This window comes from Schistocerca serialis, chromosome 3, assembly GCF_023864345.2.
Source record: "Schistocerca serialis cubense isolate TAMUIC-IGC-003099 chromosome 3, iqSchSeri2.2, whole genome shotgun sequence".
NCBI classification, from domain to species: Eukaryota; Metazoa; Arthropoda; class Insecta; order Orthoptera; family Acrididae; genus Schistocerca; species Schistocerca serialis.
This window is the reverse complement of record NC_064640.1, coordinates 450,300,634-450,372,722: the sequence shown is the minus strand read 5'-3', so window position 1 is coordinate 450,372,722 and position 72,089 is coordinate 450,300,634. Positions and strand designations below refer to the sequence as shown.

At 40.9% G+C, this 72,089-nt stretch overlaps 1 protein-coding gene across 1 annotated transcript; it reads left to right on the top strand.

Annotated features, from left to right (window-relative positions):
• The first annotated feature begins 36,944 nt into the window (after positions 1–36,944).
• Positions 36,945–68,945, top strand: LOC126470347 (putative glutathione-specific gamma-glutamylcyclotransferase 2). Its single transcript, XM_050098136.1, has 3 exons — positions 36,945–37,211; positions 37,298–37,339; positions 68,413–68,945. The coding sequence occupies exons 1-3, from the start codon at positions 37,077–37,079 to the stop codon at positions 68,815–68,817; spliced, it is 582 nt and encodes a 193-aa protein (XP_049954093.1). The 5' UTR covers positions 36,945–37,076; the 3' UTR covers positions 68,818–68,945.
• Positions 68,946–72,089: the final 3,144 nt, after the last annotated feature.

The window sequence follows — 72,089 nt, the reverse complement described above, 5'->3', positions numbered from 1 at the left end:
AAAGTGTTTGAAGTCACGCTGGTACGTTCTGTTGCTGTGTGTTTCCGTTCCATGATTGATGTGATTTGAAGAGAAGTAATAAAATGAGCTCTAACATGGAAAGTAAGCGTTTCCGGACACATGTCCACTAAATATATTTTCTTTCTTTGTGTGTGAGGAATGTTTCCTGAAAGTTTGGCCGTACCTTTTTGTAACACCCTGTATACATTAATACCACTGGTGCCAAATACATACACACATTTTTTACAAAAAAATACATTGAGGTGGTAGTGGTATCAAGACATCATCCTCACTTACATCATCTACTGGTACACCGATAATTGACTGCCAGTCATCTGACGATACATCAATAGCTACCACATTGTTGAATAAATCAGTGGCAGCTACTGATCAGAATTCATGTATAACTTCAAGATTATCAGTTATAGCACAGATAAATGAATAAACAATAATCATTGACACCTCTGATATAAATAAACTCAATACTCACACTGAACTGACTGCAGGCACACATCCTCTATAACAAAATCATTTAGGTTCAAATGGTTCAAATGGCTCTGAGTACTATGGGACTTAACATCTTAGGTCATCAGTCCCCTAGAACTTAGACTACTTAAACCTAACTAACCTAAGGACATCACACACATCCATGCCCGAGGCAGGATTCGAACCTGCGACCGTAGCAGTCCCGCGGAAAATCATTTAGGTCCCGGTCTACATCAATAGCAAGCAGTCGACACAGCCTACCACCAACGGCGGCTGCACCATCGGGGTAACAGAATGCTTCATTCCGAAATACAATGCAAGAACTGAATAAACCGCCCCTGGAAATCGTGGCTTATATAGGGAGTTTCTGCTGTGGGTTGTCAGGTGCATTTTTTCGGCAGATGCCTGCAATTTAGTTTTTGCAATGTGTAGCAACCCTGACAAATAACGCTCCTCATATTTTTCACACGACGCCGAGTGTCGATGGAAAGCATCAATTTGCTTCCCGTTACGAGCAAAATTATTTTTAAAGCGGAATTTTATGTTCCTATTCGACTGACCTGTCACAAATCAGTCTAGTGCGATATCCGTTTTATAAATCTAGTTTAACAGTGACGGTAAAACACAAAGAATAACCAGGGCTCCAAGAGCGACAGCACCGCTCAGACCCGCATTGTCTGCTACTGCCACGCAGCAGCCGCTGTTCAGTCGCTGCTGGGGTACTACTTGTTCTTCGTGTTTTACAGTCCATTTTAATACATATCGACAGAAGAAATATTGCATTAGACTAATCTGGGACAGCTTAATCGAATGAGCACGTAACATTCCTCTTTAAAAAGCGTTTTGCTCGTAATGGGAAATAAACTGATGCTTTCTGTCGCCACTTGAACGTCGCATGGAAAACTTGATGAGCAGTCTTCTGGCCCCAGCTACACACGGCAGGAACGAAACTGTAAATATCTGCCGAAACACCAGAGAAAATTCCCCTGGTGTATCTCACGAGGTCCGCAGCTCGTAGTCGTGCGGTAGCGTTCTCGCTTCCCACGCCCGGGTTCCCGGGTTCGATTCCCGGCGGGGTCAGGGATTTCCTCTGCCTCGAGATGACTGGGTGTTGTGTGATGTCCTTAGGTTAGTTAGGTTTAAGTAGTTCTAAGTTCTAGGGGACTGATGACCATAGATGTTAAGTCCCATAGTGCTCAGAGCCATTTGAACCATTTATCTCACGAGAGAGACCTTGTATACTGTCGCCTGGAAATACCAAAAGTGCTAAATAAACATTTTCTTGCGTGTGAAAAGACACGAAGTGACAAAAACACAAAATCCAATAAACTAAGATAATAGTCGTGTCTGTGATGCAACAAAATCAAAGAAAATACAACGTTCAGTGTCAACATTAATTGTGTAAAGACCGGGACACGATAAAAACTTCTTAGGTAGGATTCCTTGGAGGAATTAGACACAGACTTGTAAACTCACATTTTGTTACATACATGGAAAGGTCTGCGATCTTATAAATTCTGTTTTTTATCACCGAATATAAAGACTGTTCGTTAACATAAAATAACGGATTTTATTTAATGTTCATATGTGTGTAAAGCACATTCCTCCGAGATATGCCATTTCCAGTGTAGCAGATGTACGTTAATTGTTGGCCGCCGTTGATGCAACATTCTCTAAATTCACATAAAGCTGGGCACGGCGCTCACATATTCGCAAAAAACTGGCTTCATTAATCAAGAGAAGTAAAATGTGCAAGCACATCTAGGCAGAATTTTGAATTATTTCAGGTACACCAGGACGCAGCCAGCCGAGTATGTTAATACAACAACGTAGCACGATTTCATTTACGATTTTCAGCTATTTATAAATATTTCCTAGTTTATCAGCAGCGTACATACAGAAGCCATATTTACCCTGAAAATAAGATAGCTCATGTTCTCCTATTTAATCTGCTGTTGAAGAGAATAGTAGTCGCAACACTCTTATGAAGCTAGCCGCTTCTTTAAACAAACAGTAATTATCATGAGGCATTCGACTAACATGACATGTACTGTTACGTGCAATGGATATATTCTCCTAACAGTGTTGTATATATCCAACAACTATGAACGTCGTATGAACCCTAAAGAACTTCGTATTTTTGTTCAAGTTTAGGGAAATTAAAGTGCAACATTTTTTCCCCTTTTATTCATAAAACACATTTACCTCTTTTTTTATAAGTCAGGATATATTACAATACCAGTACAGCTATGGGTGAGAGGCAATCTTATGATCATTAACACTAAACCACCAAAACCTTTGCATCCCCAGCAAGAGGACCCAGAACAGAGCAGTTGTTTCACATATCATTAATAGCCATCTATCATACTTATGGAGCAATGCAGCGCTCTTAGACGATGATAAAATCAGAAATCCATACGTTCCTCTAACATTCCAACCTCTTTCACACTAACGTACACAACAAGAGGGCGCTGAAATGTTCTCCAAACGCTGCTGACTAACGTCACAGTATTTTCATATCGCACGGGGAAACGTTAGCACCACAAACGAGTCATCTACCATATTTTTGCAACAATAAAATCCTCTTAGACGAAGATAAAGTGATAAAGCTAGACGTTCCGCGCGTCAACGCACTAGAAGCTGTTAGCACTATAACCACTACCACGCTTTCAGAACAAAGCAAGGAAGACACCACTAGTGATTCCAGACACCACAAACAAAATGCTCGTAATAATATGGTGTATACATGCAGCGAATTTTACTACAAAATTATGATTTATTTAGTAATTCTCCTGTAGTTGGAATGGTATCAAATAGCGTTACGTAGAGAACTCAAGAAAAGAGCTGTTATCAATATGTTCAGAGTGATTATAAATAAACTTTCGTTACTTGAGAGGGCCGCCATGACAAACGGGTGATTGTAAGACAATGAAACTTTGTAGAAATATTTCTAAGGACAGGCCGAAAAGAAATAATGAATAAGCCATTGATAAAACCACATTTGAATTTCCACTTGAGCAGGTAACGTTTGTTAACTGCGCCCCATCTTTACGTTCCAGAGCCGGCCGAAGTGGCCGCGCGGTTCTGGCGCTGCAGTCTGGAACCGCGAGACCGCTACGGTCGCAGGTTCGAATCCTGCCTCGGGCATGGATGTGTGTGATGTCCTTAGGTTAGTTAGGTTTAACTAGTTCTAAGTTCTAGGGGACTAATGACCTCAGCAGTTGAGTCCCATAGTGCTCAGAGCCATTTGAACCATTTTTTTTTTTTTTTACGTTCCAGGTTGCAAATGTTGTCCAATGAGACGAGCATCTGCATCCAGGACAGCCTGGAATCACACTAGATATTGCTCCACTGCTGCCACAAACAATGGTGGACCATGGAATGTTTAACTGTCGTGACACAGCTCCTGCACTGCTTGAAGATCGCGTATTGAGTCCAGAATTCTCAGCCATGGCAACAGTAGCTTCTTCAACAATCTGTGGCGCAATTTGCGGTCGGCCTGTCTCAGGTGCAATTCCCAAATAGACAGCCAACCCTAGAACATTGGAAGCGGTCAAAATGACACCTGTCATGCTTTCACGCTTCATTGTCATATCCAATTTATTTACTTCCTTAGTGAAATCATACGACTTTTCCTAATTTTCTTTGACATTTCATCCGATATTTCTAGAACGGTGGAAGAGGTCAATTTGACACCACTGTAATTTATCATCTAAAAGTATGTAAATTATCCAGTCATGAAGCGGCAACAGTCAGCAGTTATGCAGAGCAGTTCCTGCTCACTTTTGCAACCTGGCATGTGTAAGTCCCAATCTACCACAGTTTATATCGTGTCGTTCAGGTAATAGTCTTTGTCCGCGAAACACGTTTTTGAAATGTATCATCAGTGTGGACTTTCTGATGAAAAAGTATTCTATCTCTTAGAGAATTCCGAAGTTGAATCGGAAATTGACTTCATTGATGAAGGTGATGATTATGTACGTGAGACAAGTGAAGATGAAGACATTGTTAACGAGGAGCGATTACTGGAAGAGGACTCATGTACTGACCTAGGTCAATCATCACCTCTTTCCTCACAGCAGGCACATTTGGGTAGCGTCTACAGAGATGGTCGCTAGGGATGGAACCGTATGGCAGATACCTATTTTTCATCTTCTGCGAGAAGGTCGGCGGTGAACGTTCTGCTTACGCTTGCCGACGAGTAGACGGCTCTGTCACCAGTGCCTTTCCTCTTATTTTTGACGAAGCAATGCTACGTCTCATGAAGAAATACACAGAATCAAATGTTCGAAATGTACTAAAACACAATGCTTGGCCTGCGTCATTTGAGGAACTGGAGAAACTGATAGTCATCATGTATGCTCCGGGTGTCATTTGTACAAAAGGTATGTCCATGGATGATCTCTGGTCGCACATTTGGGAGCCTACTTTTATCAAGGACATAATGCCAAGTGACAACCGGAGCTGAACGCCTGGCGGCCAACAAATTTGCTCTTGTACCTCAAATTTGGGGAAAGTTCACTGAAAACAGTATTCGTTCTTACCACCCTGGGAAAAATATGACCATTGACAAGCAGCTATTACCAAGCAAAACAAGATGCAGGTTCACTCAATTCATGTCTAACAAATCACACAAATATGGCCTCAAATTCTGGTTGGCTGTCGAAGTAACGACAAAGTATATATGTAATGATTTCCCATACATCGGCAAAGAGGACATGCACAAACAAAAGCACTTGGAGATTGCGCCGTTCTGTGTCTCATGGTGCAATTTGTAAATCAAGGAAGAATGTAGCGACAGACAACTTGTTTACATCTCTTCAACTTGCTAACAAACTCAAAGAAGAGAAAATTTCATTCCTTAGTACAATGAATAAGATCTACCGTAAAATCCCCGATGAAGTAAAGGAGCCCAATGCCGAAATACACTCCACCCCCACCCTGCACCATAGAGGCAAGACAGACTGCATCATGACCGTATACCAGGGAAATACGAGTAAAAATGTCATTCTTCTGAGTACACTACATGCTGAAGTAGCTATAAGCACGGAAGGAAAAAGAAACTTGACTCCATAACATTCTACAATGCAACAAAGTATGGGGTGGACGTGGTTGATCAAACGACCCATAAATATACCACAAAGGTTGCATGTAGCAGATGGTTGATGCCCGTCTTCTACAACATTTTGGACATGGCGGAAATAAATTTACTGGTCATTTACAACATAGTAACGAACAAGAAAATGAAAAGGAAAAAGTTCATTCTTCAGCTAACGAAGGTACTCAAGGGAACGAATGAGCAAGAAAATCAGGCAAAGGAAGACTGAAATGACATAGAAAGTGGAGGAAGCGCCAAATCAACCTCTGCAAAGGCAACAAGAACAGAGAAAACTGTTAAGGTGCCACAAAACCGCAAGCGGAAAATGTGCGCATAAAACAGAAATTACCTGTACTAAGTGCGTCTAGCAGAGTCCACTAGCTTGAGTGAAAAGTATTACAAAGCCATGTGTAGAACACATGCGATAGTAATATGGGCCAAATATACTAAATGTCTCTAGTAGGTTACACAGATAGTTAATAAATGAACATCTACAGTTTAGAAAACTTATTAGTATTAGCAACAATAAATTTGTAAAATATTTTGTTGTTGAAATAAATAACTAGTTATTAGCTATTGTGTTAAATAATTATTGTGGTTACTAGAAAAAAGGAATGGGTTAATAAGCACTAAAACAAAGTACTTGTTCAAGTCAAATATGAAAATGTTTTATGTGGGGTCAGAATGACCCCTCTCCGCCATTTTCAGAATGTCGTAAAACCTGCCGTTTTAGTGTTGGCTGGATCTGAGCACTATGGGACTCAACTTCTGAGGTCATCAGTCCGCTAGAACTTAGAACTACTTAAACCTAACTAACCTAAGGACATCACACAGATCCATGCCCGAGGCAGGATTCGAACCTGTGACCGTAGCGGTCTCGCGGTTCCAGACTGTAGCGCCTAGAACCGCTCGGCCACTTCGCCCGGACCGTTTTAGTGTTAATCCGAACTTCTGAATCATGTTCTTCAATCCCAGTGCAGAAAGAGCGCCTCTCCGTATTCCTCCAATGCGTCGATAATCGCGAAGAGCAGGAGCACTATTGCTGTTGTTTTTATAAAACAGCTTTGCGAGCAAATCCCTGCTACCTCTCTGCAACTGTATTGCACATTGATGCTTGTGTTTCACCCACCAGTACCGCCGCTTAAGCGGCAAGTCATGACACTAACAATAATAACAACGCAAATCCTGCAGGGCACAGTCTGAACATCGTTCCTTTAAATTTGGGTACTCATACGGTAAATAGTTTTTCGTCTACACTGGCTCAAGCAGCGAAAGTTTAATTCTAACCACCTTGTACAGCAGTGTTACCGGATTGTCATGCAGTATGTGTGGGGTACAACCCAAGAACACTGAAAATGTGCAACACCGAGAATACCGTGTAGTGGAGTTACTTTCAGGAATCTACACTTACGAAGAAGAATTCATCGCTAGGAATTACGATGAGTTTTGTGCATCAGCAAGCAATATTATAAACAATCTAATGGCGTCAGTGCCTGATACTGGTGCAAATTACGTGCATATTTGGATATTAAACAAACTTGCAATGCATAAATGATTGTCTCCACAAACGTCATAGCTCTCTGATATATAGCGGCTGAAATAGAATCAGCACGCAAATGCATTTCCTGATGCTGCACCTGAAATCACGTAAGCACATAGGACTGTTTCTAGACTTTGAGTTTCCACTATCATCAACATATGCACCATTCGTCGAACTGCTAGAACTGCATAGTGCACCTATGAATGTTGTGTTATTCTCTGCAACAGACATTGAGGTGACAGAAGTCATGGGATACCTCCTAATATCGCGTCGGACCTCCTTTGGTCCGGCTTAGTGCAGCAGCTCGACGTAGCAGGACTCATCAACTAGAGGTCCCCTGCAGAGATATAGAGCCATGCTGCCTCTCTAGCTTTGCCTAATGGCGAAAGTGTTCCCGGCGAAGGATTTTGTGCACGAACTGACCTCTGGATTATGTCCCATAAATATTCTATGGAATTCATATCGCTCGAATTGTCCAGTACGCTCATGAAACCAATCGCGATAAATGTTGGCCTGGTATAGTGGTGCATTGTCATCCATAAAAATTCCATCGTTGAATCGCTGCAAATGGTCTCCAAGTAGCCGAACAGAGCCATTTCCAGTCAATGATTGGTCCAGTCGGATCAGAGGACCCAGCCCACTCCATGTGAATACAGCTCACACCATTATGAAGCCACCATCGGCTTGAACAGTGCCTTGTTGACAACTTGGGGCTGTGGCTTCGTGGGATCTGCGCCACACTCGAACCCTACCATCAGCTCTTGCCAACTGAAATCTGGACTCATCTGACCAGACCACGGTTGTCCTGTCGTTTAGGGTCCAACCAATATAGTTACGAGCCCAGGAGAGGCGCTACAGGAGATGTCGTGCTGTTACCGAAGGCACTCACGTCGGTCGTCTGCTGTCAGAGCCCACTAACGCCAGCTTTCAGAGCACAGTCGTAACGGATACGTTCGTCGTACGTCCCACATTGATTTCTGCGGTTATGTCAAGCAGTGTTGCTTGTCTGTTAGCAGTGACAACTCTACGCAAACGCCGCTGCTCTCGGTCGTTAAGTGGAGACCGTCGGCCACTGCGTTGTCCGTGGTGAGCGTTAATGTCTGAAATGTGGTACTCTCGGCACGCTCTTGACACTGTGGCTCTCGGAATACTGAACTGACTAACGATTTCCGAAATGGAATGTCTTAAGCGTCCAGCTCCAACTACCATTCCGCAATCAAAGTCTGTTAATTCCCCTTCGTGCGGCCCTAACCACGCTGGAAACATTGTCACATGAACCACCTGAGTACAAATAACAGCTCCGTCAGTGCACTGCCCCTTTATACCTAGTGTACGCGATTCTACCGTCGTCTGTATAAAAGTGCATGTCGGTATCCCTTGACTTTGTCACATCAGCGTACAAGATGAATGCAAGTGACAGTAACCGTGTTGTTAAAGGCTGGGCATCAGACTGAGAGTGCAGATGTAACTTTTGAAAATCCATGATTTATTGACATGACATTAGTGGTACCAGTCTATTAACGGTATAGGTTCTGTCAGAATTCAGCCTAAATAACTGCAGTATCCAACTTGACGTGTGTTAGCTCAGCCATCCAGTGAGCTGTGGATAATCGTCTCTGCTAGCACCCTTGCTCGCGTGGATTTTACGGAAATATTTGGCATAAACTTACAGCACTTACCCATAAGAACACTACAGAACGATTCTTTGCTACGAATTTCAATTTGTGTTGTGCTTCAGTACGCAGTATGTTCGATACAAATGTGTCACTACCTGAATTATGTGTATATTTGTACTTACTTGTATGTCCAACTAAGTTAACCCAAATTTAAAAAAAATAAAATAAAAAAGATGAATATCTATCTCTCTAATCTGCGTTTCATTTCATCAGAAACCTCGAACATGTTGAATAAAATATGCAGTTATGATCACTGAAGTACAAAAAGATAACAAGAATGATTTATCTACATCTTCATCTACATAGATACTCTTAAAGCCACCCTACGGCACGTGGTGGGTGGTATCGTGTACCACTGCTATTCATTTCCTTTCCTGCTCCACTTGCAGATGGAGCGAGGGAAAAACGATTGTCTATATGCCTCCGTATGAATTTCTCGTATCTTATCTTCGTGGTCCCCACGCCAATTTATGTTCGTGGCAGTAGACTCGTTCTGCAACTAGCTTCAAATGCCGGTTCTCTAAATTTTCTCAATAGTGTCCCTCGAAAAGAACGTCGCCTTTATTGCAGAGATTCTCATTTGAGTTCCCAGAGCATCTCCATAACACTAGCGCGTTGTTCGAACCTACCAGTAACAAATCTAGCAGCCCACCTCTGAACTGCTTCGATGTCTTCCTTTAGTCCGACCTGGTACGTATCCCAAACACTCGAGCAGTGCTCTAGAACAAGTCGCATTAACTCCCTGTGTGTCGTCTCCTATACAGACGAACTACACTTTCCTAAAATTTTTCCAATAAACTGAAGTCGACTATTCGCCTCCCCTATCACAGTCCTTACATGCTCGTTGCATTTCATATCACCTTACAACGTCATGTTTAAACGACATGTCTGTGACAAGCAGGGCACCACTAATATTGAACCCAGGATTATAGGTTTGTTTTTCCTACTGATTCGCATTAACTTACATTTGTCTAGATTTAGAGCTGGTTGCCATTCATCACCCCACCTAGCAATTTTGTCTAAATCACCTTGTATCCTCCTCCAGTCACTAAAATTTGACATCACAGCACCATCAGCAAACAATCGCAGCAGCTTGGTGCCACCATGTCCGCCAAATCATTTACGTATGTAGAGAATAATAGCAGTCCTACCACACTTCCCTGGGGCACTCCTGATGAGACCCCTATCTTTGATAAACACTCACCGTCGAGGACGACAAACTGGGTTCTGTGACAAGAAGTCTTCGAGACACATTTATGTGAACCTTTTCCATATGCCCGTATCTTCGTTAACAGACTGCGATGGGATACCGTGTCAAATGCTTTCGGGAAATCTAGAAATATGAAATCTGCTTGTTGCCCTTCATCCATAGTTCGCACTATATCATGTGACAAAACGGGCAAGCTAAGTTTCGCACGAGCGATTCTTCCTAAAACAATGCTCATTCTTTTCGGACCTGGGGAATCATTTGTTTCCAACTCTTTCGGTTGCTTCTCTACGCCAGGGTTGCTTACTACTATGTCGTCCATGCGGGAGGCTGTTCGATGGTCAAACGACGTATGTTTGTACGATTCTCCCGTGTGAACGATTTCTTGAACGCGTAGTTTAAAACTTCGGCTTTCGTTTTGCTATCTTTGACTGCGACACTAGATTCGTCAACAAATGACTGGATGGAAGCCTTATACTCGCTTAGCGATTTTACACAGGACCAGAATTTTTACAGGTTCTCTGCCAGATCTCTTGCAAAGGTATGACGGTGGCAGTTGTTGCATGCTTCGCGCATGGATCTTTTCACAGACGCACGAATCTCTGCTAACTTTTACTTGTTTTTATTTGCGCATTCTCTTTTGAATCGTGAATGCAACAACCTCTGCTTCTTCAGAATTTTCCGAATTTCGTTATTAAACCATAATGGGTCTTTTCCATCCTTAATCCACTTACTAGGCACATAATTCTCCATACCATGATTTAAAATCTGCTTATCTTTGCACATAATTTCTACGTCCATCTTACTGGACCTAAGTAATGTCAATTCACTTTCTAAATGAGAAACTAACAGCTGTTTATTTGCTCTGTCTAGGAGAGACACTATCCTACCCTACTTGACTGGTTTATTAACTTTCGTAACCACAGTTGCTATAATGACATCATGATCAGTAATCCCCGTTTCTTCACTGACGTTATCGGTAAGATCCGGTCTATTTGTACTACAACGTCTGATATTTCTATTGTGCGTTGGCTGCCGATCTGGCAGCTCAAGATAGTTTTCAGAAAACGTGTTCAAAAGTACTTCGCACGACTGTTTGCCTGTACCCCATGCAATGATTCCGTAGACATCCCAGTCTATAATCGGTAGATTAAAGTCGCCTCCAACTAGTACTAGATGATCTGGATATTAAAGCGCTACTGACAGGAATTTCTTTGTATGACTCTAGAACTGTTATGGCGGAATCAGATGGCCGGTAAAAACACCCAACAATTAACTTGGTTTCACCTAGACGTGTTGCACGCGACCTGGTAATTTCACTGTCACACTGCATTTCGACATTAATACAGACAATATTTTTAACAAATGCAATGAGCGCTCCCCATCCTAAGACGTCTAATCTGTCTTTTCGATGTACATGCAATGACTCGCTAAATATCTCAGAGCTTTCCACCTCGGGTTTCAGCCAGCTCTCGGTCTCAAGAATAGTACGAGTGCGAGACATTCCTCGAGTAAATTCGGGAACGTTGTTACAGATACTTCGCCACTTTACTGATAAAATTTTGACAGCCGAAGTGTCTTTACTCTGAACGCGATCTAATTACCCTTGCTGCGTATCGACTGGCGAGTGTTCATCAGAGTACCTGAAACTACTGCCTAGTCTAAAAGTCCTCATATGCACTCCACAATTACTCTGCTATCTCAGTAGCTGCTTCTTTTATGTAGTGCATCCCTGACCTATCAAGGGGAGTCCTACAAGTCCGCAACCGATAACACTGGTCAGCGTTTGGTTGAGACCCTCCACTCGGCTCCAAACGAAAGGACCCTGATCAATCCTGGGAACAATGCTGCAAACTGCCAGTCTTCACCATCTCCTCCAGTCGCCTGTAGGAACTGAGGATGGCCTCAGAACCCATGCCACAGGTGTCAGTGGTGCCAATGTGAGCCACAACTTGCACACGACTTCACTCTGCATGCTCGATAACTGCAGGCAATGCTGCCTCCACATCTCAGATGAGGCCCACCAGCAAACATGCTGAGTGCACATTTGCTTTCTTTCCAGCCCTGTAGCTACCTGCCCTTGGGACTCCATAATATTCCTGATGTTGGAGCTCCTAATAACAAGTAAACCCCTTCCCCCTGTGTTCCTGCCCGGACCCTGCTGAAACAGCGACCACGTGTCCTCTCACAGGGTCAATGGGCGAGGCCAGACGGTCAGTCTCCATATTGACCCTCTATCTCGACTGACGCGAACCCATCACCACCTGCCACTCATGCTGCTGTGATGGTGGATCTACTGTCTCGGGTACACTGAGGTGTGCCCGTGGCAAAAACAAGCGACACCCGAGATTCTCGGCCACTTCTTCACCCCAAGGCAGCAGCCCCAAGGTAACTGATTGTAGCCAAAAGTGCATTCAGCTGTTTGCAAACTGCTGCCAGCTCCTCCTTCGTCCGCACACAGCACGCCATCCTAGCAAGACTAACTGAAGAAGTAAACTATAACAACAGACAGGATCCTAGATATGAAACTTTCTGCCCTCCTGATGTGCCTCCAATGGACGCTGATGCCTTAATGAGCTATGTAGCTGGCTTTTCAGAAGAAATGAAAACTACAGACTGCCTGAATTTACACTTACAAAATGCGAGCTTAAACATTTTAAACAGAGAAACACGCTCGAAATTCAAGAAATGTACTACGAGGAAAACACAAGAAAAGATAAACCCTTACCTTGTCGCTGTGTAGTTGGTCGTCAGCAGAGAGCTGGGGGCCTGATTTACATGTTCAGTAATCTGGATAAAGAGGCAGCCGACAAATATCTGAAGGAGAAACCGATAACAATTACCTTTGGACAGGAACATGTAGAAGGACTGTAGCTCAATTTTAAACGAATAGTTGTCTCTATAGAGGATACGTACATATCTACTAGAACAGTTCTTGGTGTGAGGGATCATGACTTGCCCGCATCTCGTGGTCGTGCGGTAGCGTTCTCGCTTCGTACGCCCGGGTTCCCGGGTTCGATTCCCGGCGGGGTCAGGGATTTCCTCTGCCTCGTGATGGCTGGGTGTTGTGTAATGTCCTTAGGTTAGTTAGGTTAGAGTAGTTCTAAGTTCTAGGGGACTGATGACCATAGATGTTAAGTCCCATAGTGCTCAGAGCCATTTGAACCATTTTTTTGATCATGACTTCACAGTCCAGTTATTGCTATATCGAAGAGACTTAGGACATTTTTACACACTATGAAACTTAATAGTAGAGCTGTCACAGAGTGGCAGAGACTTAACAGTTGTTGCAAAGAATACACTACGTTACAGTAAAGTTAAATACTCTATCTTACGTCAGAAATGGTTACAAAACGCCTCTCAATATACAAAGTTTTATGTAGAGAACTCTCAAAACCGACAACCTGCATAAAAGGTGTAAAAGCGAGAGGGACCTTACTGTCCAAGTTGTTGTGTGTTGACAGGATATAGTACATTTTACACGAGAAGAAATTGAACAGTTCAACTGATGCAACGTCACAGAGAGGCTCAACAGTTCATACATTTTCAGCTGTTATTACTATATTAGAGAATCTTAGCAGTGCAAGCACTTTCAGCTGTTGTTGGACATAGCAGTTCATTATTATGAAAAGAGACAAAATGTTTGTGTGGTGCAGTTGCTCAAAATTTAAATTATGTGCAGTTGAACGATGCAGGATGTGAGCAGTAGGGAGGTAAGCCATACTTTCCCAGTAGCTATACTGTGCTGGCTCTGGGGCAGAGTGCATTGTTGCCAGATTTCCATGATGTCATTGATGATGTCATGAATTGTTGCCAGATTCCTCCACCTTCCCCTCTGACAAAGACGAATTGTCCAATGCATGAAGAAATTCAAAAAAGGAATGGAAATTCAAAAACAACCCAGTTGTGCTACAGAGATTTCCCCCCCATTCTCATGACACCACTATGGAAGTAGGGCTGTTACCCTACATATAAATTGGTGGGAAACCCAAGATGGCGCATTGCCTTATCGCTCATAGTACATCAGTTGTGCTAAGTAAAAAATTTTCACATTGAGGTGGTGGTGGTCGTACAGTGACATCATCCTCAATGACATCATTTACAGATGCACCAATAACTGATTGCCAGTCATCTGATGATACATCAGTTGCTACCCCACTGTCAAATAAACTAGTGGCAGCTACGGAGATAAAGAAAACATAGCTCATGAAAATTCATCTATAATTTCATGATTATCAGCTACCGCACAGATAAATAAATATACAATAATCATTAATACCTCTGATGTCAAATAAACTCAATACTCACACTGCACTGACTGTGTGCACACATCTTCTGTATCAAAATCATCTACATCCCTGATATACGTCAGCATTACACAATTGACTCAGCCTACTACCAGTGGCAGCTTCACCATCAGTGCTCATAGAACGCTTCATTGTGGAAAACAATATTAGCACTGAAGGAACTGCCCCCGGAGACTGTGGCTTATATAAGGAGAACAGAGTCTTTCTAGGACCTCTCCAGCACAATCATAAATCTTATCATTACCACTATACTCCCAAAACTTTTTAGACAAAGCATTCCTAACAAGAAGACAAAGAACAGAGCATAGTTTCACGTCTCATTAGGAGCTATCTACCATACTTTTGGAACAATGCAGACCTCACAGACGATGATAAAATCAGAAAGCGTGAGAGACTGCAGGGCACTCTCACTTCTGATTTGGTGTAGGGAATATGATCTACGACGATTTGACTTCATACATTGTGATGAAATGGTGGGCAGCAGTTTATGGTCTTGTTTGCATGCTCTAGGGAACAAAATACGGTAAGCTTTACCTGCGTTCAAAGAAACAGGGTGCCGACTTAAACGACTGCAGTAAAAGCACGGTGTTGGTGGGTTGCCAAAGCGCGTTTTCCTGGAGAACGATGAAGAGACATTTCCAGATGGCCCCGTGCCGCAGTCGCATTGTGCAAAACACATTAGCTCTGGCGCCAGACGTCCAGGTATACGGCCTAGCGCCGAAAAGTCGCTTACAGCGCATTGTAGGCCTTGTTAGCGAGCAAGCCACCAAAAGAAATGCAAACGTTCTGCAAACGTCCATGGGACAGGAAAACTACTGTCCAGACGTGCAGACTCTGTATCAAAACATCTTTTGTCCATGTAAGTTTATGGCCATTCTTTGCAAACTTTGAAATGGACGCAACAGGGGAGATAACAAGCTGTTTATAGAGGGCTGTGCTTCCACCCTGTATTGTGTTAGCAAAACACGGCAAACATGTGGGAAAGAGGCCGCGAAGCTGAATTTTTTTCCGTTTTCTGCCAATTAACTTTAACTCTCTGATTGGTCAAATCGGTTTGCAGTGCAAAGAGCATTCACCGAGCTTAGAATACCGGGCTCCAGCTCGTGATTGGCTTGTGCGAAATTGGGGGAAGTCAAAAAAGAGAAATGTGCTTTTGGAACCGAGCTGACGAGGAAACGGAGAGAAAGGGAGATCGACACTCTGGTACAAGTCTCTTGTACTGGCACTTTGCTAGTGAAGAACTGCAGGTCTCTACCTAATCAGTGAGACTTGTGTCCTTTACTAGGGTGTGACTTAGAGCCTGTGCTACTCACCTTCTGAACCGTCAGAGGTACTGCTTATATCATCACGGTCACAACGAGTGACGCATGGGTGTACTTATTTGTGTTGATTCGGTTGTCTAAACATTTGACATATTCCGACACGCACAGTCATGGCATGGAGTCAAATTGGTTTGGCAGACCAGCAAACTGGTCCACCTGCACACTGGAATCCGTCGGGGTTTCAGTGGCTCTTAGGGAAGTATCTGCATTCTGAATTAACCAAATGTGAGACCGCATACTTGCATTTTTCGGGAACGCGCATTTAATAACAGATTGCCACCGTCCATGACTTCAGTCGCCGAAACCATTGTAGTGTGGCGCCTTGACCAGTAGCATGGTAAAGTATTCACTGCTGTGAAGTAGGTCTATAATATCTATTTCTCAGCACCCTGTTCTTTCAAACCATATTTTTCCTTTTTTTTGTATGGTAGAATAAAGATGCTTGGTGGTGGCATAGTTTGATGCCATAACTGGGATTCACATGTATGAAGTAAGATAGAGCGAGTAGTGTTCGGGTTAATGTCATGTGCCGATCCCCAGCAGATCACTTTGTCCACCATAGATCCCATTTTAGTAAGGCTTTTGTTACATTAATTTTTTGTGTGACGATTCTTTAATAATTTTGTTGTCTTGCCTTGTTTAAGATCAATAAATCAATTGTGAATTAGACTACAACTTCTCCCTGAGTTCTGATTAACAGTTCCTTCGCATTTTTATGGCAGTCTACATCAGAAACATAAGGAGTAGCTTTTTTATTTGGTGTCCACTGCGTGTATCTGTTACTTCACTATCTGTAATCTTCTTTCAAGCCATACGTTCCCCAAACATTCCACTCCCCTTTACAATACTGTAAACAACGAGAGGATGCCGAAATGTTCTTCAAACACTGCTGACTAAGGTCACAGAACCTCCATATCGCACTAGGAAGCATTAGCGCCACAAACAAGATGGGACACCACATCCAAACAGACTGCCTCATTTTTATAATCCCAGTCGGCCTCAGTGAAAGAGCTTGCCCTAGTTAATGAGCGAGATAAAAATTGATAGGCCATCAGTATCTCATGTTATTATTCTATCCAGTATCAGACTGTGGGGACACATGGACTATGACCCCACATGCAGGGAGCCACTGGTTTGATTGGATACTGGAGAGGTGGTAAAAGTGGTAACAAAAATAAAAGATTTAGAAATTAGCACTATATTCTAAAATTAGCACAGAACAACACACTCTTAATCGAGGGCAGCCTCCATTGACCTTCATAGAACGACATATAGTAATTGCATTACTCTATAGCTACCGGTACACAAATTTAGCAGAGAACACTTCTGAGAGAGAATACTGAACTGTGATAAATAGGTTTCGGCAACAAAAGGGGGCGATGGGGGTTGGCAGAATTTAGTGAACCTTACTGCAAGGCTGGCACTGCTGCTCTCCTGTAGTATCGCGAAATACTCGCGATCGTCAAACGACAGGAACGGCGATAGAATCCTAGCATCATTATTCGACTGTGCCCAAAGTCACGAAGCGTTAAGCTTTATTGTCACATGGCGCAGTGTATGTAGGGACAATGGGTGGTCGTAGGCGAGACAGCAGCTAGTGGACATTCCAACAAGACGTTCCAGAATCCCTTGGTGCGTCGAAGCTCAGGGCTTTTCTTCACTGGTCGCCACCCCACATCAGTGTGTCTACAGCTGAAAAAAGTAGCTCTGGTGCTAACTTGTCGTGTGGTCAAGTGGCTAGCTGTGGCCTGCTGGGCCATAGACCTGGCCACTTCCTTTTTGCCCCAGAAGTTTCCTAACATGGCACAGCCTCAGCCATTGGGACGGCAGGATCTTCTGTGTTCATGCACACCTCAAGATAAAGAAGAGGCTCCATTTAAACTTGAATCCTTTTAACGGCCGCCGCCATTTTGAATAATTGATTAATTGACAAATTGCCTATTGGCTTCTGTCTCGGGTTCTTCGGCCGACGTTCATCTAATGTTTTTTCTGACGTTTCGCCAGCACGAGTTGCTGGCATTGTCAAAGCTTCACCCTCCATTGCCGGTGGTGAACAGGAGCCGAGCTCGCGGCCGCAGACTGTATGTACCTGGCGCGCCAACGTCCGAGGGCTTCTCCGCGGTCATTTCCGGTGCGGTTCTCCTCTTGCTACCTGCGACGGTCGTTCGCTGCATACAAAAACACGCGAACAGTTTGAACAAGAAAGAGGAAAGCATTAAGGTAAACGGATCCTGGCTTCCCGTGCTGCATACAAAAACACGCGAACAGTTTGAACAAGAAAGAGGAAAGCATTAAGGTAAACGGATCCTGGCTTCCCGTACTGCAGCGAACGACCGTCGCAGGTAGCAAGAGGAGAACCGCACCAGAAATGACCGCGGAGAAGCCCTCGGACGTTGGAGCGCCAGGTGCATATAGTCTGCGGCCGCGAGCTCGGCTCCAGTTCACCATCGGCAATGGAGGGTGAAGCTTTGACAATGCCAGCCACTCGCGCTGGCGAAACGTCAGAAAAATCATTAGATGAACGTCGGCCGAAGAACCCGAGACATAAGCCAATAGGCAGTTTGTCAACAAGTGGCCACGAAAGCCTTAACAATTTTGAATTGATTAATTCCTCTCAAAATAATGGCTGCCGAGATCTGTTTACAGAACTTGGTTCCTCTGTACCTGGGGAATTATTATTACAGGATTTGTTTCATTTCTGCAATTATTTGGATGCTTTAATTCGCAGTTGAATCTTTAGATACTTCAAAATAAAACTGATGTGCAAGCTGTGGATACAGCAGCGGTTTGTTCCTCGTCAAAAAGTCACGGATCTGTCACCTGATTTCATATTCATTTATAACTCTCCACCCATCCTTCGTTTCTGGCCTTGTGCAACCGCCCATGTGCTCATCATTGCATTTGGTATTCTTGGGAGGGTTCATAACACGATGTGTTACGTTACAGAGTCATCTACCATACTTTTCCAACGAAGCAGTTCTCTTCGGCAATAATGAAGTCATAAGGCACAGACCTTAATCACATCTCAAGTTTACAACAGGGGCTTTCTAGGACCTCTTCAATGTAGTCATAAATCTGGCATGCTATTTTGTATTCTGTTTATGTGGTGATTTCGTGTAATTTTATCGAAAACTGATCACAAGGTGGAGAACATGGCACCTACTGCATTCAGGATCTCATGGAACTTAAATTGAATTTTCTGGAAGGTGGGAAATAATATACTAGAGTATATTTTTTCAAAATGCGTTGGTTGTGGGGTTCATGTCTGTCTGTGGGACTCTTGTGAACTTTGTGAGGCGTTAACAGTCCTCTCCAGCCCAATATATCATATTACCTGAAATTGAACTCGTATGAAATGGCCCAACTTGAGGGATACATATTACAGGAATTTGAAGAAAATTTATAACAAATAATTCTTCTTTTAATAAAGGTGAAGAGCCCAATGTCTTTTATATGAGACTAGATGCATTTACACTTTAATTTTTAACAGCAGGCTGGTATATCTTCATTACACATGTCATTTCTATAAGAACAGATGCATTTACACTTCCTTAAAAGTATTGAAATACGAACGAATCCAGATGAGTACACTTAGCTCTGCACATGTGCCAGCAGCAGCAGTTGTGGTAGCAGCAGCAGTTGTGGCCAGTGCTACAGTATCCTGCTGCCCAGAGGCGGCCCCTCCAGCTCTCTGGCAGTGATGTGCACATAGTCTGCTACTGTAAACTGCAGTGGTGGTGGTGTGCTGGCGACAGCAGCACATGATGAAAGGTTGGTGCAGAATACAGAGGGCTCTTTTCCAGTGAGGTGTTTGTTTAAACAAAGACAAACATCCCTGTCCTTCCCCAGTATAGAACAAGTGGACAAATCCAAACTTAGGGGAATTCGACTTTAACTTAGGAGAATCAGTACGTGTGACATCAGGCTGGGAAACTCAGTGACCCTCTTGCTTCCACACTTAGCTTAGGTGACCTATCTCCACCAACATCTTTGATTTCCCACCAGTTTATACTTAGGACAAGCCCACTTCCACAGTGATGTCATAGAAGTGGAGCAAAACCCTGGTCTACTTTGAATTTCCCACCATTTTTTTGGCTATCCCACCAAATTTCGAATTTCCTGTCATTTTGTGGTTGCCTATGTTAGAGGAGGTGGGAGGAAGGGGATGGGAAACCTGGCAACAGCGTATGACATCATAAATTATGTCATCAGCAATATAACAACAATGGATGCTGTCCTAGAACCTGCGCAGGATATCTACTAGGTTCGAGAGTCCATCAGACATAGTTTGCAGTGAGACACACACCAACCTCAGTCAGCCTGGCCTCACGATGAAAGTAGTTTAAACCATTATATCTGAGAATAAAAAGCCACTTTTACAGAGAAAAAGTAGAACCAGTTTAAGCCTCTATCAGTTGTCCACCTATATCAGAGGTAACGAATGCAGAATTCCGTACTTAACATGGACAGCAAGAAGGAGAGGGCATTCCAAAAGGATGTGAGCTACTATCTATCAGGCTCTGCAACTAGAACGCGGGAGTGACTTGTTATGAGGTTCATTCAAATGAAACCTGGTCAGCCACGCAGGTTTAGCCGAGCGGTCTAAGGCGCTGCAGTCATGGACTGTGCGGCTGGTCCTGGCAGAGGTTCGAGTCCTCCCTCGGGCATGGGTGTGTGTGTTTGTTCTTAGGATAATTTAGGTTAAGTAGTGTGTAAGCTTAGGGACTAATGACCTTAGCAGTCAAGTCCAATAAGATTTCACAGACATTTGAACATTTTTGAAACCTGGTCAGTACATCTGTCTTTGCCTTACACATAAGGTGGCACCATGTAACTATGGGTATGGTAGTGTCATCTATTTGTAGAGAGACTGACGGGTGTGCACCATTTGATGTTGTATACCGCCAGTGTGGTTTCACGCCGAAGAGAAGGTGGTCACACAAGTTATCTCCCACTACCGAAAATGCAGGCGAGTAAGCAGGAACAACGAGGAGTGATTCGATTTTTGGCGGTGGAGGGAGTTGGAGGCCGTGAAATGTATCAATGGATGAAGGCCATGTACGGTGAGTACAGTGTGAGTCGTTCAAGTGTTGTGAAATGGCGCAAACGATTCATTGAGGGGCGCGAGTCACTGGAAGACGAAGCTCGTCCTGGACAGGCTCTTCATGTCATCACACTGGAAATGGTTGCGCAAGTGAATGCTTTAGTCTTGGACAACCACAGAATCACCGTGGACGACATCCATCGGTTGCTGGGTATTAGCGTGGGCATCGCCCACACAATAATGCATCAACACTTAAACTTCCGAAAAATCAATGTGGTGAAGGCGACATTGCACCAGTTTCGATGGAAAACGTTGGGACTCCACCGTACAGTCCCAACCTTTCACCGTGTGACTTTCATGTGGATGAACGTCTAAAACAAGCTATTCGCGGACATCGATTCGCAAAGGACGACGGAGTGTGTGACTGGGTCCAGGTCTGGATCTGACAGCAGCCTACTACCTTCTTCAACGATGGAACCGACCGGCTTGTGTCGCAATGGGATAAATGTGCCAACAGTTTTGGCGACTATTTTTGAATATGTGTACTGTTTATAATTACATTTTTGATTTAATAAAATCGTTACCGTAACTTTACACTGGTGACCGGGTTTCATTTAAATGCCCCATATACATAAAATAAAACTATGGGTTAATCTGACCGATGCAGAGGCAACATAGGATGGTAGAATCATTCTGGGACAAACAGAAGTGGGAGTGCCTTGCAGCATTAGGCTCTTGATAGTGCAGACTTAGAGGAGGCAGTAGCCCACCAATTTTTTATCCATGTTCGAGTGAGGAGAGGTCTTATTTGCATCCACAGAATCGCACCTGGGATCGTCACAGTGTATTTTTGACGAGTTATCGTTTCTCTAGCCAAACGGTCACACTTTTCATTCCCAAGAGTTCTTGAGTTCCCACAGAAAAACAGCTGAGAAGGCAGTAGGATTAAGGTCAGAAGAAAGCCATGAATAGCAGATATCTCAGGGTGGCAAGACTAACATCGATTAATAGTCTGGAAACTCATCATTGAGACACTACAAATAAAAATGCCGTCGGTGGAGATCTGATTAATAAAAGAAAGGGCTCTGTTCTTGACTCGCAGCTCTGCCATAAAAACACTACACGTATCAGGTAACAAATGCTGTTCCTGACTAGCAGGAGATGTAAAAACATATCGTGTCCCATCTATGGTCTTAGAGCCATCAGTATAAATGTACAACTGGGAGGAACAGATACCAAAAAGCCATAGGAGTGACTGAAACTTTAGTTCCTTGAAAGATAATGGTTGTATTTCTAACCAGGGAAGGGGAGAGAGGTCGTGAGAAAATTCGAGGAGTACGTTCTAAGGAGGTTAGGTGGTGGTCCCAGCAGAGGGCTACTAGAGGCATTCCAACTGGTAGTCTACAGATGTGAAGCAACATACATTAGGTACAACTTTTAATTGCCCTATATGTGATCCATGGGCGGTGCTACGAAATAAATTATAAAATGAGACCGAACTGTTAGGAAAGACCTCTCTGTCAAAGGACATAAAAGAACTCGAAAATTCCTTTCTGGAGCCACATGTTCATAGAATTGGACCATCTTTTTTTTATTTTTCAACTTAATATCGAAGGCATACATCGAGCGAAGTGTAAATATTTTTCCAGGCTCTCATAGAAGTATGCAGTCAATGTCATCGTGTTCCAAGAAACATGAAAAGAATAACTACAGAGCAGAGGGAAAATTTCAGGCTTTAAAATAATAGCTGCTAATTACCATTCTAAGTACAGCCTTGCAAGATACGTCAAGACTTTTAAGAATTTACCAGCTATTGCCAGTAAACTCTGAAAATGACATTTTACTACAAGAGTAACAACTGAAAATTTCGCTGTAGTCAACATGTACCAGCCCCCAGAGACTAATTGACCTAACAGTCCCCTACCACCTCAGCAACACCCAGCTTTAGTTCTTAGTGACTTCAACAGTCATCATCATCATCTCTCAAGCTACAAAAAGAACGACATTAATGGTCAAGCACTTGATCGTTAAATAGAAACTGAACATGTGAAATTAATTTATAATCCTAAAGGTCTATCTGCTTTTGACTCAGCTTAATGGCGTGGAGGATACATCTCAGTTCTACATTTCACAATTCAGTCTTAGAGTTCGCTCAGTTAGATATAATCCCCTCCCCCCCCCCCCCAATAGTCAACACAAATGTATTATGATAGAAGTGGGGATGTCTATAATGTTATTTGACCACGTCCTAAACTGGGATGGAACCTCAAGAAAAACAACTGGACTGAATTTGCAGAGCAAATCGACTCCAATATTAGATGGCTCAAATGAAGGAAACAGAAGTATTAACCATACTGAAACCAAATAAAGATCCCACAAAAGAGGAAAACTTACACAGTAGCATTTTTTAGTATCACATACAAACTCCTTGAGAGTCTGATCTACAACAGAATTTTTGAGGGAATTGGCAAAGACACCCCTACTGAGCGAGCAGGATTCAGACCAGGAAGAAGCTGTAACCATCAGGTACCCTCTCTTCCTACTTACATCAAAAATGAGTATGAGAAGAAATCAGCAAGTGTAGTTGCCTTTTTGGATCTCTCAGCTGCATATGACACTCTTTGGCGATGAGATTTCTTTTGAAATTTATGAGTGTTATCTCATGCTGTAAATTTTCAGACCTACTTAACAACATGCTAATCAATAGATACCCTCTGGCTATCCTGACAATGACAGAAGAAGAGTATAAACTAAATGGCCGACCACAAGGATCGATTCTGGCTCCTCTCCTTTTCAATCGGCACACATGACTTACAGGAAATATCTTCAAGAAAATTCATTTATGCTGATCACATTTGTTTGGTGGCCCAGAGCTCCAACTTTTCTGACACTGAAACCAGTTTATCCACTGATATGTTAGTATTGAACGTATTCTTCAAAAGCCAGTGTATCCACCCAAATCCTCAGAAAAGAGTTACATCTGCATTTCATCTACACAACGGACAGGCAGAGTACAAATGTAGAAGCCAGGGTCATAGGCAAGTCTTTCCATACTGCAGTGCACTAAAATATCTAGGAATAACGCTAGATAGAACTAACTTACAAGCAGCGCCTTTCAAATATAGGTGCTAATGTCAAAACGAGAGACAAAATGTTTCAAAACCTTGCTGGTACCTCATGGAGAGCTAATGCACATGTTTTAAGATACATAGCCTTAAACCTATCATACTTTGTGGCTACATACTGCTGTTCGAATTGGCTCAATAGTCCTCCCGCTAAGAAGATAGATGTGCATCCCAGTCAGCCAATGCAAACAACGTATCCTGTCTCAGATATATCCTACCTCCAGCTCTAAGAAGATCAGAAGCTGTCCTGAAGGTCTGGAACAACATTCAGAAGAACCCTCAGCTATGCATTCATCGAGATATTGCACAAGCGGAATACCAACACTTGAAATCAAGTATACCATCATAGCGCAAAGCAAACAACCTCGTTGGTTCTTTTTCTAGTGTCAACCATTCATTAAAAATTCGGTGGGAGCAGTCATCTGTAGTCAAAAAATATCTAGCCAATAACCCTTCCATGCAGATACAAGGATTCAATCTCCCCAGACGTCAATGGAGGATAAGGAGATTTGGTTATCTAATGCACAAGTAAAGATGGTGTAGCTTTACAAATTGTGTCGGTTGTGCCACCATATGATTGCTGACTGTCCTCTTTGAGTGTTCAAAGGAATTATAATTGACATTCATCACACACTAAATAATGCAATGAAATCGATCAGGGAGATAGATCTGGAGATCTAGGATTTTATGAATTTGTGATCGTGCACATTTGTCCAAAAATGTTGTTTATAATAATTGTTTTCATCATACAATAAACAGATAAAAACGGGTTATCCCATGCATGGACATGTGTCAGGGGGACAGCATCATAACAGAAGAGGGAAGATCCACACCTCAGCAAGAAGACTGCCTGAAGGACTAGTGTGGATGGCATCAGTGGCCAGTCTTACTCCACGATGATGGCATGAGTCAGCAAATATGGAGTAGAGTAGTGCAATCATTAACCCGAGAGGAGTAAGCAGCGAAGCAAAGAGCGTTAAGCTTTTGCACGCAGCTAATCTTTAGTTAACGGGTATAGCATACTCATGTCAGATTTTTATCAAAGAGAAATCCAAAAAATCGGAACTGTGCGACAATATCGTAGCACTCGGTACCCAAGCAGAATTCTCAGCCATGAGGGACCGTGGTATGACGACAGAAATGCATGATTCGCGTTTTAGCGTTTGAGAATTGGAAGTTATGGGAAGGGGTCGAAGCCAAAGCCCTTTGAATGGCACCTTGGAGCTGTCGTTCAGCCAGCGCTACAGATTGGGAGCTATACCAAACGCAAAAGTTGTCTAAGTATAGTGTGGGGGTGACCAGTGGTCTGATGGAGGTAACTAGCCCATTGATATTGATGAGGAAGAGAGTAACACTCGGTATGGAGCCCTGTAGGACGTCATACTCCTGGACCTGTGGGGAACTGAGCGATGAACCAACTTCACACTGACACAATGGGTAGGGTAAAAACTGACGAATAAAAATGGGTAAGGGTCCTTGAAAGTCCCATGGCAGGTAAGTAAAATGTTATGGCTCCAAGCAATGTTGTACGCCTGAGGTATGTAAAAAAGACAACAGTGAGGTGTTGGTATTTAGAAGATGCCAGCTGGTAGGGAGGCAAAAGGCCCCCACATTTCAAGAACTCAGCATAATCATCAGGTTACCATCCTTTCAAGAAGTTGGCAATGTTTGTTGGTGAGGCTAATTGGTCATTAGCAGTACGTGGATATTTGGTTTTTGCCTAGTTTAAGGATTTGAACGATGGTACTATCTTCCCATTGCGAAGTAAAAACACCTGCTAGCCTAATACAGTTGAAGACCTTGAGCAGATAGAATCTGAATAACAGATAGATGGTGGCTCGTCTGATTATGAATTGCATCAGGGCCTGGAGACATACTGTGTAGCATATTGAGAGCCTTAAGTAGCTCCCAGTCAGTGAAAGGATCATTACGTTATGACATAATTCAGCGCGATAGGGGGCGGGGGGGGGGGGTTAGTCAGATAAGATGAGGTCGCAAAAGTCACTGAAAAGTTTTCAGCAAGAACTGATGCATCAGTACAAAAACCACCCTGAAGGAAGAGACCTGTATCAGTTGCTGATATTTGCTGGCCAAGTAGACTATGGAGATTTGCCCACACCTGAGATGAAAATCCATGTGTTCCCAAGGAAGAGACACAGTGCTCCCAGCATTCCTTCTTACTGCGTTTAACTTGATAGCATGTCTTAGAGCAAAGATGCTTAAAAGTGAAGAGGGTGGTCTGCAAAGGATATCACCTGAGACGTTTCAGGGCCTTTCGATGATAGACTGAATAACTGTTGCAATGTTTTTGGTCCACTATGCCACAACCAGTAGCAGAGTGGACATGCAGAAAGAGCAACAGCGGATCCAACAGCATGAATGGTCGCGTCGGAGACGTCTCCCACAATCTTGTAGATGCAATATGTCAGAGAGGACAAAGGTGAGAGCAGACGTATGCAATTGCCAGTTGGCTCTCTGGAGAGCCCAACTTTGTTACTGGTTTGTCAGGTGGTGAAAAGGAAGTGACAGTGTCACCTTAAAGTGATAACTGTTCAAAAATCGCCGTACAGTGGACACTGTGGCGAAGCCATGAAACTGAGGGAAGAAATCGTAAGATTGATAGCCATTTAGGTGCCATGAACAGTACTGAAGAGGGCAGGAGTATGATTGACAAGACACAAATCAAGATTTAAAAAAAGGTGATCATTCAAATGGCTTCTATGAGACGAAGTAGTTCTCCCTCCCAGGCTGTGGTACATTTTGAAAAGCCACACGAGGTATCCACGCGGTCTAGGGTGCCTAGCTATGGTTCACGGGGCTCCCCCCATTGGAGTTTCGAGTCCTCTCTTGGGCATGGGTGTGTGTGTTGTCCTTAGCGTAAGTTAGTTTAAGTTAGATTAAGAAGTGTGTAAGCCTGTTTGGTCCCATGGGAACTTACCATAAATTTCCAAATTACCACCACATTTTGAAACACCCAAGTGGAGAAAAGGAGGAGGGGGGAACTTCGCTAGTTTTTAGATTAAGGTCGTCATCTCTAAATCTCTGGCTGGAGATAAATAATCGCTACAAATGGTGACTGATGAGCTCATTTTCACTCACACTGCTATCGTTTCCAACAGGTTATGGAGAGAAATCCATTCAATGATATCTATTCCAACCAATGTACAGATCCCTCTAGCTTCTCTAGCGTGGCCAGTACGGCAACCTTGAAGATTTGGGGATTCGTCATCAGGAAAAGGTATTTCTTGGAGAACAACACAAATTGCAGAATAAGAGGAAAATAGTTTTAGTTCTGGCAGATGATAGTTTCCCCTTTCATCAATTAAATTCAATATCAGTTCGAATGGAAGGATGGGAGAGGGGGGGAGGGGGGATGCAGCGAACATTGGTTTACAGTACGACAGCATGGAACGATCTAGCAGCTGTAGGGTCGCTGAAGTAGCTTTCTCCTAAAATTTCTTCCTTTTCTCTTCCACAGCTTTTGGTGATCGAGAATTTTGTGAGGGCTTATCTGGTGTGGGTCTAGAAACGATAGAGAATAGATAGTCTCGGATACCGTAGTCTGTGGCATCTTCAATCAGTGACTGGTATCTAGTTTCTGATCTGTGGATTCCCATGGGAGCCCTGTGACTGGTAGAAGCCAGTGGAGGATGCTGTTTCTCCAGCCAGGTGTGGGGAGTAATTCTCAAAGATGGTGCCACCGGAACCACGACAAGAGAGGGCCTGTAGCCCCCATACTCAAGTTTATTTGCATGACTGACAAAAGTCAATGTTGACGGAGAGGATACGTCATGTTCTACTAATGACCTGGCCATAGTAGGGGCAAAAATATGTATCACTGAGACTAGATACAAAAGATCATATTTTTTTCCAAACCTGAAAATATGAGAAGCGATCTGTGACATTCAGTTCCTGGATCTTGCATTCCTTGATTAGGGTGGCACACTTCAAGGATCAGAAAGGATCATTACTCTCACAATTCATACAGAGAGTTGGTTGTGAGCATGCTGAATTTTCGTAAAGTGGCAAACCAGTCTCCACCAATTGGTTCATGTGTGTACTGGGACGACGACGATTGGGAGTACCGAGTCTCTCCCCTTCCTCTTCCCCCCTCCTCCACCTTAGCCTCCCCACACATTTACCCCCTTCTTTCTTTCTTTCTTCTTTCCTTCCTTCCTTTTTCTCAACTCCGAGAGGAACTACACTTCAACCATGAAGGAGTGCCTTGCAGTTGTTTGGGCCAACAACAACTCCAGCCATATTTATTTAACAAATCATTCATTGTGCTGAAGGACCACCATTCTCTATGTTGGACGACAAGTATGAAGAATTCGTCGGGTCAACTAGTTAGATGGGCACTGCCGATTCAGGAATACAACGCCACAGTGGTACACAAAACGAGACATAAACGCAAGTACGCCAACTGCCTTTAAAGTAGTCCTGTGAAGGAACACAGCAGCATGGGTGAAATCTGAGTCATCGCTGCGTGAAACGACCTTGCTACTGGAAAGGGAGAATATCTGGAATTTCAGAAAACCATAAAGCTCAGAAGGAGGAGACACGACCAAAGGAGAACTGCAATTAATAAACGTAAAATTGTATACGCAGAACCATGATGCGATGGAATGGGAATGGTTGCTCTTCATACCAGCTCATTTACGGCCCAGATATCCTCATGACGCTCCACAATTGTGAAGACACCAAATAGAATAAGATGCAGGTATCACTGATCAGGTATCTGCCGAGCCGTTGAACATTGCGGGAGCCGCTATAAGGAATGCCAGAGAGAGAAGCAAGTGTCGCATTTACTTCTGGGGCATATGGTAGTAATTCCTCCTGCAGCAGTGGCAGTCCACTTCTTGAGGAGATTCGCAAAGTCGACAAATGGGGATACATGGATTCTGCACTGACTACCTCCCTCGTTATGTTGCCACCAATGTTGTGCCGACTGCCAAACCTTCGTAAAATGCAAGGTTGCTTACAGAAGACATCATTTTGAAGAACAGAGAATATTTATCTCTGTGGTAATGTTTTCTGGTAGAGAATAGTATCAGAGGTAATTTTAGGTTCCGACATTACCCAGAGACGAGTTGTCTCAGAGAACGCTTTAATAAGACGCTAGTAGCCATACTCGTGATGTACATGACTGTCAAACACAGAGATTGGGATACAGTGTTGCCCATCGTGACATCTGCATACAACACTGTGAAGCAAGAGGTTACAACAAGTAATCGGCTCCAATAAGAACTTCTGAAACAGTAGGTCGCTATTTCTCCAGAAAAGGAAGCAACGCCACCAGCTGTGTTACATGCGGTTATTTTGCTTCCCAAATAGCAAAACTCATCTACTACTTTAAGTGTCTCATTTCCTAACCTAATTCCCTCAGCATCACCTGATTTAATTCGACTACATTCCATTATCCTCGTTTTGCTTTTGTTGATGTTCACCTTATATCCTCCTTTCAAGACACTATCCATTCCATTCAACTGCTCTTCCAGCTCCTTTGCTGTCTCTGACAGAATTGTAATGTCATCAGCAAACCTCGAAGTTTGTATTTGGATTTTAATTCCTACACCAAAGTTTTATTTTGTATCCTTTACTGCTTGCTCAATATACAGATTGAATAACATCGGGGATAGGCTGCAACCCTGTCTCGCTCCCTTTCCAACCTCTGCTTCCCTTTCATGCCCCTCGACTCTTATAACCGCCATCTGCTTTCTGTACAAATTGTAAATAGTCTTTCGCTCCCTGTATTTGACCTCTACCACCTTCAGAATTTGAAAGAGAGTATTCCAGTCAACATTGTCAAAAGGTTTTCTACATCTACAAATGCCAGAAACGTAGGTTTGCCTTTCCTTAATATATCTTCTAAGATAAGTCGTAGGGTTAATATTGCCTCACGTGTTCCAACATTTCTATGGAATCCAAACTGATCTTCCCCAAGGTCGGCTTCATCCAGTTTTTCCATTTGCCTGTAAAGAATTCGCGTTAGTATTTTGCAGCCATGACTTATTAAACTGATAGTTCAGTAATTTTCACACCTGTCAACACCTGCTTTCTTTGGGATTGGAATTATTACATTCTACTTGAAATCTGAGGGTATTTCGCCTGTCTGATACGTCTTGCTCACCAGATGGTAGGGTTTTGTCATGGCTGGCTCTCCCAAGGCTATCAGTAGTTCTAGTGGAATGTGGTCTACTCCTGAAGCCTTGTTTCGACTGAGGCCTTCCAGTGCTCTGTCAAACTCTTCATGCAGTATCATATCTCCCATTTCATCTTCGTCTACTTCCTCTTCCATCTCCATGATATTGCCCTCAAGTACATCGTCCTTGTATAGGCCCTCTATATACTCCTCCCAACTTTCTGCTTTTTCTTCTTTGCTTAGTACTGTTTTCCATCTGAGCTCTTGATATTCATACAAGTGGTTCTCTTTTCTCCAAAGGTCTCTTTAATTTTCCTGTAGGCAGTATCTATCTTACCCCTAGTGATATATTTCTCGACATCCTCACATTTATCCTCTAGCCATCCTTGCTTAGCCATTTATACTTCCTGTCTATCTCATTTTTTAGACGTTTGTATTCCGTTTTTAGAAGCTAGATTAACTAAAGGCAAACCTACGTTTCTAGCATTTGTAGATTTAGAGAAAGCTTTTGACAATGTTGACTGGAATACTCTCTTTCAAATTCTGAAGTTGTCAAGGGTAAAATACAGGGGGCGAAAGGCTATTTACAATTTGTACAGAAACCAGATTGCAGTTATAAGAGTCGAGGGGCATGAAAGGGAAGCAGTGGTTGGGAAGGGAGTGAGACAAGGTTGTAGACTCTCCCCGATGTTATTCAATCTGTATATTGAGCAAGCAGTGAAGGAAACAAAAGAAAAATTCGGAGTAGGTATTAAAATCCACGGAGAAGAAATAAAAACTTTGAGGTTCGCCGATGACATTGTAATTGTGTCAGAGACAGCAAAGGAATTGGAAGAGCAGTTGAACGGAATGGATAGTGTCTTGAAAGGAGGATATAAGATGAACATCAACAAAAGCTAAACGAGGATAATGGAATGTAGTCGAATTAAGTCTGGTGATGCTGAGGGAATTAGATTGGGAAATGAGACGCTTGAAGTAGTAAAGGAGTTTTGCTATTTGGGGAGCAAAATAACTGATGATGGTCGAAGTAGAGAGGATATAAAATGCAGACTGGCAATGGCAAGGAAAGCGTTTCTGAAGAAGAGAAATTTGTTATCGTCGAGTATAGATTTGAGTGTCAGGAAGTCGTTTCTGAAAGTATTTGTATGGAGTGTAGCCATGTATGGAAGTGAAACTAGGACGATAAATAGTTTAGACAAGAAGAGAATAGAAGCTTTCGAAATGTGGTGCTACAGAAGAATGCTGAAGATTAGATGGGTAGATCACATAACTAATGAGGAGGTATTGAATAGGATTGGGGAGAGGAGAAGTTTGTGGCAAAACTTGACTAGAAGAAGGGATCAGTTGGTAGGAAATGTTCTGAGGCATCAAGGGATCACCAATTTAGTATTGGAGGGCAGTGTGGAGGGTAAAAATCGTAGAGGGAGACCAAGATATGAATACACCAAGCAGATTCAGAAGGATGTAGGTTGCAGTAGGTACTGGGAGATAAAGAAGCTTGCACAGGACAGAGTAGCATGGAGAGCCACATCAAACCAGTCTCAGGACTGAAGACCACAATAACAACAACATTCCTTTTTGCCTGCTTCATTTACTGCACTCTCATAGTTTCCCCTTTCATCAATTAAATTCAATATCTCTTCTGTTACCCAAGGATTTCTACTAGCCCTCGTCTTTTTACCTACTTGATCCTCTGCTACCTTCACTATTTCACCTCTCAAAGCTACCCATTCTTCTTCTACTGTATTTCTTTCCTCCATTCTTGTCAACTGTTCCTAATGCTCTCTACAACCTCTGGTTCTTTCAGTTTATCCAGGTCCTATCTTTTTAAGTTTCCTACTTTTTGCAGTTTCTTCACACAGAACAGTTGAGAAAATCTTGAGCTGAACAAAGAAAATCTTACATTTTGCCTGTTGTCTTTAAAGTTTCATATCTTACGTTCCATCATTGCCATAGCTCGGTAATTTGGCAGCCAGTAGAGTATTTTAACTTCTCAATCCCCACTCCCACCAACCCCACAAAAATATCAAATGATTTTTTGGGGAAGAAGGAGCAACATTATTACACAAGTTGTTTTAAGCAAGCAAAATACAATGTCAACTATTTTGTAACAGTTTAATGAATTGAAATAAGCAAGTACAGCTAATTTTTATGAGTAACATAGTTTAACTGATTATTAATTAAGCAGAACCAACAACCAAAGATCTTCTTAGTGATAGGTGACAAACTTGTAGCTTAGAACCTCTTCTTCCTAACTTTATCTGCAGCAAATTTTGAAATAGCATCATCAAAATCAATACCTTTAGCTACACTATTTTTGACTGGAAAAACTGACAAATTAGAGAGTCTTGCTAGACTTATAGTAGACTTCATATGATTCTTAATTAGTCTGAGTTTTAAAAAACTCCTTTCACCTGATGCTACTGAAACACATACTTGAGAAAAATCTTAACATCAAAGTGAGGCTGGGAACAGATTCAGGAAATTCATATACAACAATAAACTGTAAGAATCTTAAAGATGTTTAACCAAGAGAGTCTCCTTTTGAAACTTTGGCATCTGGCAGAAATCTTCTCAGGCTGCAATTTCTGCAACAGTATCATCTTCAGAAATCTCATCCGAATTGTCAAATAAACTTTTTACAGTGGTGGGAAGTTCCATTTCTGCGGTTTTTTGTAGAATCCTCAAAATGTACTCTAACATGGACCATCTCGGTTCTTGGTACAAAGTCAATGTCTTGCGTGCTGTCTTCCCTCCAAGCATCCTTTTCTTCTTCCTTATATTTCTAATTTTTCCACAGGAATGCCCATGTCATCACAAGTGTTCTTCGCAGATCGAAGTGATTTGTCAACAAGATAATTTCTCTTGTCTTTCAAAAAGAGCTTTGGACTTCTCTTCTTAGTAATAAGTATTCTGAAACTGAACCCAAGAGTATGTAAATCCTTCTGAGCATTTTATGACACTACACCACGGACACAAAAAAAAATGCAGAAACGAGAAATCACACAATGCAAGTAACAGAGTTACAGCAGTCCCCCTGGTATCCATGGTGTCCGAACAAGCAGACACACCTTCAGTGGCGTCGATAATATTTTTAAAGCACTGAAAGACAGGTTTAAAGGCTTCATAGCGAGCACTCCATAATACTGGGTGATCAAAAAGTCAGTATACATTTGAAAACTTAATAAACCACGGAATAATGTAGATAGAGAGGTAAAAATTGACACACATGCTTGGAATGATGTGGGGTTTTATTAGAACCAAAAAAATACAAAAGTTAAAAATGTCAGACAGATGGCGCTTCATCTGATCAGAATAGCAATAATTAGCATAACAAAGTAAGACAAAGCAAAGATGATATTCTTTACAGGAAATGCTCAATATGTCCACCATCATTCCTTAACAATAGCTGTAGTCGAGGAATGATGTTGTGAACAGCACTGTAAACCATGTCCGGAGTTATGGTGAGGCATTGGCGTCGGATGTTGTCTTTCAGCATCCTACTGCCAATGTGCAGTACTGATGAAATTCCTTGAAAATATACTGCCGGCCACGGTGGTCTAGCGGTTCTAGGTTCTCAGTCCGGAACCGCGCGACTGCTACGGTCGCAGGTTTGAATCCTGCCTCGGGCATGGATGTGTGTGATGTCCGTAGGTTAGTTAGGTTTAAGTAGTTCTAAGTTCTGGGGGACTGATGACCACAGATGTTAAGTCCCATAGTGCTCAGAGCCATTTTTGAAAATATACTCCGCTGGTACAGCCTTGCGGCGTTTATTTATAATGCAGTCAAAGAACCTTATAAAAGACTACACAATTGCATGTGTATCATCAAACATGAAAGAGAGGTAGTTTCTACAGAAGACTGAATAAAAATTCAGTCATTCGTAGATCATCAATTATCTGCACCAATGCCCATGAAATCGAGAGTTGATCAAGAACCGTTTATGAATGTACATCAAGTTTTTTTCTGCAATGACACATTGAAAGAACCATGCACATGCAAAAACTCTGCACTCATTCATTGTTCGTATGTTGCAAAAAATATTGTTTTCCATGTTTCTACTATCAATATAATTCTGTTTCATGCAGAGTTCCATAGATTTCACATCATACTTATCAGAAATATAGATACATAATATAAATAAAACGACTGTACAGATTTGATTGAAAGTTCTTGTGTATCCTTTTTTATTTTCAAATTCATTACGACATTTTTTTCTCCTTCTTGAGGAAAATAGTACACTATGTCTAATGCTAGATAACGTCTGTGCTAGGGAAGATGTAATTTCTCTTCATTTTGTGCAATATTGCTCCTCCTACTGCTGCTGGATTTGGTGCTTCTATTTCTCTACCCATCGGAAACGATTTCATTTTCTGTAATAATATGAGATATATGGCTATTGCCAATTTCTTGACAACGTTTTAACCTCCTTGAAGAATGCTGTCCCATGTGTCTATTTATTTGTCTTCATTTTGTACAGGTCACAGGAGCTTAATGTGCAGAAGTTTAAAAATTAAAACACAAAAGGGTCCATGTGTTTGTTTTGTGCCCATCACCACACTTCTTGCAGAGATGTTTGCTAATTTTCTGTCCTCATTTAGGGCAGTTATAGAGCGGTACTTTCATCTTTATGCATGTTGTCATCAATTTGCATTGCTCATATTAGAACGAATCAGTGAGACTCCCTCAGTACATAAAACACCAAACACATTTATATTGTAAAACCAAGCAAACCTGAAGTCAACATCCCTATGTCCATTGAGCAGGAGTTCAGTAAGAATTTCAAGTTTACTTTTGCGTAATCTCACTGAAGTCAGTTCCAAGTTGATCAAGGTTCTGGCAAGTGGGAGTCGGGTGTGCTAGTTGTCAATGGATGTGTTTTTCCCTTAGTCTTTTACGTGAGCAACATGACATTTAAGAACATCTGAAATATGGTTACATTGCCCAAACGAACCACCAGACAGCATTCCTCATACACCTCAAACGTGGGTAATTCGAAATTTCTGTATTCTTCTATAACAGCCACCTTTTTTTCCTAATTTCTTTGTATTTTTAGATTAATACTGGTTAAATGAGCAACGTTTCTGAAATGGAATGAACTACATATCATTCATCAGATATTATGCAGAAGCAAATGCTTTCATGTATTTTTTTTGCTATGATGGTCAGAAATTCACGAATGGCAAACAATAGGCGGATTTCTTCATCTCATAAGCACGTACTTAATATGTAGGTACCAACTGATGCCACTATTTGACACCACAGTTGCATTAAATAATTAACCCACATTGTATTTTACTGTAATTTTCAATGTATTATTCTTACATATACAATATAACGTGTCATGCTGGTAACAAAAATGGAAAACAACCTTGGGTTTATGTTGGACTAGTTTTACTGTAGGGTCCTGATTTTGCACATCTGAGCACATGGTCATCTAGTTTCTAGGCCAGTGAGTGATACTAATATTGTGTTTTGTAGCAGGGCTCCTTTGGTTAAATCGCTGCTTCTTTCGTTTGGTTATACCTTTCAAATCACAAAAAATCGAACCATTTTTGGCAGTGCCCATTTCAACAATAGAACTGGCAGTAATATCTGAATAGGTATCGTATTCACTTTTGTAAATGTTATCATGTTTAATCTCAAAAAATATCTCATTAATTCATCATCGTCATCATAGTAAACCAATTTTACAAGAATTTGCAAGTATTTTCCACCAAGAAAAATGGAAACTTGTCACCTTCCTTACGATTAAGACAAGGAAAAATGAGATGCAAAAAAAACTCATAAATAATTCCATTTTCTTATGTACAGATGAATAAATATTTTATTCGGTCTTCTGTAAGCTATACCTTGCGGAAGAAAGCACTCACTCCTGTCGGATCATGCACGACAGTAGAAGAATGTCAAAGTCGCGTCAGGTTAGACCCACCATAATGGCAGATTAACGTGAAACAATAATTCCAAGAATGACTCCGATTACACTATTTCAGACATACAACTATAAAAGAAAACACACTGTTAGGATTAGGCACTATTTTAGCGTTAAATTGCCGGCCGCGGTGGTCTAGCGGTTCTAGGCGCTCAGTCCGGAACCGCGCGACTGCTACGGTCGCAGGTTCGAATCCTGCCTCGGGCATGGATGTGTGTGATGTCCTTAGGTTAGTTAGTTTTAAGTAGTTCTAAGTTCTAGGGGACCGATGACCACAGCTGTTAAGTCCCATAGTGCTCAGAGCCATTTTTAGCGTTAACATGCACACATAGAAAGGGGTCAGGCGCAGGCCATAACCTCTATAGATGCCCACCCACTCCCGTAATTGTCAGGGATGAAACGACGAAACAACAGGTATTTTGACAACACGTGCCACAGAACCTAGCAAGTTTTGCCGCCTTCATGAAGCGGGTACCAGGTGTGGGCCGCAGCACCCTCCACCCTTTTGCTATTCCCCTGTTTTCCATATCGTAACGTTTATCGCGGATTTGATCTACGGTACAAGCGATTAACTGACTAATTAACCTATACTGGATGTTATCTTTACCATTTTGTTTATTATTGTCTAGCTTACATCGTACTGTGTGTTATTTACTTTGTAGACAGAAAGGACGACGATCGTGTGTACAATGATCAAAGATCCCTGAATCAATTATGATAAATCAAAACTAAAACACTGAGCAAACTGTTTGATTTTGTAATTTTATGAGAATCTGTGTTGTTTAAAGATACGTAAGTTTTCGTGATTACTGTCAAATCTGAAAAGTCATCTACGTGGACAGATACGGCTACTGTAGATCATCAGTTCATTTACACCGTAATAACAATTCGAATTAAAATTCAATTTTCACATGTATTCAGCCACAGTAGCTTAACTTTCCTGTTTCTAACGAAGGGGGGGGGGGTATTGTTGCATCTGCAAAAATCGAAGATATGCCTACGACACAAAGCTGTGACATATCTGTGAATCGAAGCTCACTGTATTGTACCACAGTTTGTGTGGTAATGCAGAACAGAATGCAGAGCGCATTGTACGGCAGAGCACAGTGTACTCGGTTTGACGAAGGACGTAGTTATTGTAGAGGGTTCAAACTTCTGTCTTGATTATTTGTATACATCAGTTGTAGCCATTACAACATGTTTATCTTTGGATATGGTTCACTAATGTGGAAAGCAGACTTTCCCTACGTGCAAAAAATTCCAGGCTTTGTTACAGGCTATGTAAGAAGGTTTTGGCAGGCAAGTGAGGATCACAGAGGCGTTCCCGGCAAGGTACTGTGTTAACTCTGTACATAAATTTCTTGTGTTTATTCTCTTCGATACATGGGAATGATGTGTGCTATTGAAATATTTTTCAGCCTGGTCGTGTGGTCACTTTGATCTCGACGCAGAACCCAAAAGTAAGTTCTCAACGCCCTGTTGCAAACCACATTACGTGTCTCAAATTTTGCATTGTATTTTACTTTCCATGTTTACAGTTTCATGGATTAGTTTCTATGTGTGACACACCTTCTGTGAAACGATTGTGGTTTTGCGCAGAAAAAAATATTTGTTTATCTGAGCGCGCTCAACCACAGGGTTAGAGAAAGTAAATGTAAAATATTAAGCACTTAACATCCCACTCGTGTGAAACTGATATGAAAAAAGGAGTTGTTTCATATTTAAGACAGAACAGTGGTCAGCACGTAGAAATGAGTGCTTGCGAATTAATACTGGGAAATAGTACCACTTTCAGTTGAACATTTATATATATTCCCACTGGGGAAACTGTATGAGGCGTATGATTTTCGTACAGTGCTGTGTGTCAGACAGCAGTAAGAAGTCAATAGTGTGTGGAGATTTCAGTGTGGGATTTGTAGAGGATTCTGATAGGAAAAAGATCTGGAAACCTTAATTGGAGCCTGCAATTTGATCTCAATAATTAGTTTTCGAACACGGGTGGATATAGATAGCAGGACCCAAATGGATAATGTTTGATGAAGCATCAGCCGAAATGTTTTCAAGGCTAACTTACAAGAGATGAGCTGGAATGGAATTTATAAGGAACAAAATGGTAACAAAATTTTATTTATTCCACAACCTATTCATATTATTCGGAAATAAATTTCCTCATAAATTAAACTGAAGTGACATTAAACAGCATGTATAAAACCATGACTCACTAGATGGATGAAAGTATATTTTGAAAGGAAAAAATGTAAGAACAAGTGTAGATCCTATAAAAGTTTTGCACTGCAAAAAACTGCTTGAAATTACTAAGAAAGTTAAAGAAAATCAAAGAATATGAAGAATGTAAAAAAATCAGTTATTCCAAAAACTGACTTAAATCTACAAGGTGCCCCTGCAGGAATGGTCAGTATTGAGAGATAGATAGGAATGATCATATGAACCAGAAAATCTATTAAAAACTGCTCTAAAGTGCATACCTTAAGAGTGATGAGCACTAAATTTTAGCTACTGTGAAACAAATCTCTCCTACTGCAGGATCTTTGCTTTCCACACTTTGAGAGGTATTAGTATGGACCAAAATAAGAAGGGAAAAAAATGTCCAGTAAATGTGGCCTCTGAGGTGAGCACTTTTTCATTTTTGTCACTGTGAAACATTTGTCTTCTTCTGAACAAGTGCTCATAGCTCCTGAGGTATGCATTTTAGAAGATATGTGTACAGGACTTTTTTGCTTCGAATGATAGTCCCCTCCATATCCCTAAATATGAATAATTCCTCTTGGACATCTTGTGTATGGAATGTTGTGAAGAGATATGGGGCAGCAGGCCACAGAAGGAAGGATAACATTGCTATTTATTGAAATATGAGTGATCAGCCACAGGTAGCAGGTATGTCCGATGACCAATTCTTAAATGTAGTAGAAAATATAGGGACAAATAGTTAAAGAAAAAAATCAAAGCAGTATCTTGAAAAAGTAACTCCTCATAAAATACGATGATATGGATGTCTCGCACACTTCCTCTGAATTTTATTTAATGAAATAACATTCTCTGAAAAATGAAAGCTTATCGGGATTGGATGGTATTTCTCGGAGTACTTAGCCCCCCTCTGATAAGCACTGAAACGTGTAATCTGTCACTAACTCAGGGCAATCTTCCAGAGAGAGTGCAATACTCAATTGCTAAACCCCTCTATAAGAAATGTGATATGAGAGACATCAATTAAGAGTGGGTTATCGCTGATGACATTTACCAAAATTTTTGAGAAGGTGATGTATTCTACGAGGTGTGTTAAATAAGCAATGCAACATGTCCTTTTTCTTGACTAATTTTGGCTGATAAAATGTAGAATTTGTTGTGGGATATCATGGAATGTTAAAGCTTCAACCCCCATAGTTTCATGAAGTTCCAAAAGTTGGCGGCGCTACAAGTAGCCTTCAAAATTGCATCTGTAATGGAGGTGAGTTCCCAGCAAAGCACTGTCATTGAGCTTCTTTCGGTGGAAAACCATAGCATCAGATATTCATAGGCACTTGCAAAAAGTTTATGGAGACCTGGCAGTGAACAAAAGCATGGTGAGTCATTGGGCAAGGCAACTGTCATCATAGCAACAAGGCCGTGCAAACCTGTCCAATCTCCCATGTGCTGTTCAGTTGAACACAGCAGTGACTCCTCCAGTGTTGCACTTCAACTTATTCATTGCCTCAAAAATGCATACAAACTTCTCCTTCTCCACGACAACCGAGGCCTCATATAAGTCTGCACACCTGAGAGGAGCTCACAGAATTTCGTTGGACTGTTCTTCCTCATTCAGCTTACAGCCCAGATTTCACACCTTTCAACTTCTGTTTGCCCAGTGTAGGACAGACTCTATGACAAGTAGTATGTGGATGATGGAGAGGTTATTGATGCAGCAAAGACGTCGACCAGTAGTGTGGTACCATGCGGGTATATGGGCCCTTTCAAAGTGGTGTAAGCCCGTTGCATTGAATCGAGATAATGGTGTAAAATAGAATTTTGTAGCCAGAAGAGTGAGCAGTAATATGGTGTACTGGAATCCTGTATAAAACCAACCTCCTTTCAGGGAAAAAAAATGTGTTGCATTACTTACTAAATGCTCCTCATACAATAGTATCCCACCTGAGCAACAATAATATCACCAGTAAATCACAGGTGGGATTTCAAAACTTGCTCAGCTGGGAATGTCATTTACACATTCACTCACCAAATTTTACAAGAATGAAATAACATAATAGCATAATTTGGTGTTTACTGTGCCCTAGCTAAGGCATTTGACCGTTTGAATCATAATGTTCTCGTAGATAAACTGAGATTTTCTATAATTAATGATATAGCAAACCAATGGATTTAATATTGAACCAAAATAAATTCAGAAAGTTGCACTTAACAATTCAATGAATGTAAGCAGTGGAGATCCTTCTGACTGGGGAGAAATCACTGGTGTTCCCCAAGGCAGACTTAGTTCTCTTTGTGGATGATGCTAGTGCTGTAAGAAATCCAGATATACATACAGCAACAGAAGAAAAGGTAAATAATGTTCTTGAAAGTATTATTGAGTGATTGTCAGTAATGGTCTCTCATCTCCCTGTTTCAAAGACCTATAGCAGTATACATAAATGATAAGTGGAACTCATGATAAGTAAATAAGAAGGGCAGGAACTTAAAATTTTTTAGGTCTCCTGGTTGATAAGAGCTTAACCTGGGAGGGGGAGGGAAGAATGGAACACCTAAAACAATGTGACTGAGCCACATTTACAGTTCAAATCATGGGAGAATCAAATCAATAAGTTTGACTCCTGCTTATTTTCATTCAGTAATGTCATAGGAAGTAACATTCTGGGGTAAATCATCTTTAAGAAAGAAAATATTTGTTGCTCAGAAATGTGCAGTAAGAATAATACACAGTGCTGACCCATGCATATTGTATAGATATCGTGTCTGAGGAGGTATTGTAATTGGTTACAGACTACTGCTTCACAGTATATTTATTCGAACATGAAGTTTGTTGTAAATAGTGCATTTTAGTTCAAAAGGAACAGTTTTGTGCATAATTACAATGCTAGAAGAAAACAAATTTATATTCCCTACTCTATATTAAGGTTGTGTTTAGCACAAGAAGGGAGTCCATGGAACATTAAACTAAGTTGTGCAGTGGAGGGGGGTGGTGAAATATATTTACACATTTTACCAAAATTCATTATACTGGTCACACCACTAGCATTCAGCCTCAAGTGTTGCTAAACGAAATCAGTAGTTTATTAGCAACTCCAAGCAATTTCCAGTGAATCTTTTTTTCTTGTAATTGCAAAATTAAAATTTTTCTGAGAATATGGATTTCGTGTTTACTGTCTGTTGTCAGTACAGAAGTGCAAGCATTTCACCAGCTCTGTTTGGTTTGTTTAATGAAAGTAGTCTTACTAATATTTTTGTTGCTTTCCTTCAAAAGAGAGGTGGGAATTAACACTTCCTAAATGTCAACTTCTGTTGTTTCAGACATGAGCATATGTGCTAGCTCTAGTTTCATTTTCAATAAAAGTCCATTCTACTCAGCTCAGCCAAACTCATTGTTACCTCATTTATAATGTTACTATTTGCAAAATGTTTACTGAAAAAGTAAGCTGTGTGGTATGGGAGGAGGACCATTTGAGCACCAACTGAGCACTATCGGATTTAACATCTGAGCTCATCAGTCCCGAGAACTTAGAGCTACTTACACCTAACTAACCTAAGGACATCACACACATCCATGCCCGAGACAGGATTCGAACCTGCGACCGTAGCGGTCACGCGGTTTCAGCCTGAAGCGCATAGAACCGCTTGGCCACACCTGCCGGCAAACAGAACATATATTTCACTTGTTTTGGGCAATGTTAATTTTCAGTTTGTTGGATCCTTTACTAGCAATCGTGTTCACCTAATAGTGACAAAGCCTTAAATATTGTTTTTGTGTATCTCAGAGATTAATATTTAATGTAACAAATGATTTTAAAATTTCTTAGGTCTTGGACGGTACAAAAACATATTGTAAGCTTGAAGTTAAAGCATATAGAACAGCTACTTCACACTCACCCTCAGGATGCATTGGTTTTGTCATCAACAAACTGATACAAGCATTTCAGGATTTTGTGTAGCAGAGTTAGAAATCAGAAATCATTTCTAGAAACATTAATCACTAATGAGATAGTTATGAAAATGGGCAGGAAGCTATACATCTTCTGTAAGTTATATCTTAAAGATGTCATTGTGTTTCACACACAAGGGCCAAAACATAATTTAATTTAGGAAAGAACATGTAGAGAGAATAAAATTTTCACTCTGCAGTGATGTGGTGCTACTATGAAACTTCTGCCAGATTAAAACTTTGTGCTGGATCAGGACTCCTGCCTGGGACTCTTGCCTTTTGTGAATAAGTGCTCTACCAACTGATTAACCCAAGCACAACTCATAACCTGTCCTCACAGCTTCACTTCCCCTAGTATACCATCTCCCATCTTCTATGCTTCACTGAAATTTTCCTGTGTAACTTAGAGGATTAGCACTCCTGGAAGAAAGGATATTGTGGAGACATCACTGAGCGACAGCCTGGAATGCTAGTCCTTCAAGTTTCGCAAAACAACTTCTGTGAAGTTTGGAAGCAGGAAATGATAGACGAGCAGAAGTGAGGGTGTGTCAAGAGTTGCGCTTCAGTAGCCCAGTTTTGTAGAGCACTTTCTGGTGAAAGGCAAAGGTCTCAGGTTAAAGTCCCCATTTGGCTCACAGATTTAGTCTGCCAGAAACTTTTAGCATGCATAGAAGTTGTGGCTCACATTTGGGCAAATAAATTAAACTCTTTAAAAAAAGTGAAAGAATTATTAAAGATTTTTAGAAATTGGCTTTGGCGTACCTAGTCTTTTTATCTGGGAGCCTAATTTCAAAATGAAGTACAAAATGCAGAGAAGTTGATGTTTTCTTGCCAGGAGGACAGTGCATGAAGCTCACAGGCCACTTTTTGATCTACAAGGAATTTGTCATATGTATGAAGGACGAAAGATAATATCTATATGCATGTTGTTGGCAAGGTCTGAAATTGTGAATTGTATTAAAATGTTCCTTCAAAAAAGAAAATTTAAGAATCTGGTCACCATTCAGATCCTGTAACACTGCAAATGGTGCTGAAATCTCAAATTCTAGAAGACACTAAGATGCAACATAGTCTGTCAGCTTCTACAAGGACGTTGAATCATCACCACTCATAAACTATTTTTGCCTCAGATCCCTTTGACCAGAAGACTGTTCTGGAGAGAGCACTGCGTAGATCCATGTACAGGACAAGTGGTAGATTAGATGAAATGTATTAGTCGCCTCCCTCTGTAGTAAAACTCCAGGACATGTTTGGAGCATAGAGAGCTATCTTGCACAAAATCACCTCCATGTCTGTCAAAGCAGCATGAATTCTACAACAAAGAACATACAGTGTTCAACTTGCACAAACGCTGTACTCCAAAGTGTTATAGGTAGAAGTAATTAAGTGGCTTCACTTACTCAGAAAATTCAGTTGCCATCTGGCTGCTACTAGAGGGAATTTAGTATGGGACGTTTATGAGGTTTTTGTCGGGGACTGAAAATTCTTGGGAGGCAAAATGTAAAGGGGGACTCTCACAAAATAGGGCTGGCAGGGAACATTGAATGTATACAGAGAAGGGCAGTATGCGTAGTCGCAGGTTTGTTTGACTCGTGAGTGTGTCACTGAGTTGTTGGATGAACTGAACTGGCAAGCTCTTGAAGATAGACTGAAACTATCCCAACAAAGTCCACTAACCAAGTTAAAAGAACTGGCTTCAAGTGATCACTCTTAGCATATACTAAAATCCCTTACATACTGTTCCCATATGGATTGTGAGGGTTAGATTAGATTAATTACAGCATGCATGGAGGCATTTAAACAATAACTTTTCCCACACTCAGTATGCAAGTGGAATGGGGAAAAAGCCCTAATAACCAGTACAATGGGACGTACCTGTGCCATGCACGTCACAGTGGTTTGCCAAGTGTGGATGTAGATTTAGAAATAAAAAGTACCTTTCATGATGTGTGTCACACCTACTTGTACAGTGTAAATTTAGCTAACTGCCATGCATTATGTTAAGGATATAAGAGATGTGATTGGAAAGTTTTAAGAATGGGCTTGTAATTGTACAATTGTGGTACTTACATGCTACTGTGATGCATCTCCTTCAAAATAGTCCCCTTGTGACTGAACACACCGACTCCAACGGTGTTTCCACTTTTGGAAACATTCATGGAGGTTTTTTTCATGAAGTGTGTTAAGGCCGCCTTCCGTATTTGCCTGGATGTCTTCAATCGAATCGAATAGCTTCCCTTTCAGTGAAAACTTCAGTTTAGGAAACAGGTAGAAGTCCACAGTGGCCAAATCAGGGGAATATGGTGGTTGTGGAAGCACAGGAATTTTGAATTTGGTCAAAAATTGAATGATGGAGAAGGCACGATGAGCCTATTGTCATGGTGTAGCACCCAACTCTTGTCTTTACACAGTGCAGGCCTTTTCTTCCACACCATTTAGCGCAAACGCTCAAGGACACACATGTAGTATTCCTGGTTAATTGTCTGTCCTCCAGGGGTAAGTTCATGATGCACTCGACTGGTAGAATAAAAAAAAATCGCCAACATTGTCTTTACCTTTGACTGACTTTGCAGTGCTTTTTTCAGTCATGGTGGACCTGGAGTCTTGCACTGTGAAGACTGCACTTTGGTTTCAGGATCATATCCATATAGCCATGATTCATCACCTGTAATTACTCTATTTAACAAATCTGGGTCATTTTTAGTCCAGAAAAACGTAGTTTACTATAAACATTGATGATAGTTAAATAAACGGGTGGAGTTCATTTACTGATTCCAACTTCATATGAATTGGAACTGGCATCGTATGAGCATACACAATAATAAATACTGTTCCTCCTTTTCCGACAAAGAGGAATACAAGGTGTGATTGAAAAATTTTAAGAATGGATCTGCTACTGTTTACTGGTTTGGCAGGAAGGTACACGGAGGGTGGGGAGGGAGTCATTGCCATGTCCTTGAACGCTCTCTGGCAGGAAACACTGTTTCCTTTATTCAATTCATTGTGGCAGCTGGTTGAGTGCAGCTCTGTTAGGGCTTGTTGCCAGGTTCTGTCTGCATGAAAATGGATGTAAAAACTGAGCTACGAGTTTGTGTGAAATTTTGTTTTAAAACCGGGAAATCGGCTTCTGATACTTATGACCTATTAAAAACAGCTTTTGGAGATAATTGTATGAGCCAGTCAAATGTTTTTGTCTGATTCAATAGATTTAAAAATGTCTGCGAATCATTTGAAGATGAACCACGGTCCAGCCGTCCTTCTACCTCAAAAATGAATGAAAATGTTGTGAAAGTTCGCAACTTAGTGCGCTCTGATCGTAGACGTGCAATAAGGGAGATGGCTGATGGACTTAATTTAGGTTTCTGTGCAGTTCAGTCAATTTAACTGAAGATCTGAACATGCGTCGAGTGTCCACAAAATTCATTCCAAAAGTGTTGTCAAGTGACCAGAGACAATATCGACTTGAAGTGTGCCAAGAAATGAGTAATAGGCACAGCTTTCAAACGTATTAAATAATTCCAAACTATAAATCCAAGTTTCAAAAACATACAGATTCCAAAGCACACACCATCTGTGCACACTGATTACAACTGAAGTTAACAACTCGATGAACTAAAAATATGTTCATCTGCATAGTATCTCCACTTGATATTCAGTGATGCCTTCCTGTTAAACCTATGGGAAATGAGGCACCAACAAACTTTAAAACACTGTGAACCAGAAGTGAGCACTGATGGTGATGTTGCTATCTTGTAGCAGAAAACCTGTATCCAGCATCTGGTCCATGTGGTAGCATAAAGTTCATGATGATTTCATTTAACTCATAACTAATGTGCATAACTGCAATCAACTAGTCACAGTCCTACACGCAGGCATAAATATTCCTCATTATAGGTTGTGAATCTGAATATTCTCCTGCCATTTCTGAGGTCTTAGTTGGCCAAACATTATTTCTCCTTTCTTGCTTTAAAATTTCATGCAATACAAGTTAACTAAACTTGAAGCACTGTCTGTTTATCCTTTGCACTGAAGGATTCAGTTGACTGCACGGTCTTTTGAAACTTGTTCCTGAGTGTCCTTAATGCATTTCCAGGTTCGGAAGTGGTATGCACTGACAGCTTAATGGTCAATGGATGAACCAGTTTTGCATACACACATGCAAGGTGCAGTGAACTATGTTCCTTGGAAAATGGATGCAGTGTATGAACTGCTGAATTGGTGGCAAGCAAATGAGCCCTCAGCCATTCTCGTTCTTGCATTGGCAAGATGCTTTTAATCAGCAGTGGCTCCCTCAACAACCTTCAGGCTATAGATCATGTTATCCTCGTCACCCACTAGTCACAACTGTCCAGGATCTTCTTTCTGACCTCCATCAAGCTGGATGGCCAGTCGTCTTTGTTTGGACACCTGGCTATGTTGGGGTCTCAGGGAATCAACAGGCGGACTGCTTGGCAAAGTTGGCTCCCAGGTTGCAGATTTTGGAAATGGTGGTTCCAGAACTGGACCTTCAATCAACTGTACGCCATCAGTTGTTGGATGTCTGGAACTCAGAATAGTTTGCCTTGGAGGGCAATAAGAGGGCAATAAAGAGAATGCAGTACTACATTGTACTGATGAACAGTGAAAAATCTGAAAATTTTTTTGGATTGGCATGTTTTTAAGTTAATTAAGAAAATTTAGAAGACTACCAGCCAGGAGAACCTTGACACACACCTACAAACCAAGGATATCATTTCAGTAATAAAGTTACTATCTTTCAAATAAAAAATAAGCAATGCAATGTCAGGAACTGTTGCAGAAATTTAGCATTTTAAAAATTACACCAAAAATCACATATGTGAAATGGTACCTGGGCCACTGTCTTTGCCAGCCTGTGTCTTGGGTCAGGAATTCTTTTGGACAAAACAAAATATGGATTTCTTACTTGGAGCAGAATTGTAACATATGTTGAATTCAATTCTGAGGCTATGAAATTAGACCCCACTGCCTGGATTGATATGGATTATGCCTACAATATAAAGTTCATAAATTCTTGATAAGAACCTTAAAATTTAGTCACATGTCCCAGATATTAAATATTTACGTTCTGCAACTGCTGCATTGTGGTTAATATCAGATTTGTTGTTTATTCTTTTGGTGATCTTCAGTTGGAAGAGTGGTTTGATGCAGCTCTCCATGCTAGTGCATCCTGTGCGAGCCTTGTTATCTCTGCATAACTGCTGCAGCCTTCATCCATTTGAACCTGTTTGATGTATTCAAATCTTGGTCTCCCTCGACAATTGTTATGCTCTACGCTCCCTTCCGTTACCAAATTGATGATTTTTTAATGCCTCAGGGTGTGTCCTTCATTAGATTCCTTTTTTCCCCTCAGTTCAGTTCATCACCTCATTAGTGGTTTTGATATACCCAATCAGCTTTCAACGATCTTAAAAGATTTTATTCCTTTCTTGCCTGACCTAGTTGCTGTCCCTGTTTCACTTCTGTATGTGGTTATGCTATATACAAATGTCTTCAGAAAAGTATTCCTAACAAATAATTTAATTCAGAATGAGATTTTCACTCTGCAGCGGAGTGTGCGCTGATATGAGTTTGGAAGGTAGGAGACGAGGTACTGGCGGAAGTAAAGCTGTGAGGACAGGGTGTGAATCGTGCTTGGGTAGCTCAGTTGGTAGAGCACTTGCCCGCGAAAGGCAAAGGTCCCGAGTTCGAGTCTCGGTCCGGCACAAAGTTTTAATCTGCCAGGAAGTTTCAAATAATTTAATGCTTGATGTTAAAAAAATTCTGTTTTCAGAGACACTTTTAATGCTTTTGTCAGTCTGCATTGTATATACATGTAGAACGTATCACAGTTCGTCAGTCAGGCAGAGACATAGCAACTAGGCTGCTGAACATAAATGCAGCTTTGTTGAGCATGTGATGGTACAAACAAAGGCCAAAACTCAATGTGTTGGAAGCCCTGGAAATTAACAAACATCTAGCTGACAGTACAGGTCTAATCTTAAATGTTCAGACACAGCTTAACACTTCCCCTCTCCTAAACTTCACATAATCATTTGTGTTTTTCATTGCTTCCCACATGGTCTGGTCCTACGTATTCCCCAGTTTACTGTATTCATTGAGTTCTTTTATTTTATCATTGTCTCAAGTAGTGTTTTTATTTTACTTGGTTCTTTTATTTAAAACAAACTGTTACATAGGCATAGTTTTGAGTATAGTGTTAATGTTTTTCCTGTTTGCTCATTTTATATTTGTGTACTTGTCAACCTTTTACTTTTTCAAATGCAGCACCACCATACTCTCAGAGATGACATTTAGTGTATGTTGCCTCACATTCCTCCATTTTCCTGCATGTATTCTTTTCTGTTTATCTTATTGCTATCGCTGAAGTTCCACATATATATTCTGTAGCTACACTGATAATTCTTTCTTCTTTGAATTGTTTTGTGTATCTTGCCATGTTTTGTATCTCCTGAAGTAGCCTTGTCAAGCACAAATTTTATGTTATTTTATTGGTTTTATTTATTAATATAAACTGTTATGTAGGCTTACTGTTCCAGTTTTGTGTTAGTTTCCTGTTTACTCTGTTTATATTTATTTACTGATCAACTTTTTATTTTTTACATTACATTACCACCACACTGTGTAAGATGTTATTTACTGTTCATTTCTACTTCAATCTAGGTGTGTAACTTCTGTTCCAATGTCATGTACAAAACATTATAACTTCTATGGCGACAATAGTCAGTAAATGTCTGAAGATGGCCTTGAAAGCTGAAAACCGGTCTACACAATAAATGTAATACTGTAGAACAAAAGCAAACTAGTGCTTTTCATTTATTATAATGTTCTACCAAAACCGACAGAAGATTCAGTTAACATGGTATAAACATAAGTGTCTTTCTTTAACCTGCCTTCTAAGTTGGGTTGTAGGGTCAGTATAGCCTCAGTCATTCCTACATTTCTTCAGAAATCAAACTGGTCTTCCCCAAAGTTGAATTCTAATAGTATTTTTCATTCTTCTGTAGATAATTGGTGCCAATATTTTGCAATCATTTATTAAACTGATGGGTTAGTATGATATTAGTTAAATACATGAACATCTATGGAAAGCTCCCAGAATGTTTTGCTTATGAATGATAACAATAGGCATATAGTACTAGGTAGGAAGCTAACTGAAGCCAAATATTTCACACTGAAATTGTAAATTGGGATTGGAGTGTGTATCCTGAAGATAGCTTGAACACTAGTGGTTGAGGCATGTTAATAGTCATTAAAGGTAAGATAATGTCTGGTGAATGTGAAATAATTTAGGTGAAGGCAAGCGTTAAAGGGGGATCAAACATGGTTATCAGATACTCTTGTAGACCCCCATGCCTCAGGAACAGTAGTGGCAGAACATTTGAGACGAAACATGGAGAATATTTCACATTAATTTCCTGATCATATTATAGTATTAGGTGGAAGTTCCAACTTACCAGCTATAGACTGGGAGAGTTAAGTCCTTAAAGCAGTTAGTATGGATAGGGAATGATGTGAAATCGTTCTAAATGTCTTGTGTGAAAATTAACTTACGCGGCCAATGAGAGACCAGACTCATGAAGGCAACATATTAGATCCCGTATCCACCAACATGCTTGAACTTTTTTAGACTCTGTTAGTGTAGAACAGGGAATTGGTGATCATAATGCCATTACAGGACCTCAGAATATGGCTGTAAATAAGAATATAAAGAAAGGTTGTTATATAATAGCAACAGTGGCAAGAAACGGATTTCAGATTACTTAAGCAGTCAACATGAAGATTTCATCTGCTGCACTGACAATTTTTAGCTTTCGTGTACAAATTACAAGAACGTTCTGCAATACACTGTAGACAAGTATGTGCTGAGCGAAGTTGTGAGAGGTGGACAAGACCTGCCTTGGTTTGTCAGCCATGGTAGAAAGCTACTGTGAAAGCAAAGATAACTTCACAGCAAATTTAATATAGCTAAAGCCTCACAAACAAAAACTGAAGAAAGCCAGAGTTAGCGTAAGGAGAGCCATATGTGAAGTGTTCAGTGAATTTGAAAGTAGAATTCTGTCAACAGACTTGACAGAAAAACCTAAGAATTTTTTATCTTAGGTTAAATCAGTGAACAGATAAAAGCCATGTGTCCAGACACTGTTACTGTAATGGCATCAAAATGGAGGATGACACAGAGGCTGAAATACTAAATATCTTTTTTGCAAAACTGCTTCACTGTGTAAGAATGCTCTGTAGTTTCTCATTTAAATCATCACACAAACATCAAAATCATTGATATTGAAGTAAGTCGTTATTAGATAGAAAAACAACTGAAATTACTCAACAGAGGAAAGGTCTCAGGACCTGACAGGTTACTAGTGTGTTTCTGCATAGAATATGTCGAAGAACTCTAACAGCAGTGTAAGATAGGTTGCTGGAGAAGCGATGCATTCCTAACGATTGGAAGAAACTGAAAGTCATTTCCAAGGGTCGTCAACCAACCGTACAAAGCAGTAGACCTGTACCCCTGATATTCTGTTGTAGAATTTTTTAACATATCTCGTGTTTGTGTATTATGACATTTCTGGAGACCAGAACTCTCCTGTGTAAGTATGGGCATTAGTTCCAAAAACGATGATTGTATGTAACCCAGTTCTCCCTTTTCATACACGAGACCCCGAAAGCAGTAGACACTGGCATCCCGCTTGATGTCATGGACCTTGACTTCCTGAAAGTGTTTAATAACAGTTCTGCACTGCCTGCTAATGGACAAAATATGTGTTCAGAATATCAGACCAGCTGTGTGACTGAATTGCAGAGTTTGTAGCAAACAGAACACACACACATTCTTGCCAGAGAGAAATCCTGAGATGTAAAAATAACTTTGGACATACCCCAAGGAAGTGTTATAGGGCCAGTACTCTTAATAATTTCCACTGATACAAAAAAATAATTAATGTTGAGTAATGAAGTTTTGGGAACACATTTGTCTAGGTAACCAATCGAAGTGATTAACATTGCAAGATCACAGGTTATTGTAAGCACAATATAAGCCATAGTGAATTTGAAATGCTGGTACATTAATAACTTGTGTAATGACCAAAATGTTGAATGCAAGCATTCAAACATGCATGCATTGTGTCTTATAGGTGCTGGATGTCAGTTTGTGCGATGGAGTTCCATGCCTGTGTCAGTTAGTCAATACAAGGTCAGTTAATGCTGGTTGTGGATGACGCTGGAATAGTCATCTGATGATGTCCTGTGTGTGCTAAAATGGAGACATATCTGCTGATCGAGCAGGCCAAGGCAACATGTCAACATTCTATAGAGCATGTTGGGTTACAATAGCAGTATGCGGGCAAGCGGTACCCTGTTGGAAAATGCCCTTTGGAATGCTGTTCATGAACGGCAGCATGACATCTCAAATCACCAGATTGACATAAAGTTTTGCAGTCAGTGAGTGGAATAACCACAGAAGTGCTCCTGGTGTCATAGGAAATCACATCCAAGACCATAACTCTCCCTGTGTAGGTTCAGTGTGTCTAGCACACAGATTGGTTGCAGGCCCTCGACTGGCACCTTCTAACCAACACAGCCATCACTGGCACCAAGACAGAACTAGCTTTCATCAGAAAACAAAGCCCTCAGCTCGTCTCCTCCTAACCAAAAAATGGTCATCACTGACACAGAGGTCATCATCATCAGTTATCTGCTATATTAGCAGGTCCTTTGCCTCTCCATTTTCTGCGATCCATTGCTTCCTTCTTAAGGCTGCTGTATGTTGTACCGTCCATCATGTCATCCAGTATCTGGAATCTCTTCCTTCCTTGCTTCCTTTTCCCTTCTACATAACCTTCTAAAACTGTTTTTATCAGTCCGTCATTCTTTCTTAATATATGCCCAATCCAATTTCTTTTTCTTCTCTTTATTACATCTAGTAACTGTCTTTTCTCTCGCACTCTTCTCAGTACCTTTTCATTTTTAACTCTGTCCATCCAACTTATTCTTTCCATCTTCCGCCATGTCCAGATCTCAAAAGCCTCCAGCCTTTCTGTCTTTTTTCCTCATAGTCCATGTTTCAGCGCCATATAGAACAACACTCCATACAAGACATTTTATGAGTCTCTTTCTGAGTTCTCTGTCCAGACCGCTGCAGAAGATTCTCCTTTTCTTATAAAACACCTCTTTTGCCATTGCTATCCTTGTTTTAATTTCTGTGGTGCACTTCCAGTCGGTGTCTATCCTGCTTCCAAGATACTTAAAATTTTGCACCTGTGTAGTGTTTCTCCATTCAGCACAATTTTTATTTCCTTATTTCCTCCTATTGCTAATACTTTTGTTTTATTTGTGTTAATTTTCATTCCATATTTTTTTCCGTTAGTTGCAATGGTGTCCACCAAATCCTGTAATTCTTTTTCCCCTGTGGCTAGAAGGACAATGTCATCAGCAAATCTCAAGCACCCTACTCTTCTTCCTCCAATTTCCACTCCTTTGCCATCTAATGAGCATTGGTCAATCATATTTTCCAAGTACAGGTTAAAAAGAGTAGGTGATAAACAGCATCCTTGTCTTACTCCTTTCCCTAGTCTGATCCAGTTTGTACTTTCTCCTCTCACTTTAACTGAAACTTTTTGAGTAAGGTATAATGAGTTTATAAGTCTTCTGGTTTTCCAGTCCACTCTCTTTTCCCTCATAATAGTTGCCAGCTTGTCCCAAACCACATTGTCAAATGCCTTTTCTAAATCGATGAAGCACATATATAGGTCTCTTCCTTTTTCAATAAACCTTTCTCCCAAGATTCGTAGGAGACCTATTGCATCTCTGGTACCCGTATTCCGTCTAAAGCCTAACTGCCCCTCGCCGAGATTCTCCTCTATTACTTTTTCAAGTCTTTTATTAGTTATTCTTAACATCACTTTGGCTGCATGTGAAATGAGGCTGATTGTCCTGTGCTCGCTGCATTTCGTGGTTCCTTGTTTTTTTTTGGTAATGGAATCATTACTGTTGGTGACATTAAAAGCAACGGTGGTAACATTAAGAGGAGAGAGCAGATAGGTGGAAAGAATACATTGAAAGCCTCTATGAGGGTGAAGACTTGTCTGATGTGATAGAAGAAGAAACAGGAGTCGATTTAGAAGAGATAGGGGATCCAGTATTAGAATCGGAATTTAAAAGAGCTGTGGAGGACTTACGGTCAAATAGGGCAGAAGGGATTGATAACATTCCATCAGAATTTCTAAAATCATTGGGGGGAGTGGCAACAAAACGACTATTCACGTTGGTGTGTAGAATATATGATTCTGGCGATATACCATCTGACTTTCGGAAAAGCATCATCCACACAATTCCGAAGACTGCAAGAGCTGACAAGTGCGAGAATTATCGCACAATCAGCTTAACAGCTCATGCATCGAAGCTGCTTACATGAATAATATACAGAAGAATGGAAAAGAAAATTGAGAATGTGCTAGGTGACGATCAGTTTGGCTTTAGGAAAAGTAAAGGGACGAGAGAGGCAATTCTGACGTGACGGCTAATAATGGAAGCAAGGCTAAAGAAAAATCAAGACACTTCCATAGGATTTGTCGACCTGGAAAAAGCGTTCGACAATATAAAATGGTGCAAGCTGTTCGAGATCCTGAAAAAATAGGGGTAAGCTACAATATGTACAACAAACAAGAGGGAATAATAAGAGTGGACGTCCCTACTCTTCAATCTGTACATCGAGGAAGCAATGATGGAAATAAAAGAAAGCTTCAGGAATGGAATTAAAATAAAAGGTGAAAGGATAACAATGATATGATTCGCTGGTGACATTGCTATCCTGAGTGAAAGTGAAGAAGAATTAAATGATCTGCTGAACGAAATGAACAGTCTAATGAGTACACAGTATGGTTTGAGAGTAAATCGGAGAAAGACGAAGGTAATGAGAAGTAGTAGAAATGAGAACAGCGAGAAACTTAACATCAGGATTGATGGTCACGAAGTCAATGAAGTTAAGGAATTCTGCTACCTAGGCAGTAAAATAACCAATGACGGACGGAGCAAGGAGGACATCAAAAGCAGACTCGCTATGGCAAAAAAGGCATTTCTGGCCAAGAGAAGTCTACTAATATCAAATACCGGCCTTAATTTGAGGAAGAAATTTCTGAGGATGTACGTCTGGAGTACAGCATTGTGTGGTAGTGAAACATGGACTGTGGGAAAACCGGAACAGAAGAGAATTGAAGCATTTGAGATGTGGTGCTATAGACGAATATTGAAAATTAGGTGGACTGATAAGGTAAGGAATGAGGAGGTTCTACGCAGAATGGAGAGGAAAGGAATATGTGGAAAACACTGATAAGGAGAAGGGACAGGATGATAGGACATCTGCTAAGACATGAGGGAATGACTTCCATGGTACTAGAGGGAGCTGTAGAGGGCAAAAACTGTAGAGGAAGACAGAGATTGGAATACGTCAAGCAAATAATTGAGGACGTAGGTTGCAAGTGCTACTCTGAGATGAAGAGATTAGCACAGGAAAGGAATTCGTGGCGGGCCGCATCAAACCAGTCAGTAGACTGATGACAAAAAAAAAAAAACTGTTGTCAAAAAGTCCTCAGGCCATTCACCACTGTCATATATTTTATTACATAACCTCAATATTTCTCTTATTCCATTGTGGTTCAAGCATTGTAGTATTTCTCCCGGTATTGTATCTGTACCTACTGCTTTGCCATTTTTCATTGCTGCAATGGCAGACTTTACTTCTTCCATTATGATGGTCGGTCCTTTCTCTTCATCACTTACACTGTTGTGTGATTCAAGTTCCAGAGTTTCTGGTTTGCTATTTGTGTCATATAGCTCTTTTATATATTCTTCCCATCTCTGGAGGACATCGTCACGATCTTTGTACACTAACTCTTCGTCTTTACTCAAAATTTACATAGTAGCACTTCCTGCTCTGTTTTGTTCCCATATCATAGTCTTTACTCTGTTGTATAGTAAGTCGTATCTTCCCTTCCTGTCCAGGTCTTCAATTTCATCACATTCCTCTTTTAGCCATTTCTTCCTAGCCTGCTCTGTTTCTCTTCGCAGTTCGTTATTTAACCTTCGGTGTATCTTTCTTGCATCTTCAGTGTTCTTGTTTTTCAGTTTTCTTCTCTCCTCCATCTTGGAAATCATTTCTTGTGTGACCCATGGTTTTTTTGACCTTTTCCCTTTTACATATCCTATATTTTGCTGTCCTGCTTTAATGATTCCTTCTTTCAGCATATTCCAGTACTCGTTGGCATTATCAGGTGCTTCTTTGTCTCGTAATGTGTTTAGAAAGTCCTGAGACAGCATTTCTGTAATTTGTTCTTTGTTGGACCTTATCTTCTCTAAATCCCACTTCTTCACCATTGTCGCCTTTTTCAGTTTTTTCATTCTTATTTCTATTTCTGCCATAAGTAAGTTGTGGTCACTATTAATATCTGCACCTGGTAATGTGTGCACCTTCTCGATTCCATTCTACATCTACATCTACATTGATACTCCGCAAGCCACCCAACAGTGTGTGGCGGAGGGCACTTTACGTGCCACTGTCATTACCTCCCTTTCCTGTTCCAGTCGCGTATGGTTCGCGGGAAGAACGACTGTCTGAAAGCCTCCGTGCGCGCTCTAATCTCTCTAATTTTACATTCGTGATCTCCTCGGGAGGTATAAGTAGGGGGAAGCAATATATTCGATACCTCATCCAGAAACGCACCCTCTCGAAACCTGGCGAGCAAACTACACCGCGATGCAGAGCGCCTCTCTTGCAGAGTCTGCCACTTGAGTTTATTAAACATCTCCGTAACGCTATCACGGTTACCAAATAACCCGGTGACGAAACGCGCCGCTCTTCTTTGGATCTTCTCTATCTCCTCCGTCAACCCAACCTGGTACGGATCCCACACTGATGAGCAATACTGAAGTATAGGTCGAACGAGTGTTTTGTAAGCCACCTCCTTTGTTGATGGACTACATTTTCTAAGCACTCTCCCAATGAATCTCAACCTGGTACCCGCCTTACCAACAATTAATTTTATATGATCATTCCACTTCAAATCGTTCCGCACGCATACTCCCAGATATTTTACAGACGTAACTGCTACCAGTGTTTGTTCCGCTATCATATAATCATACAATAAAGGATCCTTCTTTCTATGTATTCGCAATACATTACATTTGTCTATGTTAAGGGTCAGTTGCCACTCCCTGCACCAAGTGCCTATCCGCTGCAGATCTTCCTGCATTTCGCTACAATTTTCTAATGCTGCAACTTCTCTGTATACTACAGCATCATCCGCGAAAAGCCGCATGGAACTTCCGACACTATCTACTAAGTCATTTATATACAGGGTGATTCAAAAATGCATGTAAATATTTCAAGGGTGTATTTGTGAGGTAAATATAAGACAAAAATGTTCTATACAATTTTTTCCATACTTGGCTTATTACAGAGTTATGAACAAAACAGGATAATACATTCAATACAACGTAAGGTATTTAATTCCCAGAGTTCACAGTTTAATTACAGTGCATTTGGACTAACAACGCAAACTGATAAATAAACGTGACGTAACAAACTGAAACAATTCCTCGCGAACACTGTATTAATTTAGGTCCTGTTGATTGAACTACAGCAATGCACAATAACTAAGGAAAATTGAAGCATTTTACAGACTGTACTGTACTGTACTGTATTTGCACAAATCTTAATGCAATGCATGTTCAAAATGCTGTCCCTGAACTTGCAGACAGACCCGTGCTCGTCGCATCAATGATCTCTGCACATTACACAGTCCGTTCAACTCTCCACGAATAATTTCACAACCACTTTCAATTCTTTGTTGTAGCACTTCTCTGTTCGGTACTGCAGAAGAATACACCAATGTCTTTAGTCGGCCCCATAAATAAAAGTCTAAAGGGTTCAGGTCCGGTGATCTGGCTGGCCAAGCAATTGGTCCTCCGCGACCTATCCATCGATGTGGATACGCAGAATTGAGGTACGCCCTTACGTTGCGGCTGTAATGGGCGGGAGCACCATCGTGCATAAACCACATGGTGGCTCGTGTTGCAAGAGGGACATCCTGTAACAATCCAGGCAATTCTCCCTCCAAAAATTCGCAGTACGCGTGCCCATTCAGCCTTGGAGGCAGAACATGAGGTCCGAGTAAGTAATTCCCCACAATACCACACCAAATGTTTATGGAGAATTGATGTTGATATCCACGCACAATTCTCGCGCCAGGATTCTCGACAGCCCACTGGTGCATATTATGCGAATTGATTACACCCGCACGAGTAAACATGGCCTCATCTGTGAATAATATCCGCCGAATGAACATTGGATCATTCAAATGACGCTCTTGTAACCACTGGCAGAATTGCTGACGGCGAGGATAGTCTTCAGGTGTCAATTCGTGCACTTTTTGCAGGTGAAATGGATGCAACTGTTGTCTCCGAAGCAGCCGCCATACAGTAGATTGTGGAAGTCGTACAGCTGCACTAATTTGTCTCGTACTGATAGATGGATCTTGGTCTACCAGGTCCAAAACATGTTCCTCGACGTTCACTGCATGCTCAAGTGGTCGACCTGAATGTGGCCCAGGACGAATGCCATACTCCCGCATACGTCTGTCCACAGATACAAACGTCTGATGACTTGGTAACCGTCTTCCTGGAAACAGCTCACTGTACCTTCGTCTTGCTGCAAGTGCATTTCCATCTGCTGCACCATACACAAGGTGCATATCAGCATACTCACTGTTTGAGTACATCATGTGCACGAAACCTTTAGCCTTCCGACGATGAATGAACGACAGGACGTACTTTTCCGTTACCAACAACATCAGCGCCATCTTCCGTACAGTAGGAGTAAACATCACGTGCAAACAAAAACAAACACTATTCATGCAGTTTCGAATCAACTGTTGGGAGATACGTATGTGAATTACGTACCAGAATATGGCATCCTGCTGCTTGCACTGCCGTCGTTTTGATACGGACATGACTTTCGTATTTAACGATAACTCTGGAATTAAACGTTTATGGAAAAACATTTATAGAACATTTTTGTCTTATATTTACCTCACAAATACACCCTTAAAATATTTACATGCATTTTTGAATCACCCTGTATATTGTGAAAAGCAATGGTCCCATAACACTCCCCTGTGGCACGCCAGAGGTTACTTTAACGTCTGTAGACGTCTCTCCATTGATAACAACATGCTGTGTTCTGTTTGCTAAAAACTCTTCAATCCAGCCACACAGCTGGTCTGATATTCCATAGGCTCTTACTTTGTTTATCAGGCGACAGTGCGGAACTGTATCGAACGCCTTCCGGAAGTCAAGAAAAATAGCATCTACCTGGGAGCCTGTATCTAATATTTTCTGGGTCTCATGAACAAATAAGGCGAGTTGGGTCTCACACGATCGCTGTTTCCGGAATCCATGTTGATTCCTACATAGTAGATTCTGGGTTTCCAGAAATGACATGATACGCGAGCAAAAAACATGTTCTAAAATTCTACAAGAGATCGACGTAAGAGATATAGGTCTATAGTTTTGCGCATCTGCTCGACGACCCTTCTTGAAGACTGGGACTATCTGTGCTCTTTTCCAATCATTTGGAACCCTCCGTTCCTCTAGAGACTTGCGGTACATGGCTGTTAGAAGGGGGGCAAGTTCTTTCGCGTACTCTGTGTAGAATCGTATCTTTCTTCTACTAGTGTAAAATCGATTTGGTTTCTGTATTTATCCCCTGGTGATTTCCAAGTGTAGAGCCTCCTCTTATGGTTCTTGAACCATGTGTTTGCCACTATCAGCTGCCTTTCCCTGCAGAAGTCAATTAACCATTCACCTCGTTCATTTCTCTTTCCAAGACCATGACTGCCATGTTTCCCTCTTTCCCTTCTCCCACAATGGCGTTCCAGTCTCCCATTACTAGTTTGCAGCATTTTTTATTTTCGTCCATTATTCTCTCTATTACATTGTACGTTTCCTCTACAATTTGGTCATCATGTTCTGAAGTTGGCATATACACCTGGACAATCAGTAAACCTTTATGTGCTCCTTTCAGCCTTACACCAATAACCCGGTCATTTGCATAGTCTACACATTCCACACATTTAGCCAATTCCTTTGTCATAATCATTCCTACTCCATTAATTCCTTTTACTTCTCCTCCTGAGTAGTAGAATACATATTCATCTGACTGCAACTCTCCATGTCCATTCCATCTTACCTCAGCAACTCCTACAAGGTCCATATGATTATTTTCCATCTCTCTTTTAAGGTTTTCTAGTTTTCCTGCTTGTAGCAGAGTTCTGACATTCCAGGTACCAATTCTCATTTTGATTTTTTGCCTCCTTTCAAGTTGTCCCCCCCCCCCCCCCCCCCCCCCCACACACACACACACACACACACACACACACACACACACACACACACACACACACACACACACACACACACACACACACCCGGAGATCCGAATGGGGGATGGGGGACTGTTTTACCTCCGGACACTGTGCATAAAATGGAGACTGCATTATGCATGGAAGATAATCTGCGGTGGTATTCCGTTGCCTTCCGCAGTTCTGGAGGCCGCCCCTAACATGGGATACAGACGCCTTTTGCAGCCGGCCGCTCTGGGTCAGACGCTGCATGAGAAGTATAGGTTGGAAAATGAAAGACCCCTAGCCCTCGAAACCTAATAGCGTCAGGGTCGGAAAAGAACAAGAGCTGGCCAAGGGTGGCCAGATAGGAAAGATAAGTGAGGAGCCTGGCATAAGTAAGTGGAAGCAATGCCAGGACTCAGCTCGGGGCCCCGTGGTCGCCAGCCACGTATCACTAGGTGTGACTCCCTGACACAGAGGTAGAACTAACTTAAATCAGAAAACACAACAGGCACCCTTGGGGATTCCGCATTCGTTTGCTGGATATGGGCTTGATAACTCCAGGGTTTCTGAGTTGGGGACCGGTAAGTGCCACCAGTCCTCTGTCATCATAAGCTCTGGGTGCTTCAGTGAGCACCGCGCTGCGTGGCAGTGGAACGTTGTGTGTCACAAGGAACAGGGATCTTGACTTGACTGTCCAGATCATGAGGATGATGAAAACATGGAGGGAGGGGAAGGGGGGGGAGAGAGAGAGAGAGAGAGAGAGAGAGAGAGAGAGAGAGAGAGAGAAGCCTTCAGTATCGATGTGTGCTGCGTGCTGATGAGCTGCATGGCTGTTGAGGTGGAACATTCACTAGCTAACAACCTCTGGGGGACCTGCCACACTTCAGTTGTATAAGGCTTATCTAGGCACATGTGGCTGTGTCTAGGTGGACTTTTATTTCCGTAGCTCCTCGTGGGACCGAGATGGAAACCTCAAAATTCCTTCCTCCTCATCCTCATCCCCCCCCCCCCCCAACCCTGCTCTCCATGTGATAAGGTTATCGATACCCGCAAAGTATCTATAAAATAGCTCCATCAGCGATGGAATTTTGTGTTCTTTGTTGACAGTGTTGTTTTCAACTGTAAAGTATTGCCTCCAGCCACAAGTGAACTAACGTAACTACTGGATTCCTTTAGGAATCTGGCACTGTTGACATAAATGGAAATGGTATTGATATATACCTTGATTGAAATTTGACACTAAGCTGTGTAGGGAATCAATATAGCTTCTTTTATTTAGGAAAAGGAATGCTCTAATTTAACTATTCAAGCATGTTTAACAGATTGAATTAAGGCTTTGTAAGCCATTAGATGGTTCTCCCTATTAATATGTGGAGCTAGGTGTTCATCCTTGATATTTCTTTGGACCTTTTTCACAGTCAGCTGTAAATCGAATCAATAGACATGACAGCAGTGTATGCTGATAATACCGTTAGACAGAGGGTGGTGAGAAAATGATTTTCTTGTTTTCAACATTACTGTGTCGTCAGGATAAAATCTTCTTCCAAGCCACATTAATTCCAAGAAAACTGAGAATTTTATTGCAATTGACGCAGCTCGAAAACAGCAAAGATTTTATGCCATCATGCCACCGCAAAAGACTTCGTGAACACACTGACTCATCAGGTTCTGAAGAAGATCTTTTAATGCTTTAACCTACACTCATCAGCATTAGGATACTTGAGAACTGGCGCATAGTATGAACTGTGGTGATTCCACTGTCATACAACATTCCCTGAACAGTTTGTGAACTGATCAAGAACGTAGGGACTGGGTTCGCTTCTTAGATGAGAACAGAGTACTGATGGCAATAGTTCGAAGTATACCATGCACCATCAGTTGGCAATTGTGTAGGTGGAGAAAAGGAATGGCTTTCAACATTAATTTCATACCAGCCCTGCGGACAGTCAGTTACATGGGGAATGATTGGTGTGTGTGTGTGTGTGTGTGTGTGTGTGTGTGTGTGTGTGTGTGTGTGTGTGTGTGTGTGTGTGTGTGGCGCGCGCGCAATTTAGGGATTCCGACTATTCATTCTAGGTGCCTCTGAGACCCAAACCTCTCTGCTTGTATACGAGGCTTGTCTAAAAAGTATCCAACCTCTGGCCAGAAAAAATATTTCGAATACCTGACGGGGTTGGGACCCTAATCCCCTTCAATGTAGGCCCCTTGTGCTTGCACACACTTAGCCCACCAATCCTTGCACTGCTGGAAACACCTCTGGAAGTCTTCTTTTGGAATGGTGTTCAGCTCTGTCGTCGTGTTCCACATTCTCTTCTCTACTCTCTAAATGGGATCCTTTCAGTGGTGTCTTCAATTTTGGAAACAACTAGAAGTTGCAAGGAGCCATGTCTGGAGAGTAGGGAGGTTGGCGAATAGCTGTAATTCCTTATTTGGACAAGAAATTTTGGATCAAGTGGGCTGAATGTGCGGGGGCGTTGTTGTGATGCAGTTGACACTTTTTCGCTGTCCACATGTCTGGTCTTTTGCGCCAAACTGCATCGCGGAGTTGTTGGAGAACATCTTGATAGTACTCCTTTGTCACTGTTTGTCCTTCTGGTGCGTATTCGTGATGCAGAATTCCACGAACATCAAAGAAGAGTCGGCATCACCTTGATTTTACTTCGCACCTGCCGCACTTTCTTCGGCCTTGGAGACTCGGGATGCTTCCATTGTGACAACTGTCTTTTGGTTTCTGTACACCCATGACTCATCTCCAGGTATGACGGTGTTCAGAAACCCAGGATCAGTGTTGGTGGTGTCCAGAAGGTCCTGTGCAACGTCAAAACGGAGGTCTTTCTGTTCTGGCAACAACAACTTGGGCACGAATTTCACAGCCACTCGGTGCATGTTCAAATCATCGTGCAAAATTGCATGTGCAGAATCTTTACTCACTCCAACCTCTTGGGCAATCTCCCGCACAGACAAACAATGCACTGCCATCACCAAATTTTGCACCCTCTCAACAACAGCTGCACTCTGAGCAGTTTGGGGCCTGCCAGAACGCTGGTCGCTCTCCGCTGATGTGTGGCCATTTTTGAATTGGTTGAACCACTACTTAATTTGTTACATGCATCGCTCTTCTTAAACACCTGCTGAATCTTTGGTTTGACAAAATTCGATGCAGTATAATTGCTCAACACGTTCAGTCATCTTGAGGGAATTGGTAATCTGATGAACACGTGTAGTACCTCACTCAGCAACTTCAATCACCAACTTTCTCCTCTAAGTGTGAAAATATTTTGTTAGTGCCCACCTACATAGGAAGAAATGGTCTTCATAATAAAATAACAGAGCTCAGAGCTCATGCAGAAAGATTTTAAAGTTCATTTTTCCCATGTGCCGTTAGAGAGTTGAACGGTAGAGAAATAGTGTGACGGTGGTTCAGTGAAGTGTCTGCCAGGTACTTAATTGTGAATTGCAGAGTAGTCATGTAAATGTAGATGGTTACATCACGTATCGAGTGAGGAGGTACTAAATACAGTTGGGGAAAAAAGAAATTTATAGCACAACTTGACTAAAAGAAGGTATCATTCTGAGACCTCAAGGAATTGTCAAATTAGTGTTAGAGGGAATTATGGGGGATAAAAATTGTAAAGGGAGGCAGAGGTGAAAATAGTAAGTTTAAATGGATGTAAGTCACAGTAGTTATTTGGAGGTGAGGTTTGCACAGGCTAGAGTAGCATGGAGAGTGCCATCAGACAACTGCTCCCTGTAAAAATTAGTGCTTGGGGCATGACAGACTTTTCAGACTCATTGAATCAGTTATAACAGAATTGTCAATTTTAGGATTTTGCTCCCTCTTGGATAAATGTTTACAAAATAGGTAGAAGGTTATAAAAATGTGTAATTTTTTACTTCATGTTGTTTATGATGTAGTTCTTCATATTACAAGACCATTAAAGATTTACTACTTACTACATTTTTGCCGAGGCACTGATCAATGACTAGAACAGAATATCTGTAAAATGGTCTCTGACAATGTTTCCAGTTGTGTTGTGTCTAGTTCCACATGCAGACATGCTTAATATGAATTGTGTAGTGGACATGTCAGTGTGTCCTTAAATTTCTATTCATCAACAATCCTCATGTAGTTATGAAGTACACAACATGTTGTAAGTATAATGTGAACAAATGCAACATTTCCATCTGTGGCCAGTGCAAAATATAGCATTTACTTGCTGAAATGCCAAATTGTGCATGCTTGAAGAAACTTGAGTATCTTTCTGAATCTGTCACTGCGCCCACATAAATGTATCTTAAGCAGTAATTTCTATCTGCCACAGCTACTAAAACAACAGAACATGAATCCATGGTCCTTGTATTTATTTTTAGAAATGTCAGTTTTAATTATAGACAAATTTTCCAAATGAATTAACTGATATTCGAGGGGGGGGGGGGGGGTGAAGTAGACATTCCTTCAGTTCCTAATGTGGGAGAACGAACTTTCACTTTATCAGTCACTTAGTATTGGGGGATTCACAGTTTCATCTGTTGCCTTTGGCTTTCCTGACAATGAGCAAGTAATAAACACGGTGCATGAAATTAAAATATAAAAGTAATAACAGATAAAATAAAATGTTTATGAACCCAAAAAAAGTCAAGCTATAAGTTTTAAGTAAATGCAATCAACAAATATTACTTACGAATCAGCTTAATTTTTCAAGGAACCCCTCAACAGAATAGGAGGAGAAACCCATGAGGAAACTCTTCAGTTTCGATTTGAAAGTGTGTGGATTACTGCTAAGATTTTCGAATTCTTGTGTTAGCTTATTGAAAATGGATGCAGCACTATATACTGCACGCCTTTCTGCACAAGAATTACAGAAGTCTGATCCAAATGCAGGTTGGATTTCTGCTGAGTATTAATGGAGTGAAAGCTGCTTATTATTGGACGTAAGCTGATATTGTTAACCAGAAATGACAGTAAAGAATATATATGTTGAGATGCCAATGTCAAAATAACCAGACCAGTGAACAGGGGTCGACAAGAGGTTCACGAACTTACACCATTTGTTGCCAGAACCATCCATTTCTAAGAGAGATATCCTTTCAGAATGGGAAGAGTTACCCAAAAACATAATACCATAAGACATAAGTGAATGAAAATAAGCAAAGTAGAATAGTTTTCATGTCGAACGATCGCTTACTTCGGATACAATTCGAATCGTAAAAATGGCAGCATTAAGGCTTTGAACAAGATTCTGCACATGGGCTTTCGACAACAGTTTTCTGTCTACCTGAACACCTAGAAATTTGAACTGTTCAGTTTCACTAATCATATGCCCATTCTGTGAAATGAAAAGGTCAGGTTTTGTTGAATTTTGTGTTAGAAACTGTAAAAACTGAGTCTTACTGTGATTTGTTAGTTTATTTTCCACAAACCATGAACTTATGTCATGAACTGCACTATTTGAAACCAAACCAGTGTTGCACACAACATCCTTTACTACCAAGTGAGTGTCATTGGCAAACAGAAATATTTTAGAGTTACCCATAATACTAGAGGGCATATCATTTATATAAATAAGGAACAGGATCGGCTCCAACACTGATCCCTGGGGCACTCTACATTTGACCGTATCCACCCGGACCCCACATCTCAGCCGTTCTCAACACTGTGAATAATTACCTTTTGCTGTCTGTTGTTATTGTTACTGTAAGCTACTCCCCGTATTCTGTAATGGTTCAACTTCTGGAGCACTATTTTGTGATCAACACAATCAAATGCCTTAGTTAAATAAAAAAATACGCCTAGCATTCTAAACCTTTCGTTTAACCCATCCAGTACCTCACCGAGAAAAGAGAATGTAGCATTTTCAATTGTTAAACAACTTCTAAAACCGAACTGTACAGTTGATAGCAAATTATGTTATATAAAATGACCAATTATCCTTACATACACAACCTTTTCATTATCTTTAGCAAACACTGATGGCATAGAAATAGGTCTAAAATTGTCTGCATTATCCTTTTCTGCCTTTTTATACAGCAGCTGTACTGAGTTCTTTTATCTTTCAGGAAACTGACTGTTCCTACAGGAAAAATTACAAATATGGCTAAATACTGGTCTAACATGTGCAGCACAGTACTTTAATATTCTGCTAGGTGCTCCATCATATCCATGAGAGTCCTTAGTCTTCAGTGATTTAATTATTGACTCAATCTCCCCCTTGTCCCATATCACAGAGGAATATTTCAGACATAAATCTCGGAAAGGCATTTGCCAAGAGTGTTATAGGATTCCCTGTAGAAACTACATTTTTCTTTAATTCACAAGCAATGCTCAGAAAAGTATGTAAACTGTACATACATCTGATTTATCAGTAACGGAAATATTTTTACTACGAACTGACTTTATATTGTCAACCTTGTGCTGATGACCAAACACTTCCTTCACAACTGACCACATGGTTTTAATTTTGTCCTGTGAATTAGCTATTCTATTTGCATACCACATATTCCTTGATTGTGAATATTTCTGACATTTTGATGTAATTCTCCCTCTGTTCTACATGTTATCCTTATCCCACTAGTTGGCCACCCAGGATGTCTTTTACTGCTAGTGTCCTATGTAGAACGTTCTAATGGAAAGCAACTCTCAAAGAGCATAAGAAATGTGTTACAGAAAGCATTATACTTGTCATCTATGTTATCGGCCCTATAAATGTCCTGCTACGCTTGTTCCTTGACAAGGTTTAAAAAACTCTAGCGTTTGTACCTGGCTGTATGACTGCCAGTGGTTGGCAGTTTTTCCTACTGTGTGTGGCCATCACCTTCACTGAAATTCTGGCCACATTCCTGCCAGCTTTAATCATGCTGGAAAAATTGTGCATCTTGCTGTAACATTAGAAACAGAAAAAATTTACGACGACAATGACAATGATTCTTGCAAAGAAAAACCGATTGAAGAATTGGTCTTGAGGGAGGAAGGGGGGGACCATTTGCAATTTCCTGCTGGCATACAAATTGCTTGGAGAGTTTGATTACTGAAAGCTGCAGTAAAGTACAAGGTGATTCAGATAAGCCAGAACTCCAACACTTATTTACTATATTCTTTATCAATATCATTTAATACATTTAGAAAGGTATTTAAAAGATGCTGAAACTGTCCCCCATTTTGTAGTAAATACATATTGACTAGATGGCAAAGGTATGCAGATACTCATTGTGTATATAGACTGTGACTTCTTTTATGGCAGTGATAATGTGATTCTTTACTCTCCAGCATTCTTGGATTATTGTAGTGTACCTCCTCATGATGTCCCCCCCCCCCCCCCCCAAAAAAAAAAAAAAAAAAAAAAAAATCTGGGGAAGTTAGATCTGGTGAGTGGGAGGCCCACATATTTTTAGAGCATCATCGTCTCATTGACGGTGTGACATGTTACACTGTCTTTTCGAAACCAGCAGTAACGTTCACTCACTTAAAGTGTGGCTGTGAACTGATTCTTGATCTCCCTGCACAAACGGAAAAAACAGTTGTTACAAAATATTGGTCCAACAATTCACTGGCTAGATATGGCACGTCATACTCCATTTTCTTGTAGGTGAAGTTGCGTCTTGTGTAATGTGTGATGATTATTGGCAGCTTAAATGCAAGTATTCCATCTGTTTAAAACATACATGTAAGTGGAACCGTGCTTCATCACTGAAAAATGTATTGTTCAGCATATTATTCACATCATTGTGCGAGCTCTTAAACCACTGACAATAGGAGACAGGTTTTTCTGACTCCAAAGAATATAGCTCTTGAACTACCTGAACTCTGTACGGCCATAACCTGAGACATGTAGTGGCTCCATGGCAGGTTTAATAAGATGCTCCACACTCATTAGACAACTGATGAAATGATTTACTGGGGAATCACAGCAGAAACTCGCCGAGTGGGATGGTGCAGTGTTTAGTACACTGGACACGCAATGGGGAGAGTGACAGTTCAAACCCTCATCCGACCATCCTGATTTAGATTTTCCGTGATGTCCGTAAATCACTTCAGGCAAATACCAAGACGGTTCCTTTGAAAGGACATGGCCGACTTCCTTCCCCGCTCCGATAGGACTGATGACCTCGCTGTTTGGTCCCCTCCCCCCAAACCAACCGACCACAGCAGAGACTGCTGAAAACTCCATAAATTCAGGTGTTAACACATCAGGTTGACAGTTTACAGACCTTTCATTAACACTTCGTGTTTCACAAACTGCTGTTTTCTCTGGATAGGGACATCAGAGAATTTCTCGTGGATCATCTCAGTACACTGCTTCTAAGATTTTACTGTGAAGTAAGCTTCATAATATGATGCTGCTCATGCATGAGCAACATGTCAAATTGAGTAAATGTCACCTAACACTAATGCACACCCTTGGGTGCGTGCGTGTGCTGAGTCTGGAGATGATGTCCTACTAGACATTTCCCAAGGTTAGTGCTATGAACAACAATCTATAGACAATCAACAACACAGAGGACTCATAATTATTTTTAACACAAACTACATAAATATTTATGGTTCTGGCTTTTCTGAATTACCCTGTACTTAAGCCAGGACCTAACCAGGACAAGACTTTGCATTAATTCTCTCATTTTTACATTCATGTTACGCTCTGCGATGAATGATTGGAGGTAGGGTAGGAAATGCAGTGTAGTACTACTATGGTCTGTAAAAATCTTGTCTGCTCATAAATAAATTAATGATTAATGGTTGCTTAACTACATTGATGAATAAAACATGAAAGTTTAAATATACATTGAACTTACTACAGTTCTGTAATTCTAAGCATTTAAGCAAGCCTTCCAAAACTTTGTTTAATTTGTTTATAGTTGTGCTTAGGCAGGATTGTATTTCATGAGTTTCATATTTAATTTCTTTTGCCTGATTTTTCTGTGTTTTTCAACAAGTAGAAAAAGATAGTTCATGCAGTACTGTTTCCTGTTCCAGGATGTGATCTGGGGTGTGACATACGAGATAGACAAAGAGGACGAAGAAAATGTTGTCTCGCATCTGGATTTTCGTGAGAAGGATGGCTATACCAAAACCACAGCACTATTTTATCCTGTAGCAATTGAGACAACACAAGAAATAACCAAACTCGATCCATTTGAAGTAGTGCTGTACATAGCCACAGAAGATAATAAATTTTTCATGAGAAATGAAACTTTTGAGGAAACAGCTGCATGCATTGCAAGTGCTCATGGACCGAGTGGCAGTAATGCAGAATATTTGTTCAACCTCGCAGCAGAAATGAGACGCATTGCACCTCATTATGATGATACCCATCTCTTTGCTTTAGAAAATGCTGTACGAAAAATACAAAGCAACAAAGAGTCTACTGCCAAAGCATGAGCAGAAACTGAAGTTAAGATACTCTGGGCCTCTATACAACTTTGATGTATGCCCTGATTTGACTTTCTATAGTTCCTCTATGCCACCTTCCTCCTCCCTCCTGACCTTCACCCCCCCACCCCCCACCCCCCCTCCCCAGAATATTTCTTTACTTTTATCATCCATTGGAGTAAGGTAAAATCATAAAGATGCATCTACAGCTCCTTTTACATGATCAACTTTCATTTGTCAATTGACTTCTCAAGACAAGTTTGCCTACTGCAGCGACCCTGGTGTTTTATTCCTGTACAGAATCTCATCGGTTTCAAGTACTCATTTTCATTTACACGTCAGCGAAAAAATTTCAAGTGATGAGAGAGCTGTCTGGTGTGCAGTTCGGCATCTGATCTGTGAAAATGAGGTTATGAGAAACTATCCTTTTTATGAAAAATATGGTACGTAATGTAGGAACAAGAAAGGCTAATGCTTTTGTACGTCCATCCTTTTAGCAGGACGTCTCTGGGACGACGGCTGCTTACTATCGTGACAAAAAATAAAAACACCTACAGCCATCCTTATGATTTTATTTTATTTTGTCGCTACCAGTTTCGACGCTTCATTGCATCATCTTCAGGCTGTTTTGATGTGGTACAACCTGTAGTGACAAAATAAAATAAAATCATAAGGACGTCTGTAGGTGTTTCTATTTTTTGTCAAGAAAGGATAATAGTTTATTCGTGCCAAAAGGATTCATAGTGGTCATTCTAGTCAAAGGTCACATGGTAAATTCTTCACACTTCACTTCAGAGAACTGAAAGAATATGAAAAGTGTCATCCAAACTTTTCGAACATATAAAATTATTTGTTTGAGCATATATACACTTGCGAATATGTGAAAGAAATCTAGAATGCAGTAAATAGCACCTTTTTGCTTCATACTGTGTATCTTGTTTTCCTTGCTAAGTGCCAAAAGCATTGAAAATTACTTTTCTTGACAAATAATTACTTCTTTTTCGTAGTTCAAATAATTTTCATTAAAACACATGTATCTGTTTCCATTCTTATTTCTGCATAGTGTAGTAGAACATAAGTGCCTTTGTCATTTCAGTATTTTTTCTATCTTCTAAGACAACATTAGTAGGGAATATTATCAGGACCTTGTGTAACTTTCAGTGTGTTAAGAAATCATCAAATCTATTTCTATAAAACAAGTGAGCTCAACCAGACAAGGGCAATTTTCTAATTTATGAGACACTACTGAATTTCCTTGTTTCTGTGCGTGCACAGTCTGCAACATACTTGGAAATTTAGAACTCCACGAAAGTTGCTAGTGTACAAAGGGGGGTAATACTGAATTAGCAATGCAGCGGAGGAAGACAAAGTTCTGGAAGGGGCTAACAGTCAGTATTAATGCAGCTTTTAAAAAGAAATTGTTCTCGTGTTTCATGTTTTGTGTGTGTGTGTTGTGTCCTGACATAATTGGCTTTGTTGATTTTCTTTTATTGTGTGACATAATGAAATAGGATTGGTTACAAACTACTTACAATTGGAAACCAGAAAGATATCACTTCTGTTTTTTAAAAAATGACATATATAAGCATTACATGAGTCTTCTAGTCCTGATCATATTTTGGTATGATGCTGCTACATGTGTGTCAAAAATTTCGGCATTACTAGGAAGACCAGAATTATATTCTTTGATGGACACTGCTTATTTCTTAAATAAATAAATAAATCCTTGTTTGCTAGTCACACCTATGAAGTGGTTATATGAACACACTGATATACAGTATTTTCTAGAAAACCAACTGTTACAGCTTGGATTCTCCTCAGTGAGCTCTGAGCTTTGATTGGTATACATGTCGTGACATGAATTCTTGCAACAAGAACCATGTATACCATCCTGAGAAGCATATGTATGATCTGGGCCACACAGTATCATTCTTGTTGTGATCTGTAACAGGTTAATGGACACTTCACAAACCATTTTGAAAGTTTTTTTATGAAAACTTTCAGCCTTAAGTTACCTAACATATTTCTGTACTGTATTTGATTGATGTATTCCTAGCTGTGATATTGTATTGTGTAGTTGTATTACCAAGTGTCTTATTTAAAAGCAATTTCACTGATGTAAAGTACCTTTAGTTTGTGTGTTCACAAATGAGTAGTGTTGAAGAAAGTAGTTTGTCATAGTACAGAAGTCAGTAGTTCATATTTTTCTTGAACAACATTCCACTGTCTTCAACTGAGTAAAGTGGTATATTGAATATGCTTGTACAAATGAGAGTATTTTAATTGAAATGAGATGCCATTTAATAAATTTGTGTTGATATAAATGTACTTTACTTTTGAAATAAATTACTTTTAATTATAGTTGTTAATTAAATGCATCCCTTTATTAGTCCATTACTTTCTGATGCAGTCAACATATGAAAATAACAATTGAAAGGTAGCATTCAATCACCACCAATAAAAAAACTAGTAGTTCTTAATTTTTCCTGCTGCATAATTTCATATCCATGACTGGATCAGATGGTGCAGGACTAACGCACTGGCTACATAATAACTAAATATTTTGAAGTAGTAGTAGGAGGTAGCGTGCTAATGTCTTTGTCTCTCTCAGTGCCATTTTAAACAGAGCTGTCAATGTGTTTTCTTGTAATTGGTCTGATGTTACATTGTTGAACAGAGATGTGAAGAGTATTTCCATGCAGGAGTGATTTTGAGGTGTATTAGAGAAGTACATGAGTAGCAAAGTCAGATAAATGTGGAAAACCTATAAAATAACCAATAGTAATGTAGGGGACCTTGTTGATACGCAGAAATTGATAGCAGTTTTGACTGCCATAGTGCACCACAGAGTGACAACAGAATTTCATCTATTATTGAATCAGTAGTTACATGGCATTGCATGTTAGGTAAGTAGCTTCCTTAAGTATTAGCAGGTATTGCTGCAGTGCATCCTGAGTAATTTGCAATGTGTTACTAGTGGTTGGTTGCTATTGATTTCAGATTGTTCTCATTCTCAGTCACCTATGTAGTAATAAACTTGTTGTGTTAAGACTTCGTTCTCAAAGATCACATGAATGTGGACTTATTATGTGTACAATAAAGGGCATTAATTATATCTGGTAGGTTGTTCAGGTCTTATTGTCTCGTGTTGTGGTCTTCAGTCCTGAGACCTTACCGTTGGTGGGGAGGCTTGCGTGCCTCAGCAATAAAGATGGCCGTACCGTAGGTGCAACCACAATGGAGGGGTATCTGTTGAGAGGCCAGACAAACATGTGATTCCT

Excerpts from the sequence above, each read along its gene's own strand:
- LOC126470347 (XM_050098136.1), top strand. The coding sequence starts at position 37,077 with ATGTTTATCTTTGGATATGGTTCACTAATGTGGAAAGCAGACTTTCCC. Across the intron at positions 37,212-37,297 it reads ACAGAGGCGTTCCCGGCAAG|CCTGGTCGTGTGGTCACTTT; the intron begins GTACTGTGTTAA and ends AATATTTTTCAG. Across the intron at positions 37,340-68,412 it reads TCTCGACGCAGAACCCAAAA|GATGTGATCTGGGGTGTGAC; the intron begins GTAAGTTCTCAA and ends TTCCTGTTCCAG.